Raw genomic sequence first — 71,832 nt, 5'->3', positions numbered from 1 at the left:
TAAGGTGCATTAACTATGCACACACAATGACGCTAAATGTTTGTTGTGAGTGCCAGCACCAAGCTTCAACGTGTCAGCTGTATGGAAGTATTTCGAAGAATCTGAAACGGATAACAAAATTGCTATTTGCAATGCTTGTAAAGCACCAGTGATGCGAGGAGGGGTAAAATATATAGCTAAGTTTCTCACTCTGGGAGGATGCTAGCTGCTAAGCTTTTCTCTGCTTCTTGAGGGGATGTGAAACCATATATATATGGTAACGCGGCTCCGGAAGCAGAGACGGCAATGGGAAATAAAACAAGACAGCCCGCGATCGCCTAGTTCCTGCGTTGGGACTTGAACAGAGGGCGTAATTTCTGTGTTTGTATAATTACACAACGACACTGGACAGGGAATAATGTTTTCTGTACCTTTATTGTGTCTCTGCTCATGGGATGGGAAATAAGACAGCTCGCGATCGCCGAGCTTGTGCTTCAGGACTTGAACGGAGGGCCTAATGGTTTCAACCGACCCCCCTAGCTAGGTTTCTCACCTTGTGAGAATGCTAATTGTGTGCTGCTAAGCTTCTCTCTGCTTCTGGAGAGGAGTGAGACCATTTTTACACACACACACACACACACACACACACACACACACACTATATATCGGTATCGGCATCGGCAGTTGGCCAAAATGAGTTTGAAAATATCGGCATATCAGATATCAGCAAAAATCCAATATCGTGCATCCCTAGTCTTAAACCTTACTTAAGTCCCAGTGCTGTAAGGCTCTAGAACCATGGCATGGCATGTCAAACTCAACCTGTAATTAAACAGAAGAGCATTCCTCTGTTCTTTCACTAAAAGACACGTGGGCGTTTGGCATTTCTGTCTTTTGTGAAAAGGGGGCGGGGGAAAACATTTTTCCACATTCTGTAATCACGTCACTTCAGAGATTGCTCCGCACTATGCAAATTCTCCAGGACCATTGTCTGTGTCATAACCCGAAGCCTTACAAAAAAAGAAAAAATAACACATTGGTTTAATGTCCTCTGTAGAGCATGAGCTGGATTGTCAGGTTGGTGGGCGAATTTTGGGGTTGGGGTGGGTAGAGGCAGAGAGGGATGTAGGGGAAGGGGTAAGGGGGTGGGGAGGGGAATTCCAGACAGCTGTGGGGTTTAGTGCCATGTCTGAGCTGTTGGGTAATGTGCTGGGACTCCTGGAAGGTGGGTGAAGGATGGAAGAAGCAATCTTGCTGCAAGAAAAGCCCTGGATCTCAACAACAGCATCATATCAGTGTTTAACCCCAGCAGAGTGTTGCTTAGGTCAGTGGTTCTCAAAACACTGGTGTGCCATGAGGCAAAGTGAAGTGTGTCATGGAATTTTGAGGAACCCGATGCCTTTTAATATAGGTGTGTGTGTGTGTGCACTTATACTCTGAAAAGACTGATGTTTTATATTGTGCTATTAACCCTTTCCCAAGTAACTTACTTTTATGCTATGTAGCGCGCGTGTTATGTTATATGGTTTGTTATGGTTTCATTAGTGTTATTAAGCTTCTCATAGTTTTCAGTTGGCATTTGCTATTTTTTTAATGTTAAATCGCTGTTTCCTCAAAGCTAAAATTAGCTAGAATTTTCCAATCTAGTGTTCTAATTGCAGTGGTTTTAGCATACACACTAAACGGCAAATCACACCAGTGTGACTGTACGTGCGAAAGGGTTAATGGAGTAATGTTTTGTTTTATTTTATTTATTTTATTTTAGTATGTTGCTGTTCATGATGTCGGACAAGTTTTGCTCCGATGCACTTCAGTGCATTTTTAACAAATTATACGATTGCCTGTCTGATTTAACTATCTCTTTGATAATTATTTGGCAGTCTGCTGTAGTGCAATATGGGTCAAATCTCGCTAATGATATTATAGCCTACCATAATGTGTGTGACATTCTTCATAATCGATAACCAACTTTAAGTTGGTGTGACTTGACTTTCTGGTTTGACCTTTGATGTGCCTTAGCCCCAAAAAGGTTATGGCATAGGTACTGTGCGCTCATGGTTGATACAGGGTGGATTTAAAAAGTCACCCCCCCCCACCCCAGATAGTCCCCCGAAAATGTAACTCTTCATGTGGTAATGCTCAAATACAATCCCCCCTGCTTTCAAAACATTTATATCATATGTTCCAGTTTTGATCCTCGTTTTGGAATGTGTCGCTGTAGTCCTCCCATACACCTTTCCTGCCCTGATCCCATCATCATAATTGACTAAACTCCTGTGCATGACCAAGACCTGATTTTAGAGAAGAATTTAAAGTCAGTTGTTGCTAGATTGAGACTAAGAGACTACAAGGGTAGTTGTTGTTTCTGTAGCTATTGAATCATGTTGTTTTCTGTTTCCTAGTTGCCAGCTTCTTTCACAGGTTGTTCTGAATAGAAATCCAGATGTACATCTGTAACATTGTGCACTTCTACATGAGGTAGGATGTCTCTCGTAAATTGTTCTAACTACTAGAGGACAAACAGATGTCCACTTGAGGTCACAGGCTGGATCCTCCCTTGTGAGTCCTCACCATTAGTGTCTAAGGGCACTCGGCTGGTGACATTGGCACAAATCCGGGCACTGTCACAGAAACCAATCGTCTTGAGGGTCCTGGATCCAGTCTGGTTTTCATTTTGTTTTCTTGTTTTGTTCATAGAATGGTGCGAAGAAGTCGTGGGACTTCATGCGGACCCATGAGAGGTGAGCCAGTCACTGTCCATCCGTCTTCTGTCCACGCAGCAATACAAACCTACAACACTAATTTAATTTGATTCATTTCATTCCAATGACAAAATATTATGTGATCAATGAGAAAATATTATGGTCTTAGCAACGATTAAAAAAAACCTTAACACAAATGTAAAAGGCACAAGTCATTTACCAGACACTCTTATCTGGAGCAACTTCTATGGGTTAGAGTTTTATCCATTTATACAGCTAGATATTTACTGAGGCAATTATGGGTTAAACACCTTGCCCAAGGGTGCAACAATAGTAGGCTGGCAGGGAATCGAACCAGCAACTTCTTGGGTACGAGCTCTGCACCTTGCATCATTACACCAGGTATGTCTGAGAATGTGCCTGGGAAAGCGGGGCTACAAAGTCGGTCCAACATCACACCCTCTGTGCCAAACACTTTGTTAGGAACTTGAAGATCAAAGGAGTGCCCTCATTCTGCCCCCCTAGGCAGCCAAGCAGAGGTCAAAGGTCAGGAATTGCACCATAGAAGGGTCAGAGTGTTAACTTTGTTCTTTTTTTGCATGCTGAATAAACAGCTCCCACAAACAGAATCCATTTTGACAGGAGCCAGGGGTAAGCAGGCAGAGAATCTATTTCTGCTGAATGAAATATGCAAAGTACACCACTGCCTTCTGCAAAAGGTCAATCAGGACTTCCTGTTGTGCTTTCACCCTAAAGCCCAGTGGAGGGGGTGTGGCTCTAGACCAAACTGACCTTCTCATTGTAGACATGCTGTTTGTTAAAGCTGATCCTGAAGGTCCTCTTGTACTAGTATTAGGATCTCCCCAATTCCACTAATCACCATTGCAACTGAGGCAATTCAACTTTGAATAAGGCTTGAAGTAGAATGAAGCTTGGCATGAGCTTCAGGAAGAGGAGAATCAAATTGTTTGGATGCCTCTCCCATCTTCTACAGTTAGTCAAATGCACAGCCTCCTGCTCCCAGTGATTGGACAGTGTAGTTATACAGCATCCATTAGGGGCCTGCAGGACTGGGGTAGTCTCTGAGGGCCTGTGTATCTCCTCATAGTTCCCAGATGTGTAGTCTCTGTGTCCCTGTAACTCCTCTGCTCACAGCTCACCAGGGAACTGATTAATCTGGAACAGATAGGTTACTCTCCTGCTGTACTCTCCATAATCGTATTGGAACCAATAAAGACCTGTGTATGTGTGTGGTTGTGTGTGTGTGTATGTATGCATGTATCTGTAAGTGTGTATGCTTGCATTTTGTGTGTGTGTGTGTGTGTGTGTGTGTGTGTGTGTGTGTGTGTGTTTGTGCGTGTGTGTGTGTGTATTTGAGGGAGTATAGTATATGAGAGTGTGTGAGTGTGTAGGGGGTGTTAACCCCCTCAAGCCTGTGGGGGTTGTCACTGCGGGAATGGTGGGCCTGGCTGAAAGGTAAAGCCATTAGGGCTAGTATCTTATCAGCTCATTAGCATCATCCTGCACGTGATGTAGGGTCTATGATCAATCATGGAGGATGCTCTTATAGCCGGAGAGAAGACAATGGGAGAGAGTGCAGTCAGTTTTTATGATGGGAGCCTGGGGGTGGGATGTAGGTTCGCAGAATGGGGTGTGGTCTAGTGTGGGTGTGGTCAGGCCGGATGGGATTGTGGTCCAATGCAGGCTTGGTCATATGGGGCAGAGGTGTGGTCTGATGTGGGTGTGGCCATGTGGGATGGGGGTGTGGTCCTGTGTGGTGTGGTCAGGTTGTAAACAGCAGGTTGTGACTGGTATGGACCAAGGACAATAGCTCTTGCCTCCTTCAGGCATCTACAGTTTCATCTGCAACCTGCAAGTTCTGTGGAAAGAACTGTGGCTCAACCACCCATCAGACCACCTTGTGTGTTTCCCCAGGTGTGTATTCACCTACGATTTAAATGTTACAAGACTCTGCAAGACAGAGTGGTGATGCGGACTGCAGTGGAGACGTGCAGAGGTGTTCTGGTCCAGACAGATCGGGACCAGCTGACCCGCCCTGGTTCTGTCTGTAGGGGCTGTTTATCAGTACTAAACAGTGTAGGAGTGAACAGCCTGAAATTGACCTCTTGCTGCTGTATGTGCTTTAGTGTGGGTGTGGGGGCCAGAGGCAGCAGAGATCCTTTAGCCCTGATAGAGCTGCATAGCGAGCTGGGCTGCTGTTATCAGGGTGGCCGAGGCTTCTGATAAAGGGCTTCCCTCCCGGATCTTTATAATACAGTGCGTTTTCTTCCTTTGTGTTCCCAAAGTAACCAGTAACGGACACGTTTGTCGTCAAGGCGTGCTCACCACGGGAACCGCAGGGCTGGGGAGTTGGGCAGGGCTTCCTGCATCCCCAGACCCTTCCACTTCCATCACACACACACACACACACACACACACACACACAGCTGCTCCATCTCCATCCTGAAATGCACATACGGAATCTCACTATGCATTTCACACACCTTTCTTAGGTCCTCTTATTCCATCAGCACATTAGTATGACAGATATTCAGCACAAACATTTGTTTCAATATCAGTTGGGTTGTATTATGGGAAAGTTAAACCGAGGGAAAGTGTTTGGTTTGACGTACCAACCGTTTATACAGCATTCTCGTTGGAGTAATTTAGCTGGTGAATGGTGCTCACTGCATCTAGCAAAACGCTTTCCCTGGGGCTTATTTTTAAGGAAGCAATATTTAGCCATACATTGAATTTCAGTATCTAATTAGATTTATATTCAAAATTTGTAATGATCATCCTCAGGGGAACAGTTATTTTAAATAACAGCTCTAGATATTCTTTAAATGCTTATATATGTATATATAAATATGTAACATTGGTTTTATGTTAGAAAATACTTTTAAGAATAATAAAAAACTGAAATATGCTGTTTGCAGAAGTATTCAACCCTTGTGTCCTGGAAGCTCCCAGTTTAGACAGATGAAAAAATTGCAGAGGGCACAAATGCCTTACCATTGTCTTCTACCTGTGAACCATTAAAATAACGGTGACATTTTCTGGATAAAAACCCCACTCTGTTAAAGGATCATTGGTTAGGCTGTGAATCTGAAGGAAACGTGTGAAAATGAAGACTAAATAACATTCTATGGAATTTAGAGTATAAAGTAATACAAATTAGGAAAAGGGTACAAAATAATATCCAGGTGTTTGGACATCCCAGTGAGCACTGTTGGATCCATAAGCTGCATCACACCACTCGGGAAATGCCGTTCCTCAAAACTCCGCATCAGGGTAAGAAGACTTGTGAGAGAAATGGGAGGAGTCACAGAGAAGCCAACAAAAGCTTTGAAGGGGCTACAGAGTTCATTGGCTGAGAAAGTAAAGGTGCACTAGTCAACAGTATCAAGAGGTCTGCATAAAACTCACCTGTATGGGAGGCTGGCAAGAAAGAAGCCATTACTCAAAAAGAACAATGTCGAAGCACATCTGGAGTTGGCTGGAAATTATGACAGTGACCCAGCAAAGATTTGGGAAAATGTTTTGTGATCAGATGGGACCAAGAATTGAGACCAAAATTCAAAGCGCTGTGTATGGCACAAAGTCAATGCTGCTCATGCCTCAGGATGGTGGTGGCAGCATAATGCTGTGGGGTTGCTTTTCATCAGCAGGGACTGGGCATCTTGTTAAAACTGAAGGAAGAATGGATGGAGCAAAATGCAGGGAAATGCTGCAAGAGAACCTGCTTCAGTATACTAGAAAACTGACACGTGGGAGAAAGTTGACCTTTCACCAGGACCGTGATCCCAAGCACAAAGCCAAAGCAACATTGGAGTGGCTCAAGAACAAAAAGCTTAATGTCCTGCAGCGGCCCCAAGTCCTGATCTCAATCCCATTGGGGATCTGTGTCACTGTTTGAAAATTGCGGGCCACAAGTGTCATCCAACCAACCTGAACAGCCTGCAGGAAATCTGCCAAGAAAAATGGGCAAACATCACTCCCAATCAGTGTGCAAAGCTGGTATATACTTTTGCCAAAAATCTTAAAGCTGCAAAAGGTGGTTCTACCAGATATTGATGTGTTGGGGCAAATACCTATTCAAACAGCATTCCAGATTTTTATTTTCTTATAAATATTTTTGAGATAAAACCAATGTCACCTTAAAATAATCTAATTTTGAGTTTCAGAGATTTAGGTAGAATATCACACAGAGCAAAATTTCAATGTATCATCTGTGTGTGGCAGTGAATAGGGAACTTGGGCCATGTTAGTGGAAGTCCCTGCCACATTAAGATAAGGACACCTCTCAACAGGGTGTACCACCCATCATCTAAGCTGTCCTTGGCTTCTTTTCAGAATAAGTAAAAGATCATGATTTGTATTGCTTTGCACCTGAACACGGTAGTTTGTCATCATTGATTTTGGAACTTTTCCCTTGTCTATTCAGGTAGCACAAGTTAACTTGTGGTAGGGCTTGAATAGTGTTATACTCACACCCACTGGTCTGGGAGTGTTGTGAGCCTGGTCTAACACTGCTGCTCATTCAACTTGAATGGATAGACTTCTGTTCTTTTGTGCTGGAAGTCGCTCTGGATAAGTGTGTCTGCTCAATGAATGTAATGTCATGTAATGTAACTTACATCTGTAATTCAGCAAAATGTGAGAATTGGTCAAGGGTCAGAATACTTTTGCAAGGCACTGTATATGTTTATGGGAGACACTCACAGGACATCAAAAAAGCATCTTATCTGTGAGGCAGGCATTTTGTAGGCATAGTAAACACGTCAATGGTTTTAAGCTCCTAAAAAGGTGTTGTTGAGAAGACGAATGCTGTGGGCGGGGGAGTAAACTTGGGGGCGGAGTTAGCCAAAGCCTGCGTTGGGTCACCAGGCCGGTGGACCGTCAGGGGTGTCCCCTTATCCCTTTGAGAAATCTCATTATACAGAGCGTCTTAAGGCCAGGGCTTTTTCTTTTCTCTTTACGGAATTAGCCAGGAGTGCTGAATTAATGTGCAGCCGGGAAACGGAGGGCGAGGCGCTAATCCTGCGCTAATGCGACTGAGCGAGGTCATGGCCAGCAGTCACATCCCAGCCAATGATTTTCAATAGCCCTAAGCCATGCTGTCTTTAAAGAAAAACATCTACCATGAGAGGGAAACTTCAAAAGTCCCTTTAAGAATTACCAAAGGGCACTGTAAAGATGCACTACAAAACAGGCCTGGGTATCAATTACATGATAATCTTTAATAATCTCTGCTGACCTGCTGGCTAATTCTGTCTGTTGTCCTAGGTGGGAGGGGCTGGTGGTTATTTTCATGCTGTTTAAACAATCAAATAGAGTGACCTGAATGGTTGGACCACAGATATTAAGTGTATCTGATGGTCTTCGGCCACATGTGAGTAACATTGAAAATTCCGAGTTCCAGTTTCTGTGTTCTGAATTCAATCCTGAAGAGCAGCACTGGTGGCAGCTAGGTGCTGTCCCAGGGATGAAGCTGTCACACACTGGACGGCACACTCCTGTGGCCCAGTCCCCTGGTCGGGACAAGCTTTTGTTATGAAAGAAGCCATCTTGGTAGAGTTAAATTCTGCTCTTTCTGGTCCATCAATCAGTTTGATGACTAGGATTCCCCACCATCATCAATCTGGCAGTAAAGATGATTAGGTGGTGGACATTGGTGAAGCAGCCTTTCAACTCCATTGTCATGGCGACATCAGTGCTTGACTTCATGAGAACACAAACGTACTACACTCTGCACTGAGGCTGTCGGTGTCCACACACCAGCATGCACCTTCACCCCCTCCTTCCCCATTGTCACCATTGTTGTCACGGTCATCCTAGTAGTCACACTTTCATCTGACCAGATGTGTCATTTGAAAACTCCTCCTTTTCAGAGACAATTGGACAGACACAACAAAGACATTCAAGAACAACAATGCAGTCAAACCCTGACCAAGACAGAACATCAAACAAATGACGACATTAGTGTGTTGAAAAAAGGAAATGTTTTGCATAGTTTGATGCATTTAAATGAGTAATTTTAAAAGAACTGAAGCATGAACTACTACTACAACGCATGTTTACCTACACAGAGGAAGTGATGTCAGCCCTCCTCTTCCTCTTCACTCATTTTGACCTGAGCTGTGGTGGATGGGTGTAGTTACATGACTCACAGAGCCCTTTCTGGGCCTTCACCTGGGCCTGAACATTTCAGCTCAGAGTTTGATGCTTTCCAACCTCCTGTTTTCCTGTAATAGGAGATGCAGAAGTACGTGTGTGCTGACACTGTCCTTTTTCTACTCTCTCCCCATCTCCCTCTCCTTCTCTCTCTCCCTCTCCAGCGTCTCGGTCCTGATCTTCAACACCACCTCACACTGCTTCATCCTGGTCAAGCAGTTCCGCCCAGGTAACTCTCCCTGCCTCCTTCTGGTGCGCGGCTAATCAAAAAATGAACATAGGTTGTAAATGGTTTCCTAAGTAATTCTGTACAGGTGAAAAACTTTGCATGTAAACAGCAAAACACATGAAAAGAACATGCAAGGAACATGTGTGGATTGCGAATCTATTATAAAAGCGGTTGAGGCAGGTCTGGTCTGGTCCCTGATATTTAACTTACATACTGTGCTAAAAGGCACCCTGTTTGGAGCATAGAGGATTGATTGCCAGCAGGAATTGATACGCTCTCAGATGCATCAGCTAGAATCTCCTGCTGCCGCTCCATGATCTGACTTTTGTTGCTGAGAGAATCAAGTGTGACAGACTACCCTCCCCTTTTCTGTCAGTAGTATAAGGCTCCGCCCCCATTCAGAAGCTGACTAGCTCTCACTGCTTAAGGAAGGCAGTCCACAGCACCCACAGGGAACAGCATGTTATGTAGCCTTATTCATGAATAAACATCCGAAGGAACAGACATGAAGACGCGAGAGTAACGTTTAAAAAGCATATTAGAGCCGCATGCCATGAAGACGGGATATCAGCTGTGAACTAAATACAAGGTGTTACCAATTCACTTAAAGGGATACTCCAACATTTTTGGAATTCACTTATTTGCCTTCAACCCCAGAGTCTGATTAGAGGGTATATACCGTTCTCTTCTCTGTGCATCCAATAACCCAGTCTGACGGCGCTACCGCTACCGCTAGCCTGCAATCAGAGAGTTTGAGAGAGTTTGAGAAGTCGGTAAACTATCAGCTGGCTAGCACATAGTTCACAGTCAGATTCTGTGTAGCCTTTCAAACAGAACAAAAACTTAGCGATCATGGGTCGGTGTGTTGTAAAAACTTGTGATAATAGACAGGGGAGGCCAGGGTCTGGTGTAAGTCACACCATGAAAATAGGAACACTTTGGAGTTGTTAGGAAGTTTATTTTGTCACTGAGGCTAAACGTATCAAATGCACTTACAGCGACTATGCTAAGCTAGGCTAGCGGTAGCGCTGTCAGACTGGGTTATTGGATGCACAGAGAAGAGGACGGTATATACCCTCTTATCAGACTCTGGGGTTGAAGACAAATAAGTGAAGTATCCCTTTAAAGGGAGACCTGTATGCTGTGGGAGAGGTTTTTATTCTGCAACATGGTATGTGATTTTGGAGACCGCGGTGTCCCATAACCAACCACATGTCCTTGATATCCACCGCGTTTCTCAGTGTTTTCGCCGGCATTGTCATTTTAATGTGCTGAGTGGATCAAATATTCCTGTGTTGTTCTGTTGCTCCCCCAGCACGTCTCCACTCAGTCATGGTTCCTGTCTGTGTTACCCAGATTCCAGCAATCAGTGTGGAGGGAAGTCCTTGTGATCCAACAAACAACAGAGAAAAGGCAGCTTCTGTGTTAAGGAATGATGTTGAGACACTGCCTCAGGGCCTTGTGAGGCTACATCTGCTCATGTCTACCCCTGTAGAGTACATGCCAGTATATAATTAAAACTCAATGGAAAATGTATGCATTTTAAATATTCAGATATTACGTGTGATATCAATCATGGCGACTTGCAGTTTCATCTTCAGAAGAGTGAGCATCAAAGAGCTTAAGGCAAGTTTGAAGGCTGCAAAATATGAACACACGTTTTATGAATTATACATGTTATCCATGTTTATCAATTTAATGGCTGAATAGAGCATTTAACCTGCTCCAGGGCACAACAGCAGTGCTTCACCTGGGACTCTGGATAAAACCCAGTTACTACTCCACAGTTGACATGTAAATGAATTTGAGGAGGTGGTGCGGTGCGTCTGGGCAGTACTCACAAGCAGTCTCACCCCACAGCTGTGTACGTGTGTGAGTGGGAGAGGAGCAAGCCCGGCCGGGCGGAGCAGAAGGAGGGAGAGGCAGAGCTGGAAGCAGGGCCAGCACCAGAGGAGGGGGAGGAGCAGGGAGAGACGGGAGCCGCCCCGGACCTGCCGCCTGTGTCAGCGGGCGTGACGTACGAGCTGTGCGCAGGCCTGGTGGACAAGCCCGACGTCTCGCTGGAGGAGATTGCCCGGCAAGGGGTCCTGCAGGAGTGTGGCTACGATGTGCCTGTCACCAAACTGCGCAGGATCACCTCCTACAGGTGATCACATGCACACCTGTCTGTGCACACACGCCTGAAATTCACACACCTTTCTGTGCACACACACCTGAGACTCTCACACCTCTCTGTACAAACACACCTGAGATTCATGCACATCTCCATACAAACACACCTAAGATTCACTCCTGCCTAAAGTAATGTGCCTTTAATGTAACGGTGTACTAAATGTGCCTATAAAACGTGTAGAAGGGGAGGAGTCCAACAGGCATGCTGTATCTGAGGTCAGTGGACTTCCTGATGAGGATTCTCCCAGTTTAAGGTGTAGTTAAATGACAAGTCATGCAAGGGACGGTTCTTTGCCCTTTAGACATCACAGGTAGTCTGCAGGATTCATAAAATGTAAGCTATATAAGTTGAACTTGGAACGGGCATCTTCTAAGCCAAAATATTAATACTTGAACAAAAAACATAATACTCTGGAAGGAGCTGTGGCTGCATGTTTGAGCATTCTGCTGTCTGTTTTTTCATTTTTCCCTTGTATTTTGTTGGTGTGAGTGGGTGTCATGGTAACCTCTATGCCCCTATGAGGCTGTGCCTGCACTTAGCATGAAGGGAAAGGAACACTTCCTCTTTAGGCAAGCGCAAGCCTGATCTGCGCGATGGCGTGTTCTTCAGGCCCTGGCCTGGGGCTGCCCTGCTTCATGCCTGTCAACAGATATTGGGTTTCCCTCCATTGAGAGGAATTAGGACCAGAATAGTGCTCACTCAGTTCAGAGAAGTGTGTGTGCATGTGTGCATATGTGGATGTTCATGTGGACATGTGTGTGTATATTCCTTTATGTGTGTGTGTGTGTGTGCGTGTGTGTGTGTGTGTATACACATGCATGTGTGTCTGTGTGTATGTATGTGTGTGTTAGCGTGCGTTCGTGGGTGGATGTTTATGGTAGTGTGTCTCTGGCAGTGGTTGTCTTGTTTGGATTATGTCTGAACACGAAATGGAATGCCATGTGTTTGGATATAGGTGAAAGCAACTCTTATATGCCCCTTGGTTTTAATTCATCTCCTATCATAGGAGGTGACATATGAGCAAATGGAGGAAGAATATGTAATAGGTTTGTTCTGAAATACACTGAATTGAAGCTGTCGAATACATTTGGTAAATCAGAGTTATCAAAGCATTAAAACCATTTTAATTTGGTTACACAACACAAAAAACTGCCTTATAATTTTGACTTGGTAGGAGTCTGGGCTGGTGCCAGAAGTGTAACAGACGTGTAAAAATATGCTTTATGTCTCCTGATTCTACCGAGCATTCCTTGCTCTGGCACTGTTCGTGTTTGGAGGTGCGGTGGATATGGGGGTCAGTGGGGGCTCTTGGCCACTGCATTTATCTGAATTTAAGCTCCAGGACGAATATCTAAAGAAGCTTATGGCAGGGCAAGCTGAAAGATTCTGACTGTGTGGCCAGTCACTGGTTGGGGGTTGAGGGGAGCTATGCCCATATCAACCCCTCAGCCTGAAATGCTCATAAGTTAGGTTGGCTTGCAGCTGTGTCAGGGTAGCCTGCTGAAAGACTTTCTTCTGATTGATTGAGCTGGCTTGCTGTCAGGTAACAGGTCCAGAACTACCCACTGTGCCTCAGGAGAGATGGCATCAGTTTGTGCGTCTCTGCTCCTGGCTTTCAAATGCTCATGTCATTACTTCATCACTTTCATTTGGTGTATGTGTGTGTGTGTGTATTTGTTTGGGTGGTGTCTTTGTTATGCCTGCCTCATGAGCCGTGGCCCAAGTGACCTCTGAACCTTCTGACCCCTCTGGCAGGTCGGGCGTGGGTGTGACGGGTGCCAAGCAGACCCTGTTCTATGCAGAGGTGTCGGAGGAGAACCATGTGGGCCCGGTGGAGGGTGAGCCGCGGGAAGGCGAGGCTGTGGAGGTGGTCAAGGTGCCCCTGCAGGAGGCCATGACGTTTGCCTACGATGAGAGCATCCCCAAAACCATCGGGGTCATCTTCAGCTTCATCTGGTTCCACAGCAACATGTCGCCCAAGTATAAGATCTCCACCAATGTGTAGTGACCACCACTGCCAAGCCCCTGCGACTCATGACACAGCTCTCTCCAATACCAGGTTTATTGCCATGTGTGTTTTTTGTGATCGGCAATCCTCTGCCTTCTTTCATACGCAGAAACCTGCTGTTCTGTTCTATTTTCTGTCTGTCTATTTTTAGTGTAAGTCCTGGGTGCTGTTTCACCAAGGTCAGTATCGGCAGCGACTTAACCTTGTCTGAGTTAGCGTAGGTTGCTAATGAGAACTGTGACCTCGTTAGCTCGAGCTAGGCCCGCTCCGTGCGATTGGTCCACAACAGCAAATGCTCCCGGTTTGTCATGATAAATTTTGTTCCCTCCCTAAGTGACTTAAGAGAACACTTTAACTGCCTGTTCTTACTTTTTAACTCCACATTGTGATTTCAAATGTACTGCAAGTCGCTGGAATAATGAGCGAAATAAGACAATGGTAATAACTGCACTCATTTTTTGTTGTTATTGAGATTCATGTCAAAAAAACTGATGTTACCATTTTTTAAAGAAATTTGCTTAGTTCTATTAGGTGTACTGTGAATCAATGAAACAACATTTTTCTAGGAAAAAAACTTGAATTTTCTTTCAAATTAAGGAATTGTTTCAGATCTCAGTTCCGGAAAGTTCCGTGTACTGTAACATTGTGAGGCACTCCAATACAACTGACACACTTAACCGTGATGCGATTTCCGTACATATACCTTAATGACCGCAAACGGCGAGTATTCTTCGATATCTGAAAGTCCCTCCGAAGCAGTTCTTTGTATCGCGCTTTGTAGAGTATGAAATGAAGTGCCGGTCAGCCATATCTTCTTCCCCGGCGGTAATAATATGAAATGCATAATTAAATGATTTTCAAAACACTGAATTCATATATTTCAAAAGAAATTCTCAATGGCCTCTTCCATTTTGCATAGCATGAATATATAGCAGAATATTTTGTAAGAAAACAATAAATAAATAAATAATATATATTACAATATAAAATTTTCAAAACATTGATAAAATTTCGTATGCTTATATAAAAGTAGCAGTAATTAAGATCTTTGTAATACGTTTTCTATGTTTGGATGTGCAATAAATAAATCCTTGAATTCTGTATTTCAGATTTTACCATAGATTGGCTTGTAGGTACTACTTCTTAACTCGGGCTGTTCGATATGACGATATATATCGTGTGAGGATAGAAAACGGCTATCGTTTCATATTATGCTCTATTACTACCGTTTATTTCGTTGTGTCGCAAATCACACACTTTACGGCAATATTTTTCGTCATTTGGACGACGCTTTGCGTTCTTCCACACGCACAGATGCAGGCAGGAAATTTGCATGAAGGCAACACAAACATGGAGGAGAGTAAACGTGACAGAACTATAGTTCAATTCAATTCAATTCATTTTTATTTGTATAGCGCTTTTTACAACACAAGTTGTCGCAAAGCAGCTTTACATTGTTCCCAGGCCTGAGACCCCCTGAGAGCAAGCCAACAAGGCAACAGTGGCAAGGAAAAACTCCCTATCAGGAAGAAACCTTGAGCAGAACCGGGCTCATGGGGGGGCCCATCTGCTTCTGGCCGGCACTGGGCAGATAGAGTTAGACACAAAATTATGCAATGTACATTTGTTATTGACAAACAATAGCAGTTAACAGTAGAGTGATTATAAGAATGTCTCCTAGGATGTCCGGGTCTTGGAATGCAGTTGGCTTTGATGGGCAGGGCAGCGAGGTAGCAGGACTGGAAAACGAGATGAGACGCTTGGGCTACAGCTCCGGACAGGAGCCCGGAGCAGGGAATAGTTGAAAAGTGTTTTATATTTTGTTACTTGCTTAGCCCTTTCGCACGTAACTTATTTTTATGCTATGTAGTGCGCGTGTTACATTACATGGTTCGTTATGTTTTCATTAGCGTTATTAAGCTTCTCCTAGTTTTCAGTTAGCATTTGCTATATTTTTAACGTTAAATCGCTGTTTCCTCAAAGCTAAAATTAGCTAGAATTTTTTCCAATCTCGTGTTTTAATCGCACCGGCAAATCACACCGGTGTGACCGTACGCACGAAAGGGTTACGCCTCATTTCCACAGTTTTGTTTGGTGTCCGTAATTCAGTATAATATAGGCAATATTCCCTCTAGTGTTCAACGCAAGGAAAAGGAGATGGATCAAAACGTAACTCTCACTCGTGTCGGTGTCATCATGGAACGAATGCAACGGTGAAACAACACCTGTATGTCAAATGAGCGGCAATATAATGGAGGGAAATCACAGCGGTAGAATGGGAGAGAGGTAGCGTTTTCATATCAATGTGATAAAGATGATCTGTATTTCTTAAGATTACTGGTTAAAGCACAGTGTTTATGTCGATGCAAAAGGTTGCCTGACAACGCAGATTCTTTCTTCAAAATATGTTTAATGAATCCTCACTTTTATTTAACTTCGATCACTAGTCAAGCAACTGAATTGAAGGAAATAGGCCGTCTAATTTGTTTTTCCAATGCCATTAACTTCCTGGCACACAATGCATACGGTATCTCCGAAATCCGCCGCAAAAGTTCAGTTTTTTCAACGCACTCGAAGGCAAATTCTGGACCTAAAAAACGGAAGGAGGAGTTTCGCAAACACATCGGAGATCACTTAGGTTCCCATGGGAATGAATGGACTTCCGGTTGATTCGCATACGTACACAGAGCTATATGGAAACGAGGCGTAAATTGAAAATGTGCACAAAGGTTCTAAATAAAAGGAGAAAAATAATCAAATATAAGTAAGTACCTATTATTTGTTGAGAATATAATTCAAAATATAATCAGAAATAGCCCTTCCCATGTGGCCATTTTATATAAACTATTTATTCATTGAATTTACAGAAAATGTACTAAATCGTGATATGTATCGTTATTGGGATATGAAATGACCTATATCGGGATATGAGATTTTGGTCATGTCACACAGCCCTATTCTTAACTATTGAACTGCTAACTTGAATTCTGTCCAAATGAGATAGGATACTGTTATTGAAAGACTCTGTTATAGTGTTTAACATAACGCTGGAAAATCATGTTAAGAAGAATACCGCTGTTTGTGGGAGGGGACATTTGCAATTTAGACTTAGGCTGCAGCTGGGATCAGGAGTTATTCCTGTGAGGGGAGGGGAGAAACGATACGTACCCGTGTTTTGTACATGTTGTCAAAAATGAAAAACGGGAGACGACACCTGGCTTAAATGCGGCTCGTAAATAACAAGAGGTACCACAGGGAAAAAAAACCCTTTTGATCGCAGATTGAAGTATTTTCAGTTGTATTTTACGTGTCCCGACCTCACACAGCATTTTGGAGCTTTCAAAAACCAAGAATGCTAATAAATTATTTCGCCTCCAAGTCAAAAGGATGCTCTACTGAATCAGTGATTCTGAGTATAAATCATTTCAAAGTAGTACTGCCCCAAAGTGTGCGGGCAGCTATCTGGTTTCAGTTTCAGACTTCAAAACGGAACGCGGGATTTGGGAGCTCGGAAACAATCAAGCACTTGTAACCCTAATTCTTGGGAATATTGTGGGCTTTTACTATGCTTGACCCTTGGGAGGACGGGGGTACAAACAAGGCGGTTACAAGAGGAAGTAAAGTTCCCTCTGTGATCTTTATTTCTCCACAGCACGGCAGGGACAGCGTATATTCCCTCACAATCTCCCTCTAATCAGGCTCTAAAAAAAAAAAAAACAACATTGCTAGTCCTCTAAATAACTAGGTCTGTCCCCTATAAGGGTCCATAAGGAAATGAGTCTTAATTGTTAATTAATTAATACATACAAAATAATGACATTAATAACAACACAAGGCACTGTAAAATAGTAAATTATATAAATTTATGGCTACACACTAAAAAAGCAATCGCTGACATTTCAGGTCATGAAGCTTTGACGGAGGCAGGGGACATTCAGGGATTGCGTGTATCAGTGGCATACGCACACCGTTTTTGTATTCACACAATACGGAGCTGCTGCAAGACTTGAATCGGGTTCGACTGATGTGTGGTGAGCACTCTGGTGCAGAACAGCTTAATCATCAATGGTAGCTGAGGTGTGTAACCCCTGCTTCACTTTAAAGCACTTTCATATCCTTGAAAGATGCTGTATAAACGCAATCCTCAATTCCTCCATCTGTCATCCAGTTTTTTCCCCCTTTGGTCCAGCAGTACTGTACAATAATTAATCAGATGAGTTAATCCGTTTGAATAGCGGCTAAGGTTAAGGTTAAGACGTTGTTGCCAAAACTGTAGATTAACTCTTTACATCCTGGCAAGTCCTGTGTTTTAACAGAATAGTGAGACAGTACATAAGCGCACACTCTATGAAAAAGGCTATGCGTAAAAGAATTGGCACCTGACAAGTTCACTTTGCTTCTCATTGTCCTCCTCTCATTTTTCTTACGCTTTCTTATCATGACACTTCATGCAAAGACAGGGGAATTACCACCATCCTGAATCATGCTGGAGTACTTTGCAGGTGTCAGTCTAGAAGTGAAAGTATGGGGTGTGTCTGTTGCTTCTGGGGAAGGAATGGCTTCTCTCTTACAGAGCCAGATATCTCAGAACTGAAGGTCACATGGGCCTGATCAAGTTCCTAAAAGCTTAAAAAAATACATGTGAAAATATAACAATCCAAAATATAAGGGATTCATATGTCCACACATACTGTGCATATTTAAAAATATATGTTATTGCTGTCTTTCATGTATGCATTTTTGTACATTATATACAGCTCTGTAAAATAAAATATTGTGGAAATTGATTCTGCAATATGTACATATATATTGCATGAATGAAAATTGCAATCATTTCTATATTTTTAAATGTATGCTGTACACATCAACATATAAATTGGTTGCATTGTTATGTCCCTTATATTTTCGATAGCATATTTGACTGTATATGATTGAAAAGAAGAAGGTCCAGTGGCTCTAGCCTGCTTTTTTCAGAAACACTGCTCGCCTTTGTACACACCTGTATGACAGTCAAACACAGAGTAGAGGCCCAAGAGACGAATGACACCCAAATCCATCATTTTTTTATCTTCAATCAAACGTGTATGAATTTTTCTCACAGTTGTGAATCCCTCTTCTCATTTAGTGTTCTCAGCATTGTTTTTGGTTGTCACCTCACCAGGAACTGTCCCTCCCATAGTTTGAGAGAGCACGGCTTGGTGCGGTCGTTCTCATGGTGGCTTTGAAACCTCAAATAACCACATAATGGCACAGCATGATTAAACCTAATTTCAGATTCAGGCTTTCCCCACTTCATAAATATCTTGTTAAATAGAGTCTTTAAAACCTCATGTTTTGGCCTATAATTATTCAACCTTTCTCCACACCACTTGCCTGGAGCTGGTGGGACTGCACTTTGATCATATTGATTTATAATTGATGTGTCCATTATGTTGAAATTAATTTTGTCTGTCTGTCTTTTTAATTGTATGAATAGCTACCATGTTTGTTTTCCTCACTGGTCATATGAGCATTTTCAGTGTTTACCTGTAAATGCACATTAACTAATTGTAAGCACACAGGAAAGATGGAAAGTCTTACCACAATTTGAAAGGTGTTTGGAAACGATAAAGCCATTAGAGATAGTTGGCTAGCATCCAGCTGAAAAGGAGGACCAAGGCACAGAGGAATGGACACCGAGACACACCGTCGCTAATGTTCCAAACCACGTCAATGTCTTATTGCGGATCTTTTATTTAAAGGTTGTTTTTATGTAGCTTGCACTGATTTTTTAAAATTTATTTAATCAGGTTCATGAGAAACAGTGTTGAAATGAGCTTCTCATTCAAGTTTATGTGATATGCCAGTGTTTTTTGAGTATCTTGAGATCTGTGTATGCTTGATTCAAAGTGAATTTGTAAGTGATAATTATGTAATACTTCTGTTTGTGTTGCCTTGATTTTGTATGTTTAATCTGTTATGGATGTTTTTTCTAACATATCACATTTTTTCATCTTAAGATACTTTGCATTGTAAAAGAGGTATTGCATGTGCTCTGTACTGTTTGGTTGAGTTGCAATTACGTTGAATTGTAAATAAAAGGGTCCGGCTCTCTTGCTGTGCGAGTTTACAGACCGCCTGATTCTCATCTTACCTTTATGTAGAACAGTCTTTCAAACCAGGTCCAGGGAACTTGGGTGTTTTAACCTGAAATGCTGTGTAAATATTTAGTGTATTAAATGTGAGTTGAAATGTACTTAGATTGAGAATCTCTTAAACTGTCCGAAGACACATAAAGTATCTTTGTTACTCATTCGTAATCATTGTTTGTGCCAGCCTATTTGAATTTTTTTTTTTTTTTTTCCCATTAAGACGAGGAGGTTGAAATGACTGCCAACTATGTGCTGAGCCTCTATTTGACTGGAGCCAGGTGTGCGAGTTGCAAAACTGAAAACGATGGTAAAATTTTCCATACTGTGCCCATCTATGGTTATACAATACTCTGGGCTGGAGTCACTGTTATGTTGTAGCCTTTCTCTTAAACGGTGCAGTGCGATTCTCTGTGCCTGTGTGTGGTGGTTAGCAGGAATAAAATGGACGGGAAAGTTAAAATATAAACAGACATTTGGACAATGCTAGTGCCGTTGGTACAAGTTATCGCGTTACAGCGTAAATGGGTTTCTGTTCAAAGGAACCCCTGTTTTTGGACTTGCGATCCCCTTTGTCTTTGTACCCTTATTGTGAGTCTCCAGAATTGCTGCCGTTGTCATCATCACCTGTGTGATGTAGTGTCTTTGTGAAGCTATGAGGGAATGAGGGCAGGTTATGATTGCTGAGGTAGGGTTTCCTGCACGTGTCAGGCTTCTGTCACTTGACACCACCTTTGTGGTTTTCGACATAAAAGAAGGCAAGACAGTGCCCTCTCCCATAAGTCTTATGTGGGTCTGTCAACAGTCTGTAAGACCCCCACCTACAACAAGGAACACTGGGTGAAATCTTTCAGGTGGACTGATATTACTTAACAGTGAAGGGTGAGATTCGGTCACCCCCTTCAGTATTCATTCATTCACTCATTCATTGCAAGTACCAGATCCGTCTGTCAATACAAGAGATAATGTGTTTTATGTCATCCTCCAATGTCTGAAAGTGGATACATAAGTTGGCAGTGATCAATGTATTTTTTATTGACCTGTCAATACCCACCCCCTCTATGGGGGACAACTTCATTGTTACACAACACAGAAATTAATTTACAGAGGTGAAGGTACATCTGTGTCCCCTGATGCCCGTGATACTCACCCTCATCCTATCACCCACTAACTTCTGGCACAGACACAAGAGAGACCCAAGGGGAACGTGCATTTAGGCAATCACATGCGGTGACTACCAGACATGGACATAAACACATGAAGATACTGTATACCGGCACTCAGAAGACATGTTGTATTTTCTGTCATAAGGGTTGATATTGCATTGTCTACCAATGCCCCCCCCCATGTTGTAATGATACATGGTTAAAGGAAGAAATATGTTGAGTCAGTTTATGTAATAACTCAGCCCCCCAGGGCACAAATTTTATTTTGCTTCGGCTCTGCAAGGACAGGTGTGACAGGATGGGTGAGTGTGGATCCTTCGTCATTATCCGCCTGTCAAAACCGTAAATGTTTTTCCCGTGACTCCTGAAAAGTACAGTGTTGTCATTACCCGCTCATCCCAGCCAAATCTGTAAACTCTTTTCCTGTGAGCTGTGAAAATAACAGCTCCTGGCGAGACGCTGGCTGAAATCCTTCGCGTGAGCCAGGATGTGAGTGGCATCTCGTCTGTTCCGGCCAAACAGGATGCCGCCGACACCAGCCTTTGAACTCGCACTGCTTCCCGCTAATTGTATGGTACGTGTGTGCACACAATCCTTTGCCCGTCTGTAGGTAGGATACCCTCAGAAGTCACTGGCAGCTTCGTAATATGAGTACAGCTATGAGTTCTGCTCCCAAAGAGGATGAATAATGTGCTCTTCCTCTTCAGTTTCCTCTTCTCCTCTTCAACTTCCGTTAGGCCTACAGGATTCCAAAGTTTCATTAGTGAATTACAGGCAAAAATACGACAACACACCACACTACATCCACACTGTGATGTTGCACACAAAAAAATTCATTAGTTTGAAACACCCCTAGTTTTGGAGCTTGAAATCAATCGAAATTAGGTGGAATCGTAATGCCGTTGGGAGGCAGGGGCGGCTGAGCATGACTCGGGAAAGACTCAGCCAGACATTTCTCCGTTCTCGGCTGAAATGGACAGCGCTGCAACACGTGTCTTTCGGTTTAATTAAAGGCATTAATTTTAAGGATTCTGTTATTCAACAGTATTGTTGTTTGTATTGTTATTTGTTAATACAAAACATTTTCCAATAGGTTTGGTGTGTTTTATGCATGTTTGTAATCCCGAGGGGTTTGGTTGAACAAGGTCCTATCTGCATTTTTTGTGACATAACAGCTTGTGACAATTTTTCTTATCATGGATAAATTATAGACCTACATAAATGCTCATAATAATATGCTCCGAATCTGACAAAGCGCTGTGAACAGCATACTAGCTCCAACAAATTTGAGATCTATATTTATAAGATTTACATTTATTTATAATTTCTTTATTGTTGTTTCTCAGTACTCGCATACATTTGAACAAAATTTGTCCTCTGCATTTAACCCATCCTATACACTCATCGCCGTCACTGCTTACGGAGCCCCGGTATTTAAAAATGGTCTCACGCCCCACTGGAAGCAGAGAGAAGCATGGCATCGCTGTGGCTAGCATCCTTACAGGGTGACAAATTTGGCTAGGAGTCGGTCAAAACAATTAGACCCTCCATTTGAGTCCCAAAGCACAAGCTCAGCGATCGCTGGCTACTTTTTATTTCCCATCACCGTGATGTTCACTGCTGTGAATGAGAGGGATGTCAGACACCCAAGCTGGTATATATTTCCACATTTTAACAGTGCAATTAAAAAGTATAAATATAGTACAAGAATGTGCTGACAAAATGTATTTTGCAGTTTGCCTTTATTGATAGCCTATATTTAGCTATTAAAAAAACAAATATCAGAATTCCAAAATTTAAAACCAAATACCTACCCAATGAATGAATATCTGAATAGCTGAATATTAAGGTCCAGCTCTATGAATTATATTCAAATAATTTTCAATTACCATTTCACTGATTCTTCAGCTGCTTCTCCTGTAGAATTTAATCTAGATTTAAGCATTTCTAATATTAATACAAGAAGCCCTCCACACTAAATGCTCTCATCAGTACACTTCTAGTTTTAACATAATCTCATATAATGAATACATTTTTCAGTCAGTTTGAATTTATTTCAAGGAGAGTTTTTTTTTATTACATTTGGAGAGACACTTCAGTGCAACTGAATTCTATTTGTGCATGCAATATCTGAGCATGTGTAATTTGTGTGAGATGTGTTGTTAGTGTGAGATGGCTGCGTTGTTTGTTGCTTGATAAGAGCATCTGTTATGCGAATGTCATATCATGTAATGTGTGTACCATTGAATGTCACCTGTCAATCACTCAAGTATCTGAACTCATTCACCAATCATGATGGGCGGGTGGGCCCAACAGCAGAAAGCTCATCCTTGTCACAGTGTGTCAGGTGACCTGTTAGGCACTGGAGCTGCCACAGGTGTCATACTACGTGGGTGGCAGATGGCAAAATTGGTGTTTGCTGGCGATGAGATTGCACTCCTGAAAATGTCACTGCATGCTATGGTTCACCACCCAGACACAGGAGAGAGTGAGATAGAGTGAGAGAGAGTGTAGAAATGCTTTCATATGTAATTTAACACACCAGGTTCATAATGGCTCCCATTGTGGGTGCGAGAGGGGACATCTGTGCTGGCTGTTGTGGGTGTCACCTGTCTGTAATGCCACTCCCCTCTGCCTTTCCCAGCTGTGACGGGCCCTTCCAGCATGGCCATATCGTACCCACATCTAACAATGCGAGAAGATATCTAATACGCGTTCACCACACGCCATCCAGCTGTATGCAAATGGGGTGTGAAAAGAAACATAACAGAATATCTTACTATGATCCTGTCATTTTAGGAAGATGGGTGGGGGCTCCCAGAGCATTCCTATAATTCCCCAGTCATATAACCCACAGCCTCTTCACAAGGGCAGGTAGGTGCTCACATGGTCTGTCTTTCTCCTGGCCTGTGCAGCTCTGTGAGACACTATTTATAGGATTTTGCAGTCTGTCTGCACAGACCAGAGTCTATGACATTTTGCAGTCTGTGCAGACATGAGAGGGCAAAGCTTTGCAGTCTGTCTGCGCAGATCTGAGAAGGTGAAGCTTTGCAGTCTGTCTGCGCAGATCTGAGAAGGTGAAGCTTTGCAGTCTGTCTACACAGATATGAGAAGAAAAAGCTTCACAATCTGTCTGCGCAGTTACAAATGCTGGATTCACAGAGAAAAGCAGTAGATTCATCATATCACAGCTGACAATTCATCTTCTTTTTTCTTTTTTTTAGTGGAAGAGTCCCTTGTGCTTATTTGTTTTTCTTTCTGTCCTGGCAGCTGACAGAAACAGCTGATCCTCCAACGCATCACTGAGGTGGGGATGGGGGTCGGGGAGGGGTCTACCCGACTACAGTTTAGAGGCAGGGGAGGGGGTGGTCCATGTAACTCTGTTTCCTTGCCTTTTGTATTTGTGAGGTGTTGCATCCAACAAGGCCATTACTCACATTCTCCTAGGATGAACTAACCCATCAAGGCCAAGTGTGCCAGTGGGGCCTAGTGGTGATGGAAGATGAGCCCATGACCCTAAGGGTTTCAGGATCAAGTACTGGAAGGGTACCTTTTTACGGTACCTGCTTACCCCAAATTGCCCAAGTATCCAGTCTTTTACATGTAAAATGTAAACTATATGAGAATGAAAGCTATGCATGTTACCCTGGATAAAGCTCCCTTCGTCTGGAAGTTGCTCTGGGGAAGAGTGTGTGTGCGCCAAATGTAAGTGGATAGGTGGAGTGCCTGGGACTGTGCAGGACATCCAAGATCTTGGGGATTGGAAGTTGGGGTGGATGTGGGTAGGGAGTGATGCAGTCCATCAGCATCCACAGTTGTGGGCACCGTGGGGGCGGGGTTCAGGCTTTGAAGATTTTGGTCAAACACACACAGAGGACAGGCCAGAAGGAAATGGGGCTTCCTGTTTCTTCCTGGCAGAGAGGAGGTGTGTGGGTGTATTGTGCGTGTCTGTGTTGCTGCTGTTTGCTGTGTTATAGCAATGTCTGTTCATTTGCTTCATCAAGCCAAAAAAACTCCCCGGCCAGCAGAAAGACTGCTGGAGGGGTAGGATCACTTGCATTATCTTTGGGGTCGGTCGTAGGATTTACTGGATGAGCTAATCCCCCTTCTGTTTTTAGACCAAAAAGCTTCTTGTGGTCTCTGCCCTAAATACACCATTGGAATTTTGACCCAAGTCATTGGGTTTCAGTCTTGGATTTTGCCACATTATCACGTTATTCAATTGCTCAGCAGAAGCCTTCATCAAAGGTGACTACATTTTAGATGATAACCATGCGCAGAACTGAGTCTGCACTTACACAGTTAAAGTGTCTACTGGAGCACAAATTGACCAGTGGGAACAATGGCTCAGTGCTAACTAGTTTTTGATTGATACATACAAACACATATTGCCCTGTGAAAATGCAGTAAGTATAAAGGGTCCTCAGCTGGCAGAGGGTGCTGCCATGGCTGTGTATGCAACGGTGTTTGCATACAAATTTGAAACATAAACCAGCCTTCACTGTCCTAGAGAACACTCTGCAATATCAGTGTTCCACTGCAGTCTCGGTGTCCTGGAGAACAGTGTGCAGTATCAGTGTTCCACTGCAGTCTCGGTGTCCTGGAGAACAGTGTGCAGTATCACTGTTCCACTGCAGTCTCGGTGTCCTGGAGAACAGTGTGCAGTATCACTGGAACTACTTAAGCCAGGACAGGAAGGAAAGCAGAGGGTGGTATCGTGCTCAGTCATAAACAATATTCCAAGGTATTTCTTTCTTCAATTATTGTATGCAGAGAGGCTGCACTTTACATGTGGAGGTGATCACTATCACTGGAACAACTCAGGGAGTAATAATAATTACCTACTTATAAATGTGTATCCTGGGCTGTAAGCACCTGCCTTTTGTGTGTTGTCCTGAGCGACTGTGGCATGCATATGCTCTCCCAGCATGTGTGATTTCAGATCCCTCGGGGCGGGGATGGGGAATTCCAGCATCTGAAAGTATGGGAAGCAATCCGTTGCTGAAACACGACCATGACCATGAGGGAGTGCGGAATGCGACCAGCTCAAGGATTGGAACTGGCTTGTTGTTGTGTGCTGTGTCCTGATTATCAATACATGGTGGCACCCGTATTGGTCAATTGCCGCAGCCATGTCGCTGGTATTACGCAAATGTACTCTAGAGGGCGCTGATGGCCAGGGTCATTTCTAAGCAGAGAGAGGCGGGAGAGTAACTAAGCGACTGCGGTTATGTTTACCTCCTGCTTGCTCTGTTTATAGTACTGTCGTACAGTTCTTCAGATATTGCGAGGTGTCTTACTATCATGATTTTAGTCTTGAAAGATTTATGTTTACGTAGGCTATCTGTCACGGCTGGTGATACAAGAAGACGTCATCGTTATAAGGAATGCACACAGGAAATTGTATGCGGTCTACCGTTTTCCTTTTGAAAAGCCATACAGGCTAAGACACTCTTGGCACCGTGGAACTTTAACCTAAAACACATAGTATAATAACGACAAATTAGCAGTGCATTTAGTGTATAAAAACGAAAACAACTTCCCTGCATGATACCATTTGATTTTGGTAAGATTTGATTAAAAACGAATTCCTTGCAGTGAAATATGTGGAGATTGATATGCAGGTGAGCGCGCGGACCGACAATTGTAATTAGCTGGAAACTTCACATGCGTATTGGGCTTCAGCGAGGGTCTGCTATAGATTCATAGCGCGAACGAACGCTTCTCTGCCCCGTGTTAGCGTAATAATGTAGTTTTTAAACATGCGCGTTGAAAAGCAAACGCGAACTCACGTCTTCTCTCCTAATCAACACACGCAAAACAAGTTTCTGGTATTATCCCGCCTCTCTTCTGTTGGTTGTCTTATAGCAGCCCTTCGCTAAGTGCCAGGACCCGGTTTCGTGAGTGGCCACTTTTGCTGTCAATCACGAGAACATCTTCATGCTTGGTTTTAGCTGTGAAACATATCAGTTGCTGTAGAGTGATTTGACAGAGGGAGAGACTCGAGGTTGGACCATCGGTGTGCGGCGTCGGCTGTTTCCCCAACACGCATCTAATGCAATCTTTCATTTGGAAAAACTGTTGGAATAAAGAACGCTGCTGAATTTTGCATGCCAGGAAAAGAGGATCCCGTCGCCGGTCAACGGCTGTTTTTCATTTTTTTCTCCTTATTTTTCACTCATGATAACACTAATTGATAGGAGGCATGTGGAACAGTAATAGGATTACCAATTGCTTTTCAATAGTGTGTCTGCTGTTGACGTCATGGACAAAGGTAAAAGGACAGCTGTTTTCAAATATTATTCAAAATCGGTTAAATTAGTGCCCAGGTAATCGAGTCAAAAGTTTGAAGGTGTACACTGAATGACTAGATCATTAATTCAGGAATACGGCATTTTGGTCGGATATCCAATTGAGTTACGCAGCCGTATTGCATTTAAAACATGTGATCTCGCATTTCCGTCTGTCAACATGAAAGATAACTTTAAACTGAATTTATAGTTCGCTGTCACGCACATCTCAATTCATGTGTTGTTGCTTTAGTAATTCTATTTTAAGCTAATACTTTGTCGTGTAATTATGAGCAGCCGTTGGCTAATTTTCTCGGAGTTTTTAGCTCTACAGTGTCCAACTGATTCACTGCAAGAACTATCTAAATGTTATCAATGTGAAACCCAGTAACACACGATATGCGATGCAATAAACGCACGTTGTGGAGAACGCCCCAATGCTACATCAGTTTGAAATAACCAAGCAGATGTTTGACTTTGATATTCAATGTGCTCTGCTGCTGTTTACATGTTCTGCTCTTGGAAGCACGCTATTTAGTTTCAATAATTTCCCGTTTTAATGTTATTTTTAGGTGTCCCGGTCCTCCGGCTATTTTGAGCTGCAGCTGATTACTGTACTGAATGTAAACGGCGAGTTGTCGGACGGGGAGTGCTGCGATGGCAGCAGAAACGCACTGGATCTCCGCTGTACCCGGGACGAGTGCGACACTTACTTTAAAGCCTGTTTGAAGGAGTACCAAACCGAGGTCACGACCACGGGCGCGTGCACCTACGGATCTGGATCTACTGACGTCCTTGGTGGAAATACTTTTTCTTTAAAGAATACCAAAGACCAATCCAATAAAATCAGCGATGCTGGCAAGATTGTGATTCCTTTCCAGTTCGCTTGGCCGGTAAGTGAATTTTTAATCAGTTATTTTGGTTCCCATTGATGCTATATGCTGTGACAGGTTTCCTGGAAGTGTGGCAAACGAGAATTGTGGCTGCTGGTTCGCTGTCACGACGTTGATAGGTGTAATAGTTTCGCTAGCTGGGCCGTCGATACCATTCTTTGGGGCAGACAGTGGTCCGGTTTGAGCGTCATGGCTCCATCATATTAGGAGGTGAGGCATTGATCTCTGATACTGAGGGCTTATGGCTCGTATAATGAGGTATAAAATGTTATAAAAATGCTACGGCAAATTGAAGCAATAGTCAGCATACTGTGCCGGTGGAGGATATAAAGACCAGTGATTTATCCATTTAGAGTCTAGCGATCGTTGGCTTCACGCGTGAAATTACCCTCAACCTGCGTGGAAAAAAAAACCCATTACCCTCCTGTTACCACGCACTGCTTTAATCTTTATTCTACATTTTGTTTTAAGTACTGCTACTCATATTAGGTATTTTTGTTTTTGTAGCTATGTCTGTGATGGAAAAGTCGAGCTTTTCGTTATACAAAACAACTACCGCCTTGCCCGCATCAAGTAGGGCGGTGCAAAGGAGGTGACCACCGTCCAGCAGGAGAATTCGTCGGTTTTGCTGCCAGTGCCAGGCAGCCCGGCGGGCATGATGGCGCGTGAAGTGCGCGCGACTGACCCTGCGGATGGGGTGTGTGCTCGGCCATGCCCAAATTACTGAGGAGCATTACTTATACCTGGAAAACAAAGCAAACTTAGATTGCCTTTAAAATGTAATTCATTACAAATCATTATGAATATTAAGGTGTTGTATTTTGGATTTGAATGTACGTTTGTATTTGTGCTGTCCATTTCTCATAATAAATGACTAACGTCGGTATAAGTTTATACTATTTGTCGAATGATTGGACGCTGTTTCAAGGCATACCTTAAAGCTGATGGAAAATACTATCTGGTGGCAAAGAAAACTGAAACTGACGATGATTTACTTCAGGCAGCATTTAACTAGATGAGACTTGCTCGCGGGGATAAATAAAAAAAAACGCAATCCAATACTAAAATCTACAAGAGCAATTCCGAAGGTTAATGCTCTTGTAACTGACATTGCTGGCAGAAGCCCGTGTCAGGTAAGAGATAAGCTGCAGGTCTTTGTTCAGGGAGCAGGCAAAGACGAAGGTGCTGCAGAAGAAGCGCCACAAAAGATAGCGGGTATTCGCTTTCAGCCTTGGACGCGTGCCCAGCAAAGCGTTGAACACTTGCATGGAGCCTGTCATCCGAGCGTCTGTCGACAGTGAGTGGAACTACTCTGTTATTGGTAACCGAATCCCTGTCGGGTTTCTGGGTTTTTGCCATTGCTCAGCACTCGACTCATATACAACCGACGAACTCTCATCCTTGGGTTTGCTAAAACTTGATGTGTAACACAGTAGTCTGTTTTTACCCCACCACAAAGACGGGGGATTTCTGTGCATCAGAGGCACATCATCTGTATTATAGAAGTGGGGACACTGCAGTTCTAACCTTTGCGTAAACATGTGTGGTTTATGTGACGAGGGTCGCTTGATCTAGTTTCTCCAAGTTGCTGTGCTGTTTTCACGGCTCGAACTGTTCCCTGGAAGCTAATGAAATTGCTGGTGGAATGTTTCCCCGCTGCAACGACATCCGTTAGATACGTGCTCACTGTAACTCCATCTTCACTGTATTGTAAAGAGATATCTAGCACCTCTTACAGACCGGGTGGCCGCCACCTGTCGGGCAAGCTTAATTTATGTTCTGTTTTTGCATGTGAGGTGTATTCCCCAAGTCGTCTGATACCCCACCGTGAATGCTAGTTTTGGCATACCGGACAGTGGAGACCTGGCGTATGAGACTCAATTCCTCTGTGCGTATGCGTGTAATGTATATTAATGCCTCATATTGATTCGCTCCAGAGTCATATAAGACTGGTTAGCCATGGGTAGCCAGCAAATATTAGCTAGATGTATAAGTCTGGGAAAGACCAGAAATCACAAACCACAGCAAAGCTCAATTAGAGACCCTTCTTTTGAGGGCCGGTCCAAGCCTTTATGGGGCCCTAAGCAGAATTTGATTTGGGGCCCCCCACTGCCTCAGCGCCGCCAATACTATTGGCTATTGTTAACATCTGTTGTTTTTGTATGATTACCATTGACATAATATAATTATGGCTGTCAAGCGATTAAAAAAATCTAATTAATTACATGCTTTGTGATTAATTAATCTAAATTAATCGCATATATCAATATTTGCCGTGAGAAGCATTTAAAAATATTTAAATTCAAATGGATTTGGTAGATGACTGTTCCAATGATAATAGACATTATAAACTTTAAAGGTCAACATCTCTTTTATTTCCCATACATTCAGAACATTTTTTCACTGTTCATATGCAATAATAGCCATAACAATCAAAATTATGACGTAATGAATTGAGGAAATAAAAAATCTGAAATGTCTCAGCAAGAACAATGATGGAAATAAGTCCATAAGATTCTCATTTTATCCTTGACAATGATTGTCAATGTGTCACGTTTTAGATGCCAAAAAAACTAAACTAAAATTAGTTAGGCAACATAGACCAACAGTGATATATGGTGGATATATATAGTATATGATGTGGATATGTTTCCATGTATGATATAAAAGAACCTACCTAGCCTGCAGTTGGGTATGATAAACAATAGCTAGCTAGCAAGCCTACCGTATATCTAGCCCGTCCATGTATGCTAAAAAATAGCTCACTAGCCTGTAGTGGGCTATGATTAAAAGTGGCTTGCTTGCCTACCGTATAGCTAGCCTTTATGTGTATGATAAAAACCAGCTGGCGAGCCTGCTGTCAGGTTTGACAGAAAGTAGCTAGCTAGCCATTTCGTGTATGATAAAAAGCAGGAAGCTAGTTAGCTAGCTAACTAACCTGCAGTCAAGAAACTGTTTATGTTGCTTGACAAATGTTATCCTGAAGGAACTATTAATCAGTCGTAGGTATGAGGCTGCAAGCTGAGTGCCAAAGGTAATTACAGCCGTGCTGATATTCAGTATAACAGCACTCCCTCTTGTGTGAATTTGCTCAAATGCACAGTTAATTTATGCGTTAATTTTTTTTGACGTGTTATTTTTTCTATAATTAATTCATCAAAATTAACACATTATTTTGACAACTCTAAATATATTATATCACAAAAAAACACATTTCAAGTGCTCTTGGGGGCCCCCTGGTGGACACAGGGGCCCTAAGCAGCCACTTAGTTTTTTCTGGAGGACACCAGAAGGGACCTGCTTTCTCTGGAGCTGTACCCACTGATCAAGCTCCTTTTTGCTCGATTTAACACAACCCTCCCCTCTTCAGATCCGGCTGAGAGATTGCTCTCATTTGGAGGAATAATACTCCATCCACACAGGAGGTGATTAACACCAGAAATATTTGAAAAGTTAGTTGTTCTTAAAGGCAACTAAACAGGCTACTAATTGAAGTGGTTGGGTCTCAACTGCTATGTCTTAAAATTGGACAGAGAGCAAGTTTCTACATACTGTACAAGACATTCAGTATTTTTCTCCTCAGTTTTGCTTAGATACAGTAGCAATCTACTTCCTGTTCCTCATCCAGCAGGGTTCAAACTCTCACTAGAGCCTAATGTACATTATAAAAATCTGAATGTTCTGCCATTTTGTACAAATTCAGAATGCCCAATGTTACAAATGTATTTTCCTGTATTTTGAAAATCCAAAATACATGTATTTTATCTTGATACATTTTCTGGCACCAGTATTTTGTATTTTATTTTGATACATTTATTTGAGGGGCATTTTGTATTTTGTAACAAGATACATTTTAATGTATCTTTTCCCATCTCTGTTTGTTATATATTTTGTGCTATGCTTATTGCTGTAATAGATATAGCTGGCTGAACTCTTAAAATCCCACCTCTTGTGGTAATGCTTCTAGACATCTAATGCGTATATTTCAATGTTAATGGGTACTTTTTAGCTTGGTTTTCTAGCTCACTTGCAAGGATTTATGTTGTTGTTGTAGGTTGGTGCAGTTACTATCCTGTGTTGTGGTTAGTCCTTTACGAGGGTCACAGTTCATGCTGCCATCTCCTGGCTCTGTGAGGCAAGGTTTGGAATCAGTGGATTCTGTGACATTTCTAAATGTCCATTTATCAGTTTTCTGATATCTTAAAAATGGGCCATTCCAGCTGTTTCTCTAAAAATATTTTGTGCACCGTTTGGTCCGAGACAGTTGGTTGTTGCTCCTAACTAAAACACTGAGAAGGGTGGTAGTGTAGCACAGTGGTAACTGAAAGGTTGCTGGTTTGATTCCCTGCTGGGGCACTGTTTCTGTACCTGTGGACAAGCTACTTAACCCAGAATTGCCTCAGTAAATGTCCAGCTGTGTAAATGGATTACATGTAAAAATTGTAACCTATGTAAGTTGCTCTGGAGAAGAGAGTCTGCTAAATGACAAAAATGTAATGCAGTACTGCTGCCCTGCCACTGCTGCTGTGATATCTTGCTGATGATGGATGCCACTTGGAAGCATCACCAGGAAGTGACCAAATGTGGCTATTGGATGTACCCTCCAAAAGAAGGGGGTTGTGCCCATTAACTTCCACTCTGAACAGTGTAGTGAGCTTGGTTTGTCCGGCTTGACAGTCAGGTGTCAGCTGAAAATGGTGCTGTAACTGGACCCGCCGAGCGGACAGGTTACTGCCAGGCTGTGTTGGACATAGAAAGACCTATCTGTGTTGGGGCTACTCAAAACAAGCTGAGGGGTGGGGGGATGTTTTCAGACTGGAATGTCATCAGGCTTATTGGGCATCAGTGCTTGTGTTGTAGTTGTTGTCGTCTTTGTTGTTGGTGGTGATACTTGTGGTGTTGGTGTTGTTGTTGCTACTGATGTTGGTGGTGATGTTGATGTTTGTTTTGGTGTTGTTACTGTTGGTGAACGTCACATTGTGGAGGGATGTATTGGTCTTGTCATTGCTGTTGGTAGTTGGTAATGGTGGTATTGTTGATGTTGATGTTGTGTTGGTGTTGTCATTGTTGTTGTTGGTGGTGCTGTCATTGGTATTGTTGTTCTTGAAACCTGAGTATAAATGGATCATTTGGCTTTCTATTACAGCAAGACACATCCGCATGCAGGGGTAACTATCTGCAAAATATCAAATTGGAATGAGTTTTCTGTTGACACGCAAATAGTCAAAGACAGTGGGTAGGTTGCTACTGCTTGCAACAAAATTCATTGGGTTTTGTCATACTAGTCCTTACTTTAACTGTTTCATAATTCAAAGTTCTTCTTCGTGGGAGAGAGATGGTGTGAATTTGCACCCTGCACATTTCCCCCATTTTAGTAGAGGATGTTGAAACAATGGAAGTATCTCAACGGACTGCATTGCAAGTGATGTTGAAGATCAGAGAGGATGTTACTCCCTCTTCCTATTTGTCATTAAAACAGAGGGGTAGCAATCCCACATGAATGGTCTACAACTCCTTGAAGAAAGGGACCATCTGTTGATGGCAGAACTGGCGGCTGGAAAATCCAATTTGAAGGGAAGGGGTGCCACATTCTACATTCCAAGGCTGAGTGACATCCTTGGTCAAACTTGATTGGAGGCTTGCTAGGCATTGCTAGGAGTCTGTTTAGTAGTCTGTCGGTACCCAATTACCATGCATCCTTCAGCCACCCCCTGTCCTTGGCCCCAGCAGCCCTGTCTGTTCATCTCACCTGGGAGGGGGGCGTGATCCTCAGGGAGTCCTAAACAGATCCTGCCCAATTACATCACTGCTGTTGTAATTAGTCTTTAACAGTAGGTGGCACACAGTGTGAGGCCACTGGCATCCGCTTTAGAGCTCAAGTGACCACTCAGCACCACCTCAACTCTGGTGTAATGAAGGATCCTTCTCTGGAAAGTTCTATCCAGCCAGATAAATGTTTTCAACATTTACCCCCTGCTGTTTGGATTTTCACAAACATGTTGGTGCTGTAAAGTGACTGTTGGAAATAAAAAGTATCTCTGATTCATTCTCTGGTCATGCCCTTATTGACAGGAAGTATGAGGCCAGGAGGGAATTTCTGTCGCTCATGCTTCGGTCAGGAACAAAAACGGCTTTTGTGTCCAAGCTCAGTAAACATTTTCTTTTTCTCTATCTGGGGCAAGGAACAGGCAGGAAGATGCTCAGAGGTCCTTACTGAGAATGCACCAATCACTGGGGGATATTTTTAGGCTCAAGCTCTTATCCAACCAATTAGGAAATGACATTCAAAAGGATGAGTCCATAAAACGGATGTTCAGGATAGCCCTCGTTCTTTCCCCCCAGAATATATATTTTAGGACCTTCCCCTTGGCGCTGGAAGTCCGTGAGATGGTTTCAGATTCTATTACCCACCTGATGCCCTCCTGGATTTGGCGAGCTGTGAGCTCTTCAGCGGAGTTGTTGTAAAAACATTTTGGCCACAGCACCCTACTTAAAGCTGGCATACATAGTTCTACCCCAGAGCTGAACAGTGGGCTGCTCTGTGAGTGGGTGTGGTCAGAATCTCCTGACCCTGCATTGCTGAGAGTGACACACAGAAAACTCCCATCCTCCCTTATGAATGAGAACATTGTGATGTAATAATGGATGCTCATTCAGATGCGCCCAGAATGAAAGGGAAAAAAAAGAAAAAAAGGTTTTTTTGGCCCTGATTCTTTCAAAGTGCTCTTCTCCCTTGAATTCAGAGGCCAATCCTCCATTTGTTTTATGGCAAGAATTTACAAAAACATCTACTAAAGAAGGGATTAATGGATATTAGTGGTTTCAGTCAAGTACGGTAGTCATGTTCGTTACTACTTCTCCTTGAGAATCTTCCTTTGCATGGCATTTCTACCACAGTTGTTAACAGTGTGGTATGTGATCCCTCTCCGTCTGTGCTGGGGGGGGCGGACAACCATCAACGTCTCAACCATCAACGTCTGAGAGTGCACTGATGTGCTCGGTCCATGGAGGTAAAGCTGATGAACAGGCACTGTGTGCACTTACTGCAGATCTGGATCCATTAGGTTAAATGCACTGGGCCTGGGCCAGGAGATGTGATGGACTGAGCCTAATAGTATTGGATGACTACCATTTGCCCTCACTCTCATCATATGACTTAGTCGGCCGTCACAGAAAGGGACCGGCTGGTAGTGGGGGGGCTCAGGTGCGCCCCGCTGGGCTACTCTAATAAGACTAAAAGCAACACTTGTTGCAGGAGCAGCGGTGGGGGGGGGTTGTGTGGTTGTGTTGTGTGAGGCCTCGTGTTCTGGTGTAGGTTGCCAGAATGCCACCTGGGGGTTTTCATTTGCCTCTCCAGGAGGCTCAAGTGTCTTATTTCAGTTCCGCCGAGCCTCATGCTCTGCGTTTAAGGATGTCCGCATGTACTCCTGACACTGTCGCATATCACCTTAGATGCAGAACAGCACTGTAAAAGCAACAAGAAAGCAGGAGAAAGAGAAGCTATGTGTGAGCAGGTTGGGCACATGTCACATGCTCTGCATTTGTGTATGGGTGTGTGTCTCATGTCTCTGTGGATGTTTTACCTTCTTGTTGTGGGTGCTGTAGTGGTTCCTCAAAAATGTGTGTGTGTATGTGTGTGTGTGTGTACACGTGCATGCTAGGTGTGTGTCTGTGCACATGCTTGTGTGTACAGATGGCAAAGCCAGTGTGGTGAAAGCGTTTGGTGTTTATTTGCACACAGGCTGCTTGCTGCGTTTACAGTAGCCCTGCAGGAAGTTGTGTCACCCACATACACTCTTACTGTGCTGGCCCGATTTTCCTGTTAACATCTAGTCTGGGTATTAATAGTGCCTCATATAATATTATTGGGCTCTGTCTGTCTAGATGGTGGCTTTATGTACTGTAGTTCATGGATGTTGCTCTAAAGGAGAACTGTGAGGAACTGACTGTATGTGCTGAAGCTATTACTGTTGTAGGCCCTGTAATTCATCTTGAGGTCCTACACAAACAAAAGGCCTCTGTTAATGTGTTCTGTTGTCTTATTAAAGGCTTTTATAACAGGCCTGCAGTGTTCTTTAACCCTTTCGTATGTGACTTATTTTATGCTATGTAGCTCGTTTCGTTACATGGTTTGTTATGTTTTCACTTAGCGTTATTAGGCCTCTCATAGTTTTCACTACCGCATTTGCTATACTTTGTAATGTTAAATTGCTGTTTCCTCAAATTTTTCCAATCTCGTGTTCTAATCACACCAGTTTGACCGCATGTGCGAAAGGGTTAAAAAGCTATTGTCTGCTTCATTGGGGGGGAGGGTATTGCTTTAGTCAAGATGTGGGTAATATTGAGGATCATGTGGGAACTGGTTAATGTGACAGGGCTGCTGTGGCAATGGACAAGTTTGGTCAGAATACTATTTGCCAGGCATGGTTGCATGTCTATTACATGCTTGTTGATTAGTCTGTATGTCTGCATCTTCATGCAACCAATGGGCTTGCCCTGGAATGGCTTTCCTTCCCCAGTTCCGATATGGTCATACCAGTCTCTGTTGGAAGTTGACTGTTGCCAGCTGGCTTTGACTTGAGAGTGGTAAAGGTACTAATCATGATCAACCCGTCTGAATGGACTCCAGGCAGCAATTGAAGTGCTGAAGTGCTGATTTAAGGGTAAACCAGTGTTTCCCATTTATCTTATAATTTCCAAGGCGAGTATAGTGGTTTAGACATCTGATTCCAGGTCAGGGCTTAGGGGGAACATGTGCTTGGAGCTTAACCTGCAGGATGTTCCTGTACATTGAGTTCTGTGCTGAATATCTGATAGTGAATAACGTGCTGCTGTTGACCTCCATGGCAACATCCTACAGAGGGCTGAGTAGAGCTGACCTGGGGGGGGCATGTCTGTTTTGTTGTGGCTCTGGAGGGGGTAGATATGTGGGTAGAGGAGGAGCTAGGTGAGGGAAAGCAATTGGCTGGGCTGTTTAGAGAGGGAGTTCACACACTCCTGCACCCCTACGCTAACCGAATCTGGGGGGAATGCACCACACTCACTCAAAGCAGATTGCTGGCTTTGCTGAAAAAACAGGCCTGCTAAAGACCTATAAACAGAGGATTCACAACCAAAGTAGCTATGCCCTCCTCTGCAAAGGATTTAGCAGAGGATAACAGAAGTATCTCACCAGTGACAGTGCAGCAGGCAGCTCAGACTTCCTGCTCAAAGAGCCTTTGCTACGGTGTTCGCTCACTAAATCCACTTCTGGGGGCGACAGTGGCTCAGGAGGTAGAGCAGTTGACTGGGGATTGGAAGGTCCCTGGTTCGAATCTGGCTCATCCTGGCAGAGTGTCGAAGTGTCCTTAAGCAAGACACTGAACCCCCAACAGCTCCCAGTGGCCAGTTGGTAAGCCTGTATAGCAGCCTCTGCCACTGGTAGGTAGATGTGAGGCATATAACTGTAAAAGTGCTTTGAGTACTCAAATGAGTAGAAAAGCGCTATATAAATGCAGTCCATTTACCATTTACCATTTACTTCTCCCTGAGGACACCAGAATTCAGATGGCTTGTGTATACCTGGCTTTCCCATTGGCCATGGGGAAGCTTCTGGTTTAGCAGTCCTTGTAAACCCAAAAAAGAAAGCCTGTTTAACTCACAGGTGGGCCACTGCTGTTGTACCCTTGGGTGAGGCACTTAACCCAAATTGATTCAGTAACTATCCAGCTGTATAAATGGATAACACATACAAAAATTGTAAGCTGTGTAAGTCGCTCTGGATAAGAGCATCTGCTAAGCAACTGTAATCTAATCTAATCTACTCTATCAGCATTCTGAGAGTGTCAGTGAGTGTCCTAAGGGCATAGACAGAGAGAGAGTGTCCTTAGGACAGAGAGAAAGGGAATGAGAGGGAGACAGAGAGAGAATAGGAGGGGTATCGCGTGAGAGGGAGAGAGAGAGAGTGTGCTTGATCCAAGAACATAAAGGGAGAGAGAGAGTGTGTTGTAATAGTGTAGTGAGAGAGAATGTGAATTTTCAGGGTATAGAGAGCACGAGTGAATGTGTCCTTAGTGTGCAGAGGAAGAGTGTGCATGGGGGCCACTGTGGAAAAGATGGATATGGGAAGACCCTGTGACACCATAGTGAGGACCTTCATGACCCACTGGCACAGTTTGAGGAAAAGTTCCCTCACGGGTCGATGATTGATTGCAGGGTGAAGGGGGCATTTTGGGGCTTACAGGAGCAACCCCCAATTTGTGCTAGGTGATCCGACTCTAAGTCTAGACTGCGGTCTGTCTGGCTCGAACAAGAGTACAGTTGATGGTGGGGTACTGGTTTTGGGTACTATTCCTCATGTCTGGAAAACCACTGTGGACAAAACAGATGTACACACGTATACACACTCACTCATGCACACACAGATACACTCACGCACATGAATACAGGCGAACATGCACCCATGCACACACACACACATGCACTCACACATGCGCATACATGTTCATGCATGCAGAAACACACCCAACATACAGGGGCATGTGCACACTCACAAACATGTGCGTATACACACACACACACACACACATACACACAGACAGATGATTATTTTCCCTTGTGAAAGCCAAGTAGCCGAGCCCTTTTCTCTAAAACCACCCATCCCCTACCCAAGACAGGTTAATTGATAAACTTTTGTGTTAAAGTGCATAAATCTTGACCAATGGCATTCATAATGCCCCTGGAAAGAGATGATCGTTCTGCTGACGGTGTTAACCAACTGCACTCTGACCCAAGTGAGCAGGCACTTGGGTTTGTATTAATTTGTTTAAGTCTGACTGAAGGTGACAACCTGCTGTGTTTTGACACATAAAGGCAGGAAATCAATCATTTAAGTTTATTATATTAAAAAAGATTTGGTCCCTACATGTGATTTGGAACAGACTCAACTTAAATTTTAAGCTACTCTCACCCACTTCAGAATAATAAAATACCTTGATTGAAATAACACTGGCAATAGAGAAATCCTCTTCATTTGGTGAGTATTTTTGCTGTTCTACTTTTTTGAACAAGGTTGTAATTGCTTGTGTGTGTGTGTATTTTAGGGGATGGGAGATTTATTAAGTAAAAGAAAAACTAGACAGGGCTTTGTGTCTTGAAATGGCTCATCTGCTGTAATTGGCCGGATTGTGTCCAGTGTTTGGGCTTAATTAAATGTTGCTGTCTGCGCTGGGGTTTTGCCGGGAAGGCCTCGTTCACTAGCTTGGTCATGTAACTGTCCTCTGAGGACGTTCTGACACCCCTCCCCTGTGAATGCAGTGATCGCGTTTAAGTCTGATAGCTGGGATTGATGTGACATTTAGCAATAATGAAGATACAGTGATTACTCCCCACATGATGAATGGGAACCCTCATGTCCATCAGAGGCAATAAATCACTGTCTGCCACTTGAGAGTACGGGGGGCTCTGCCTAGGGAGATCCAGAAGACCTGTAGCCAGACTGAGTCTTTAGACGTTTTCTCTTCTGTCTGATGCATCCAGAAGGGATGATCAGACCCTGGGTTGTGTGTTCAGGCTTTGGGGAAGAAGGGGTTCTCAGGGGTCTTCATGTTGTAGGAGGATGTCTAAAGAGGGAGCAGGAATCTGTCCCTTTGACAGCGCTGTTCTGGAGCAACCGGGGCTGGCTGTGGTGGTGTTGACTGTGTCCCCTTCCTCTCTCTCTGTCTGTCTTGTTCTTCCTCTGTCTTCCTGGCCCAAATGGCTCTCTTTTAGAGATTGTGATGACAGGGGGCACAGACAAGACACCGGTCGTCAACAGGGGTGGGGGGGTCATGGCTGTCGGCTCCAAGGCCTCGGGGCACTTTGCTCCGATTGCATCGAGGCACAGGTCTTTTGCTGAATGTGGCAATGAGAAGTTCTCTGACAGGGTCGCAACCCCAGCCCCCTCAGCCCCTCTTTGTGCAGGGGCGGAGTTGAAGGTGAAGGAGCAACAGCCACATTAATAGCATCCACTTCCCGTCTGCGGCTCTGCCAGGAAGGAGGTGAGCCATTCGATACTGCTGGGATCACAGGGTCACACTAGAGATTGAGTCTTGAGGAAGAAAGATGAGGAGAGAGAGAGAGACAGACATCTTGGATGAGGAGCAGATTTTTCCTCACAATCATCAGATTTACCCTAAAGAGGGAATTGGTTTCCCCACTTCCTGTTTACAATCACAAATGCCCAAAAGAAACTGATTTGCAATGTATGATGCAATCTGTAATGATGTATCTGTAATTCTCTCCCTTCAAAACCGTCTAAGAGCTTGGTAAACCCAACTGGAAAGAGATATGGTAGATGTAAGGGCCATCTCCTGTGAGTCTCTGAGTTTCCGGCACAATACAGTCATAGACACAAAGGGTGTTGCCGAGTATTGGGCCGATTAGAGGTCTCTGGGGGCAATTAGTGACCGCAGTTGCCGCAATCCCTTTCATCTAAACAAAACTCTGCAATCCCTCTCCCACGCCCATACCCACATCCATCCCAGCCTCCCCCTGACTTGCCGCCGTGGGACCCGGACCTTCGTCTGCCTCCCTGAGGCACTCTGAATTCTGATCGCCTCCCCCGCTCCTCCGTGGAAGCTGTTTGGTCAGGTGGTCATAACTTGCCCTCAATGTTTCCTCTAGACTCATCGACAGACAGGAAATGACATCGCCGAAGCTAGACAGAGCCATCCACTGTCGCCAAACCCTGGCCCTGGTTACTGGGGATGCAGGTCCTACCTCAGACTCCCCTTCCCCATTCCCGTGTACCCCCCATGCTGTAGTGACATGTTCTGAGGCTGGGTGGTGCGGCCATGGTGGTATGGGTTTTTTTGGGGGGGGGGGGGGGGCATGCAAGGTCATGATGGGAACTCTGGCAGCATGGATGCATCTCCCCTGACACACACACACACACACACACACACACACACACACACACCTCCTGAAGAGCTGTCTGCCATGATTTTCCCAGCCTGCTGTTTATAAATAAATGTCGTTATCAGCCCCTCTGCCTGAAGCGTGATAAAGCGGGCCAGACATGCAAAAGTAACGCCTGTGAAAATGACCAGTCCTGCCAGCATTCATTTCACACGGGGGGGAGTGGGGGACGGTGGGTGTTGCAGGGAATTGAATTCGGGTGGAGTGGAGGAGGTCAGTGAGTGAGACATTGTGCTGACACTCTCAGGGGGGCAGGTGTTGCGCCCTATGCATTGCCCTCCCTGTTCCCAGTCCCTCTCGTCCCCTGCCATTTTGGCAGCTGTCACTTAATCCCGCTAATCGGCACGAGAGCGTAAGGTCAGTATGTCACGGGATGAGCCAGGTCTGCATCCAGTAATCCACCTTTTTAAGTCGCGTCTGCTGCCTCCTCAGCAGCCCAGACCCCGAGCCCCCCCAGTCAGACTGTCCCCGGGAGACAGACCCAACATTACCTAATCCCCAGAGGGTTGATACACAATGCCTTCCTACAAATCCAATTGGCTTCAAAATCAAAATAAAATTCTGATTTGCTTCCCCACCCTTAAGGCCCACCCCCCACCCACACCGCTCCTACCCTTCACTCAAGACTGGTCAGCAGCTGTCACGGGTTTTATGAAGCGGTCACGTTGGTCTGGACTTACTTTCGGTAATGTATGGCTGACTCCAGAACAGCAGTCGAGATGGTTGACTTTGGTCCTTTGACCACGTAAGGATTTTAGCGGGCGAAGGAGAAGCACCTTCCTCTTTCCAGGCCCTGTAGGTCAGTGGTTCAAAGGGGTCGTCTTACAAAAAGGCCTCATTAAAATCTCAGTCCCGTTAGCTGAGCTGCGCTCAGGCGGATTGCAGTTGTATCAGGTGACCAGGCAGTCAGAGTTTACTGCTGAGCAAATGTTTTGCTGCATTTTCACACTTACACTGATGCACTCAGCCCCTGTAAAAACCCAAGGATTCAATGATCGGGATAGGCTCTGTAATCTAAGATTGCTGCAACATTGGGAAAACATTACTTGTGATTTGGATTCCTGTAGCTGTGGGTGCATACATGAGAGGAGATGAAGAAGCTTTATGAATTCAACATTTTCTGTTTCACATAGCATGGTGTAGAGGCTACAACTTGGTGCTCTGGACCCTGAGGGTCACGGGTTCAAATCTTAGGTCAGGCGCTGCTGTTGCACCCTTGAACAAGGTGATTCGTCTGAAAATCTGCAGTGAATTGCCAGCTGGATCAGTTGGTCATTGAATATGCAGCCCAGCAAATGCAGAAAGCTGCCACAGATGGGAAGTATACTCTCACAGTATGCACTAGCCACTATGAGAAATTGAAGAAGAATATCATGAGGGTCTTTATATGGCAAATGGAGCTCCCTGATTTGCTGTTGCATTTATGGCTCTGCATTATGGGGGTGGGTCTGAGATACCCCTGCTCCTTCCTCAACCACTTCCATCTCACATAGCTCTTGTATGTAGTTGCTCTTATAAGCCAAATGCTCATATAAATAATATGTTAGAAATGTATGCCTGATATTTTGTGTCAAAGTGTAGCTGCATTTTAAAACGTGACCAGTTAACAGAATTACAGCTTTACTACACTACACTTTTTTACAATGTAAAATACCACATATTTTAAAATGTATTTGATAATATGCCAGCATTCAGAAAATTGTGAATATGATGGTGACAAGAATTAATATTTTTGCCTTTTAGAAAACTACTTATTAGATGATGTTGCATATATTTGTTTATTTTGTCAAATCCTGCATAATAAATTTAGATATCAGAGGGGGAGAAATATTAATATTTAATGTATAGGCATTTTTAGGGAGTGCTAATCTCTTATTCTCCTTCCTCAGACAGTTCTGACAGACATTGGTTCTATATTGTAAAGGGCAGTGCAATTGACCCCTGACCCCTCCCCCTGACTCCCTGTCGTCCTCTTCCCTGGCAGCGGATGTACACCCTCCTGCTGGAGGCCTGGGACTGGGACAACCACACACGCAGAGGTAAGTACGCCCTTGGTGGGCAAGGTAAGGAGCAGCGGGGAGGGGATTGGGTGTTTGAGGCGAGAGGGCATACCTCTGGCTGTGCTCTCCTGCGATTCTGCACCTTTGATGGTTCACGCAGAAGCACAGTGACTGCTGGAAGTGTGCTGACATTTATGGCAAAGGGCCATAAATCCTCCTTAGGTGATCATTAAGTGGAGAGAGTTGGGGCAGTAATAAGGGGCTGTTTTCGCTGAGTGGGACAGGCTCATCACTCCCCCTGCATCCATGGCTCCACGCTGCATAGTTTTGTGAAGGGGTGTGTGCCACAGGTTAAAGATTCAGCACACATATCATCAATCATATTGCTCCCTGGTCCTGATGCTTCCTGGCTCTTAGGGTGCCAAAAATGTTGACAGTTTTCACCTTGAGGTAGCAGCCAGGTGGGGGCAAGCACGAGTGGTCACCGAGCACAACACACGGGGGGTGGCCCCAGGGCGCTGGCAGAGTGTCCCTCAGAAACGGTCATCACAGCAACCAAGCAAGGTCCAACCCGACCAATCTTGGAATGCTCCAATGGGCCCGACTCACTGAGTGCGTGGCATGGAGGGGCCATGTCACTTCACCTCCAATAGCTGGTTGCCGTGGAACAAAACCTGCCTGTTGGTGGGCGTGTGCGGGTGCAGCCATCTTCTGCAGTGATCCAAACTTAAATCACCCCCGCCATGAATTCTTGGCGTGTGGTGTGCGAGGGGGCTGCTTCAGGCAACGGCCGGGGGGACACAAGGGGGAGATGGTTTAGGGGGTTGGGGGGGGGCACTCTTTCCCGAGCCTCAAAGACAAACACATTTCAAAGCTGTGAGGTCACGGCGTCCTGTTTTCCCCATCCTCGCCTTCAGCCCAAGACAAAGGACCTTTTGATTTTTTTCTAGGGCGAGGTGCACTGCTGAGTTTCCTGCAGGTCTAACTGACGTGCAAACAATCCCCCCCTCCCAGCCCAAAAGCCGCCAGCCTCCTGTGGGTCAGGCTGTCAGAGTAAACGGCGGAAGATGTTTCTTTAGCATACGGCTAGAAGTAGAGAATGTGCACTTAAAATAGCTGGGAAGCAGGTGCCCTACGGAGAGGCTCGGGGTGCTGTGGGCCTGCAGTGAACATGGGGCGCGTCTCTCAACGTTAGAGAGCACCACGGTCAGTCACCGCTATGATTTAAAGCTGCACAATGTCCCCGCTCAGTCCCTCCACTTCCGGTTTTCACCAGCACTCCCGTAAGGAGGACACACACACTCCCATCCATTGACCCCTGGGGCACAGGAAGACATGAATTGCATGAAAAACGGCTGGCAGTGAAGACGGACAGTGACAGGTTATTGCTACAGAGTTTTCTGTAATGAAATTCAGGGTGTCGTTTCAGCTGTAAGACAAAGAACTTTGACAACAAATAGGGTCAAAATCTCATGGAAACACTTCCCAGGACTATCCATTTTTTTGGGTGTCAGGGGTGGGCCAGAGAGGGGGGGTATCTGTTATGCCCTCTCTCTTCCTGAAGGTACTTTCACCTGCTTTCATTTGGGGGGGGCTCTCACCTACCACACCTGGTGTCCTGCCACCAAACAGTGCTGGGATACGACGCCAAGCTGATGTGTCACACAGATAGATTAACAGTCCTCTCCCTTCTCTTGTTTTGATTTTCCTACATTTTTCTCTTTCATCGATGTGGACTGTGAGTGTTGATCTGAGACAACCTTATATTGTACGCTGGAATATGAAACAAGCTTCAACACTTGCCGTAGCAAGCCAAGCTGATGCAGTGAAAATGCATGCCAATCTAAATCGCCTCTGCACTTAAACCAGGTGTGAAATTCACCTTTCTCTGGGTATCATACATACCATGGATTAAAGACCAAGTATGTACACGTCAGTCAACCAGTATGAACCTCCAGACTGTTAAAAGGCTCTTTGATGAACTACTTTTACACCTGCAGGCCTGTAACATTAAAGTACTACTCCCAAATAATAACTTTGGAACTGTTAGATGTGGCAGCCTCTTTGCAGCTGGCTACTGGGATTTGTTGAGGAGGAAAATTGTTTTGCCCTTTTGTCCTGATTGGTCGTCCTTTGAGACCAGGCACGAGAGATTTTCTGGTCAGGGTATTTTGGTCAGTGTTGCAGGTTGATCTGGGGAAAGCACCTGATTGGTTGATTCTGCATACACTCCACCGCTGTTACCTCTCCCAGCAAATGAGAAAGTAGGATTGAGAGAGACCACTGCAAAACTGCTCTGGGGTGTTGATTTGCATTTGCGTCCAGCGGCAAACCGCCAAGGTTAAAAAAAAATTGTATGAAAAAATGTAGTATGAGACTGGGACAAAAGTCATGAGTTTGTGCATATCACCAGCTCTGGATTTCTGGGGGAGGGGCTTTCTCCTCTGCAACCCGGCCATTTGCAGTCTGGCTGCTCCTCAGCAGTGCGGTGGGCACCTCCCTGGCTTGGAAGGGGTTAAGCTCCTCTTGGCCTTGTTAAATGCAGTTGCTGTGGGGTGTGAGCCCCCCTCCCACATCCCCTCATGACTGTGGTGCTTGTCGGGGGGTTTGGGAGGCGGGTGATTCCTCAAACTGCACCAGGGCAGGTTTCCACGGTGCCAGCGAGATAATGGGAGCCAGCCTGCCCGCTCCACCAGCCACTGGGATCAGCAGAGGGGTTAGCCCCTACAACCTCGGGCCAGCCGAAAAAGCGATCTCTCCACCACTGCTGGCATCTGGCTGTCCAAGCAACCATCTGTGGGTCCTCTCGGCATAGTGATTGCATTTCGGTCGTCATTCCTTACTGTGCTCTGCTGGCCTCTGGGCAGTGCTGTATTGTGCACCTCCCCATCTATAAAAAGCCGGCAACTGTCTCAGCTTGTTAAGCCATTAACTACTGACCCTCTTACTCGTCTGTCCATCCATCCGCTGCTCCAGACAGCTGTCGGCCTGCTGTGCGGTACTGTTACCCACACGCTGACCTGGCGCCCGTTTGGGAGGAACTCCAATCCTGGGATTTGCCTCCTGTGGCCCAGCTGGAATGTGGGCGCGGGATCGAGGGGGTACAGAGGTTGGGGGGGTCACTCAGGAACGGGGCTGCTGCTTTCTGCTCGTGGGGCAGGAAGCCCGCCGGCCAGCTTTGTGTTTGGACACCAAACAGACTGGCGACGCAAGCGGAGCCCAAAGGCATTGTTCTTTATCGGGAAGCACCAGGGCTATTTCTGTTATTGTTTCAGAATTCCTCCCACATCACTGGAGAGTGGGACGAGGAATGCATGGTGTGTGTGCGTGCGCGCGTGTGTGTGTGCAGGTGTGTATGTGTCTCTGTGCCTCTTTTTGTGTGTCCATGTGTGTATCTGCATATGTATCATGAGCATCTGTGTGTGCATTTGTGTTTGTCCACATGTTTGTGCAGGGTAGGGGAAGTCACTGGCCCCCAGGACTGCAGAGATTGCTGTTTGTCTCGTCTCACTGTGATACAAAATTGCCTGCACTGTGTGTATGGTGGGTGGAGTTTGTTGCAAGAGTATGAAGTTGGATCTTAAATTCCTATGGTTTTCCAGGTCTTGACTTTAACTCCAAGACCTTTGGCCCTGTGCTTGGCTGACTCTAGAAAATTGCACTCTCAAAGCACCAGGGCTGTTTCTATTGACTATGACTCCTTTGCTGGCCTTTGTGCATTCTGGCACCTCTACTGGTAAAGCATAGTTACTGTGGTAGCTGTCTTATGGGTCAGTCAGTGAGTGAATATGACTTCTTCTAGACATAGGTTAGGCAGGGCAGGGACTGCTGAAGCAGAGTTTAAGTCCCTGCTCTTCCAGGAGTTGACCTTGAATTCTGGACAGTTTTCCACAGTACTGTAGCAATAGTGTGTCTAGTGCTGTGCTTATAAGCAGGTTGCAGGCTCGATTCATGGGTGAGTGTGTGAGCATGTTTGATGAATGTGCTTAGAATATAGGTGCGTATTTGGTGACCACTTTTAGCATGTAGGCAAGTCAGTGAGTGTGGTTGATATGTGGGAGTGTCATTGGGGTGAGATTATTTAGCATGTAGCTGCGTGTTTGGTGAATGTGTTTAATGTGTGGGTGCATATTTGATGAGTGTTTTTGGCATGTGGGTGCATGTTTGGTGTATATGTTTTGCATGTGGGTTTGTGTTTGGTGAGCATTTCTAGCATGTGAGTGCTTGTTTGAGTGTGTGTTTGATGTGTTTGGTTTGTGAGTATGTGTTTGGTGAGTATGTTTTGCATGTGGGTGTGTGTTTGGTGAGGTGTGAGTGTGTGTTTGAGTTGTGTTTGTGAGTGGTTTTAACGTGCGTGAGATAGATGGGCAGTCGGGAGAGGGGGGCATTGTGCGTGTGGTGTCTGTGGTGGCATGTGGACTCCTTTCTTGTTTTCGCCCTTGAGAAGGTCTCCCTCGCCTGCCCCACTTTCGAGTGTTTTCCTCCCTGGCTCCGTGGTGTACCTTGCTGGACTTCCTGAGAGGGAAGAAGGAGAGAAACCCATTTCAGTAAACACAGCATGGTTATCAGCCTCCTGCAGCTCCCCGCTCCCTGCATTTGTGTTTGTGTGTGTGTGTGTATGCATGTGTGTATATATATGCATGTTTGTTTGCGTGCACACGTTGGTGCAGGCATGTTTGTTTCTGTGATCGTGTGTGTGTGTGTGTGTATGTGTGTGGGTGTGCGCGTGCGTGCATGTGTCCATTCTTATGTACCTGTAAGCTGGAAACAGGCCTGCATTTGGCCCCTCTAGACTGGTCTTGGCCTGACGCGCTGTCCCCCATCTCTCCAGGCGAGGATCTGCTAATTGATAGGAGCATCCACACGGGGATGATCAACCCAGGGGACCACTGGCAGTCCATCCAGCACAACGGCCCCACTGCCAGCTTCCACTACAGGATCCGTGTCACTTGCGATGAGAATTACTATGGCAACAAGTGCAACAAGCAGTGCCGCCCGCGTGATGACTACTTCGGCCACTATGTGTGCGACCAGCTCGGGAACAGGGGCTGCATGGAGGGCTGGATGGGTCCAGACTGCAAGACAGGTGAGTCGGGGGCGTGGCCTGACAAACCCTCGCGCCATGCGCACAATGTATGGCCCTGCCCAGATACTACAGTCCTATCTGCTGGTTCCACTCTATTGGCAGGAGTTCTTTAGTGTCTACTTTTCTCTGGGCACTGCAAAAACAGTTTGACATATCCCATGGTCCTTTGGGTAGGTCACTTCTGGGGTGGATGTTTTCACTGGTCTGAAAAGGTCATCTGTCCACCAGTTACCAGTCACAGACCTGTCACTAATGCCTGGAGCCTGGCTGGGCATGGGTGACGAGGGCTACTTTGCCTTTACAGTGCCAGGGCCCCAACACAGGACATCAGTGTGAACAGATGCAGAGATATACTCCAGTGTGTATCATGGGCTGCCCCTGTTTGGATGAGGGTGTGAAGTGTCATGAAGAGGAGTGGGTGGGGCCTACTGTGCCCCTTGTCACCTCCAGTTAGTGTTGCAGTTTAGCTTATAATGGTAATAATTGTGGCCCTAGATCAGAACTTACAGTCAACTTCCTTCCCCAGCTAATCCTCACATCTTTCTGCATATAAGGAGACAAGCTGAATATAAACTACGCTCTCCCCCCACCCCTATTTTCTGTCATTGTAGCAATCTGCAGGCAAGGCTGCAACCCACTGCATGGACGCTGTGATGTACCAGGGGAATGCAGGTAAGGCCTCCTCATTCCACATACCCCATGCCTTGGAGACACCCCATTTGAGTGACCCAGACCTCCAATGTAATTAAGCTCCTCTGAACCACAGTGCCACAGTGAGTGAATGAGGTGGAATTAAGCAATTTAAAATGTGTGTGTGTGTGTGTGTGTGTGTCTGTGTGTGTGTGTGTGTGTGTGTGTGTGTATATATATATACACTACCGGTCAAAAGTTTTAGAACACCCCCAATTTCTGTAAAGGAAAGACCTACACTTTTAAGGGTTGTAATGTTGTCTGTCTTCCTTTGTTAATTGCCTTTTCCTAACCATTGTGCTAGCAATATGCTACTTCCTGCAGTGCAATATTATCCAAATAATGCTTCAGAGGGTGTAGTAACACAGTCTGTTCTGACACTGCTTTTAGGGTTTGTAAGTAATCAACAAAAGTCAGGACACTTGTAGGAATTGTTTGCATCAACTTTCAAGGCTTAATTTACTTCCATTGCTGCAGAAAAGCTGTAAGTTGTTAACCCATTACTTGTTCCCTGAAAAAGGCCTTTTTATAACTGAAATTTACATTATTTTTCAGTTTTTGGTAACCTAAACTTTTTTTAACCTCTGGCAGTTTACTGCTTCTGTTGAGTGTGGTCCTGATTTTGAGCATTCCCCAGGTGTTTTTCTTGCCAATGCTTCCGAAAGCACTTTTAAGCACAGTTATTTATGATAATGGTGATGATTTAGTTAAATAGAACTGAACTGCATTATTATTGATTACTGTTACAATTGTTACTGTTGTAGATTGGTTTTGTTCAACTGTCTCAGAAGACAGATCAAATTATAAAAGATGCAAAACCATTACTAAAGATCAGGATAGCAATAATTTTAGAAATGTCTGTTCTTGAATATATTCTTAAATAACTGATGTGCAAATTTTATCATTTCAATATGATATCATTTAAAAATGTAATGAGAATCAGAAAGGACTATGGTTGGCACTTTTAATCAATGAGCACTTATGCTATTTTGTGATTGATTGGACTTGTGTCAGTATGTGTGTGTATGTGTATGTGTATGTTTGTGTGTGACATTATTGGCATCTTTCATCACAGCTAACACTCAAGTCAATCTTTGGTGCTTCTCATTTTGTTCTCACGCCATTATACAGTTTGAGGTTATTTCTCAGCTTTCTCTCGTGCATAATTCCTGAAAATGCAGTGACCACATGAGAGTGGGGAGCAGGCAGGGGCATGTTAGATTTCCATGCCCCCCCTCCTTTCCCCCATCCCAGCAGCCATTGTTCCCCTTCCTGCCCCCAGTCTCGCCAGGCTGTTGTTTGCGCGACACTTCCTGTCTGTAAGTAAGGCTCAGAGCCTCCCTGCCCACTCTGGTCTCCTCCTACGCCATCCTGTCCTGGGCCCACTTCGGTGGCTGTGTCCTTCTGTGGGCATTCCTTGCAGGTCCCCTCCTCTTACCTGCAAAGGCAGCCAATGGCAGTCTGTCCATCCCACAGTCAGACCCCTCTCTTTTGCACAAACAGAATCGAAGGAGTTGGGAATAAGGAGCCCAATCTCTTTGCTTGAAGCAGACCTTAATTTAACAGGAAAACAGACAGGACTGTACACTTAGTGATGTGGCTGCCTCTCTCTGTGGTGTAGACACTGGTATGCATGCTAACCCAGAATCCCTCTGGCCCTTTGGAGTGTATATGCTGAGGGTAAACTGAGGAACGCAACGCAGTGGCTACGCAGCAAGTGTGAATCCTTGCCGCCACTCAGCCTAAAACCATATCCAGGTCTCAGATTTGGAGCCCACTCTCTCCCCCATGACCCCAGTAAGGTCGTATCCAAGCGGCTAGGGGCCAGTGGGGTATTTTTGTGTGGATGCACTACATGCATGCTGAATGCTGGACTGCTCCATTGAGGCAAAAGGAGCTCGGAAGAAGATCCGCGCTTAGTTTTCAACGTGGGCTATTTTTGCAGTGTTGGGTGTGTGTGTGGGGGTATTTTAAGAGAGATCAGTTGAAAGACAGACAGAGGGTCTGACAGAATGCAATAAAAGAGGGAAAGAGAAGAAAGATGGAGGATGGCGGAGACCTGGTTCATTGGAAACAGCGATACGTGTGATACAGCACCACCCAGTTTGACCAGGCCCCTCCCTCCCTCTGTGCTGTCAGCTCCTATTGGCTGCTGAGAGCTCCCTGTGTGATGTCACATGTCCCATTTTGCTGAGGAGTAATTCACAGCTTAATGCATGATATCTGGCATATATGAACCCAAAAAGCATGACCGCTCCATCAAGGCGTTCAAGAAGGCGGGCCGGGCTGATTAGACATGAGACACAAATAAGACATGAGAGCAGGACCTGCAAAGGACCATGGGTCCCTTGCCGTGAGCAACATCTGATATGTCCCTTTGCAGGGGAAAGGGGAAGAGTTGCTTATTTTTGTGAATGGGTGGAGGGAACCGGCCTTAAGAGTGGGAAACTGAATGCGTCTTAGCTGTTTGGGGACCTGACTGGACGGACATGCTCAGCAATGATGAAATTTTTGGGAGGGCCAGGTGAGTGGTTTTAAAAGCACCCCACTATTTGCTGAATTACAGGAATCAAAGGAAGTCATGTCCCCATCTCACAGCCTGTGCCTACATTCTGGCACCTGCCGTTGGATTTGAGAGTGTGTGGCCTCTGGAATCGATCGAGCATGCCGCACCAGTGAAATGACTGTAATGTGACAGCATTGCGTGATCTCCCCAGGCCAAACGCGTTGGAGGGGGGTTAGCGTTCAGCCCTTGATCTCCGTTTACCGCGTCTCCCCGGCTCTGCCGCGGCTCAGCTTGAGAGGCTGCCTGAGTGCGGAGGGCATGTGTCCAAAGCGCTCCCGCCAAACGTGGAGCGACAAAGCCTGCACCTTTCTGAGCGGCTGCCAGAGCTTAGGTCAGGCGTGTCCTGTTGAAAGGGAGCTTAAAATAGTGCGATGAGAACCGACGGGGCAACTGGGGGGGTGTGGCCGGGGGCAGGGTATTGCTGGCCTTTGAATAGCAGAGGGCTGCACTAAACCAACTGAGCTGACCTCTTACCATCTAACACTGTGTAACTGTGCTCCTAGCCCCGCCCCCACCCCTTCAACGAGGATACACAGAAATATGCTCAGCTAACACACGCACGCACACATGTGCACGCACACACCCACCCTACGTACACCGCCCCCCACCCCCCCACCCCCCAGGGGTGATTGCACTGATTGCCGCCCTTGTCTCATCCAGGTGCAGCTACGGCTGGCAGGGCCAGTTCTGTGACGAGTGCCTCCCCCACCCGGGCTGTGTTCACGGGACCTGTGTCAAGCCCTGGCAGTGCAACTGTGAGAAGAACTGGGGCGGCCTGCTGTGCGACAAAGGTGAAGCGCACCTGGTCCCCCCAGCCCCTGGGACGAGAACCCCCACCCAAAAAAAGCCCTTCTTGCAATCAAATTTTGTTTTCATGAAACCTCCGCTGTAGGGTTCAGCAACCTACTGTGCTTTCTGTGAAGGGTGCTACTGAAAAAGGGGTTTGGCAAGCACCACGGCATCCTGGGAGGGGGGTTGGAGTTTGGCTTCTCCTAACCTGTCTATTTGTGTGCCTATTTGTGTGTAGATCTGAACTACTGCGGGACGCACCGTCCCTGTGTCAATGGAGGGACCTGCATGAACACGGAGCCGGATGAGTACCGCTGTGCCTGCCCCGAGGGGTATGCGGGAATGAACTGTGAGATTGGTGAGCAGTCCTTCCTCCCCCCCAGCTCCTCCGGCATCTTGGCCGAGTGATCATGGTGAGGCATCCCATCCTGAACTGGTGTCTTGTTTTTCTGTGGTGTCTCCACTGCAGCCGAGCATGCCTGTGTGTCCCAGCCTTGTGCCAATGGGGGCACCTGCCACGAAGTGCTGTCCGGGTTCGATTGCCACTGCCCTGCAGGGTGGGGCGGGCCCACATGTGCTGAGGGTGAGCCCCCCCCCCCCCCCCCCCCCATACATTCACATAAACACATACATATACAGAAACTCACACACACACACACAGTGCGTGTCGCCATGAGCGTTCCACTAGAGTCACGGTATCGGACACACCTCTCAAGTGCTGGCAGGGCTTCCACGCAACTGGGTGCCTCTCCAGAATTCCGTCCTGGGGTGGGATAAAAGAGGGGGAAGGGGGATTTGGGTAATCTCAGCACTGGCTGTGACTGAGACCTGGATTGGGTCTGGCCTTTTACACTGGGACCACTGTGTCACCTGAGATGACCTGCTGTCTGCTTTATTTAAAACCTCTATGTCCACCTTAATCTGCAAGGGTGAAGTTTTTGGTCATTCTGGACCCCTCCCATGCAGGTACACACACACACACACACACACACACACACACAGTGCTGGGCCCCAACATCCCTATGGCACGTGAGTGTCTGAAACCACATCATCACGGCAAAGAGGGTCCTCCTATCACAATTGCCCCTTCAGCAATGGAGTCATGAAGATTGTACTTCATCCTTTTCCCTCAGTCTCTCCAGAGTAGATAATCTTTGTGCTTGTTTGGATCTTTATCAGAGGTACAGGATCACCCTGAACAGAGGTGATCTGCCAGCCCTGGATTATGCGAACTCCAGTCATGTTAGAGCATGAAGGCAGAATGATGTTTTTACTCAAGAGTAAGGCAGACTTAAGTGCAGCTCTTCCACTGGGTCAGTATAACAGCCCAGAGATGAGTTCTCTTGCTCTCCAAACAGGCTTAAGGGTTGATTTAAATGTATTAAACCAGCACCTTGCCTGCCTCTGTGTGCTACCACAAGCAGTATGTACCTCAGTGAGCCAGCTAGCCCTGAGTAGGTTGCTAATCAGCCTCTGTGCTTTGAAAACTCAGCCAATTTCTAGGATATAATTTAGTATCTATAGAGTTTACAGATCTGGGATCAGCCCTACTGCTGTCCATGTCGAGGGCTGTGCTTGAAACAGACTGCAAAATGTCTAATGGAAACCCCTATACAGACTGGCATTTGGTTTGGAGGAGTGGTGTACAGTGTTTTAGTGTCGTTTGGGGTGTGTGTGTGTGTGTGTGTGTTTGTTGCAATCTCCTGTTTCTCCTATTTCAGACTTGGATGACTGTGCCTCCAGTCCTTGCGCCCAGGGCGGGATCTGCATCGACAGAGAGAACGGCTTTGAGTGCCTTTGCCCCCCACAGTGGGCGGGGAAGACCTGCCAATTAGGTGAGGGTGGGGTGCAGGGGTGGGCTCAGGATGTGGGGGGCAGGGTCGTCGGATGTGAGCGCTGATCTTCTTTGAATTGCATGCCTGTGTGTGTGTGTGTCTGTGTGTGTAGTAAGCCCTTACTATCTCTAATCTGATTGGGCTGCATGGGTAAAGCTGGATTTTGTTGGTAACACAATCCAGGTGACTGGAGTAAAGCTATTAATAATACATGTCCCAGCAACTGCTAGCTGTGGGAGTAAATTTAACCCAACAGGGGGTTATCTTTGGGTGCAGACATGGTTACGACAGGCACTTGGTGGAGGTTCTTTCTTTTTATTGCTATCGCTGTAACCATGGTATGATTCGTTCGGGAGGCAGCGCCAGAGAGGAAGAGGTTTGCAACCTGTAAACAAGCCTGATTTCAGGGCCTGAGCCTAAACTGACCCTATCATTGGGCAGTGCACTAGGCCTTTCAGATGGTACCTGGACACAGGTGCTCTTGGGTGTACTTATAGAACAGGTGTGCATCAGAATGATACACACATTGATCAGGCCTCCCCGAATATTTAACCCCCCACAGTGAAGCTTGTGGACTTCCCTGCAGTTGGGGAAGGGCTAAAGGCCCACCCACAGTGTCTCCTTATGTCTGTCATTGTGCTCATACACCAGCTGGTGAGCTTTCAGAGGAAACAGCTATGCCTTGCAGGGAGTGAAACTTGTGGGGCCATACCTGAGGCAGCAATAAATACATTCATTCCAATTTGCTGATGTCTTGGGTTAGCCTCCTGTGCATTGGGTGCTAATGGAACCAGGGGTGTGGCTTCCTGGGCAAGCTTTGTGGGGAGTGCCCTTCCTCGTGCTGGGCTCGGAGGCTTGTTTTCAGGTCTCTCTTTCTTTGTTGTTCTGTCTCTCTTTCTTTCTCTCCTTCTCTCCTGTTCTCTCTCTCTCTCTTTCTTTCTACTGCTGCCTCTCCCCCTTCGGTGTCCTCTATTTTTCACAGATGCTAATGAGTGCGTGGGGAAGCCCTGCCTAAATGCTTACTCTTGCAAAAACCTGATTGGTGGATATCACTGTGACTGCTTTCATGGATGGGCGGGACAGAACTGTGACATCAGTCAGTATCGGCCGTTGCCATGGCGCTCTTCCTTTCTCATGGAAACATCTGAGACCTGTCGCCACACCTGTGCACCTGTGCTCTCAAATCACTGCAATCACTGTGATCGTTCAAATCACTGTTTAACACTCTCTGCACTCATTTCAGGATGTTAGGTTCCTGTATGTAGTATAAGCCAAATAAATCAATAATAGTTCCAAAGTTGGAAGCGTGCACACGCATGGTTTAGGCACTAAACATGAAGGCTCCTTGTGCATGTGGTTAACAGAACCATGCTTTGTGTTGAAGGCTGGACTCACATTCCTCTTTCCAAACTAACCCACCGCTCTGTGGCGTCTGTCCGACTGGCACCTCTGGAATGTGCGCACGTGCATGTTCCTCTATGATTCTCCTTGATGCGGTCCTGTCTTAAAATCCTTCCTCCCTCTCACAAATGCAGATGTGAACAGCTGCCGCGGACAGTGCCGGAATGGGGCCACATGTAAGGTAAGCCCCCCCACCTCATCTGGTCTGTGGAGGAGGTCCCTTTCAGTTTGGGCAAGTGTATCCTTTGATGAGTGGCCATTTAACTAATTTAACCAGATTTTTGTGATGTAGCTTAGCATGTGGGGTAGCGGTTAAGGAGGCAGTTAGATACCTCCGTGGAGCATTGCTGATATACCCTTGGTACTTAACCCAAATTGCTTCAGTAAGTATCCAGCTGTAATAATGGATAAACGTAAATATTATGAGCTATGGAAGTCACTGGAAAAGAGCAGCACAGTAGCATTACAAGCAAAATGTAACACAATGTAATGTAGTGTCGTGGGGTATGGTCTGTGCCCATGGGGTCCTCAGTGGTTTCCTGTCTTCACAGGAGGGACCCAGAGGGTACCGCTGCCTGTGCCCGCCGGGGATTGTGGGTAAACACTGCGAGATCCAGCGAAACAAGTGCACCAGCTCCCCCTGCTGGAACGGCGGCCGGTGCCACGAGGTGCTGGACGGCTTTGTGTGCGAGTGCCAGCCAGGGTTCTCTGGTCCCACCTGCCAGGTGAGGGGGAGGGAGCACTGTGCTTTTTCACAGAAGGGGGGTGGGGACGTCCAAACCGAACCGAATCATCCCCACCTGTCAGAGTGGATGTACCGTAACGATGGGCAGAAATCCTGACATTATTTGCGACAGGTGATTACACTGTCGCCTGCTCATCGCCAGGCAGTGGGCAGGCATGCGCACTATAAAAAGGAGCTGTGGGCTCTGTTGGGGATCCAGGCGCATGTTGGCTCACAGCCTCTACTAAAAATAAGAGCAGCCGTGAATGAAGTGCCTCTTAATCGTGCCGCGCTGGCCTGGTGCCCTCTCCTCGCCCGGAAAGTGACACCCCACTCCAGGGCTCTGGCTGAAAAAAGGCAAACCTTCACTGCCACCCCTTCACTAAAATAAGTGTACTAAAGGAAGTCCAGACAAACAGTCCAGCCGATTGCACCAGAGTTGTTACATCTCCTTCTTGAGCTGATAACGTCTGCTAACTCTTTTAGCAGCTCTGCTCTCACTACTAGTTTCAGCGTGACTGGTATCTTGCTCTGTTTTCTCTATGATGAGCCACATGCTGTGGGGGAAAGGCAGGTAACTGCAGGTTGCTGTTGGAATGTTCCCACCTTTTTAGTACATTGGCTTATAAGGTAGCATATAATGACTTATCTCCTTCTATCTGGAGTTGTAAATTAAACTCAGCCAATAAAAGGACACTCACTGGGATGGTAGCCTAATGTGCATTTCTTGCACAAGCGATCACTCTGCAAAGACCAGCTAAGAGGTCAGGAAGCCAGAGCTCACAATGCTATGTCAAAAGACGGCTGAAAAAGGCAAGTTTCCTCCACTGATGTAATACAGTCACATTGTCTCATTCTTGTTGAGGCTCCAACAGCAGTTTCAAACACGAAAGACAGAATGTGACATAATGAGTGTCATAAGTGTCATAATGAAGGAACGATGTGGGAGGTTTGGGGTGTTTTTCCAGCATCTTGCTAAGCAAAGTTTTTTGTTGTGCTTTCAGTGCTGGTTGTAAGTCTGAGGAAGGGAGGTTCATCTCGCGGAGAACGTCTCGTTACCACAGCACAGCCATCGTCAGCTTTGATGTCTGTTGTTTTCCTAGGCAGTGTTAGAACCAGGTCCAGATTCTTATTTAGGCTAAATCCTTGTCCTGCCTTAGCCAAATCCAGCACATTAGAATGTGTGAAGAGCACACCTGATCCTGTTGGCTGCTCCAGATTGGTTAATTTTGAACTGAGTAGGGCTGCCTTAGACGGCTATACCTGTACCAATGGTTTTTACTTCATTGGGGTTTCCTGTTTTAGTTGAGAATTTGTCCTTCTTTGATGATGTCAGACTGCAGAAATGGGTAATATGGAGACGCAGTCACTGCATGGTGCTGAGAATATTGGTTTTGCTTAACACTGACTCTTGAATGCCTGAAGGAAGCGTAGGAGTTTTGGTGTGAAGATATTCAGCACATATAGTTTTCCTTAATTGCATTTTGTAAGGCTGTCATAGCCACCTGTTCATCATTGCATTCACCAGGGTGTAGAGGAAAGCCTTGGCCTTTTCGTGTACTTCTCTTTCTTTCTCTGTCCCTCTCTTTCATTTTTTTTCTTTCTCTCTCTCTGAAGGTGAGGAGACGCCCGAACCCCTGCGACCCCAGCCCTTGCCAGAACGGGGCGTCCTGCCACAGCCTGACCGGGGACTACTACTGCGCGTGTCCAGAGGGCTATGAGGGCAAGAACTGCTCTGAGCTGAAGGACCACTGCAAGACCACCCCGTGCGAAGGTAAGGGGCAGAATGTCCTCCTATTGGCTGAGATAGGCGGGTCACTGTCACCATGAGACCAGTGGAATCAGTGCTCACGTTTATACATATAAAAGTCATCAGTATGGCATTACAGGTAAGGAGCTGGGCTTGCAATCTGAGTGTTTCAGGTTTGATTTCTAGATGGGGCACTGCTGTTGTGCTGTACTTTTGTGCAAGGTACTTAACCCGAATTGCTGCAGTAGATATCCATGCTGGATGAATACAGATAGAATGTTTTTCAACATTGTTTTTTGTGTGTTTCCTTCAGTGATTGACAGCTGCACAATCGCCATGGCAGCCAACATGTCCGGTGAGGCTGTCCGGTACGTGTCGTCCATCGTGTGCGGCCCCCACGGGCACTGCGTCAGCCAGCCTTCTGGCAACTTCACATGTGTCTGTGAGCCGGGCTTCACCGGGGCCTTCTGCCACGAGAGTACGTCCCTCGCCAGAATTTAGTGTACAACATAAAACAAAAAACAAATGCTTGTGTTTCACAAAGTTACAAAGCATACTATGGTTTGGTTGGCTTTGAATATGAAACTCCTACTAGAAACAAAAGTATATTCCATCCTCTCCCCTCTCTCTATCCTCCCCCCTTCAGACATTAATGACTGTGTGGCTCACCCCTGCCGAAACGGGGGCACCTGCATCGACGGAGTCAACTCCTTCCAGTGCTTTTGCCCTGATGGCTGGGAGGGCCACCTCTGTGAGCTTGGTGAGTGGGTGGTCTGACTCCGTCCCTCTGCCCCCACCCCTGTCCTGCCCGACTCCGCCCGCCCTGACAGCCTCTCTCTCCTCCCTGTCAGAGGTGAACGAGTGCAGCCGAGACACCTGCAAGAACGGCGGCCACTGCGTGGACCTGGTCAACGACTTCTACTGCGAGTGTGCCGATGGCTGGAAGGGGAAAACCTGCCATTCGCGTGAGTGACCGCCTCGTGTTCCCCTAGTGTCCCCCACTGCCCCGCCCTGCTTTTCCCACTGCCCTGCCCTGCTCTCTCGCCCCCTCTCTCCCCTTGGTGTCCCCTGTTTTTCCACAGATGCAAATGAGTGCATGAGGAAGCCCTGCCTACACCCTTTGTCTTGACCTTCCAATCTGTGCATGTGCATGTGCGTGTGCATGTGTGTGCCCTCATGTGTGCGTATTGGAGAGTGTGAGTTTGGGTGTGCATGCACATGTTCTCATGTGTGAGCCTGACACACGTGTGTGTGCACCGGGCAGGGGAATACCAGTGCGATGCCAGCTCTTGCCGAAATGGGGGGACCTGCTATGACCATGGTGATGCCTTCCACTGCGCCTGTCCACCAGGGTGGGGGGGCAGCACCTGCAGCACAGGTGAGTCTCTCAAACGTGAAGGGGAGTAGCTAAGAACATGGAAGGATATTGTAGGCTTGTTGTGCCTCTGGAACAAATCGTGACTCTCTTGGGCACCTTTGGGAATATTGGATCAAGGTGATGTGCCTGTCCTTGTGCACTGTGGGACTAAATGCTCTCACTTGAGTGCACAGGCTGTTGCGAGCTTAGCGCTCAGTTGTTCATGAATAGTTCTGTGTGAAAATGTCAAAGAGCAAACCACAAAGCCGGAGGAGGGAATAAACTGAGTCAACCCGTAGGATCCTCCTTTTAATCATCTCTTAGGAGCTGATGAGAAATGTATGATCTGGCTGCATGTGAACACATGTAACACTCACACCCTTTCTGTCCCCCCTGAATTTCAGCCAAGAACAGCACATGTGCGTCGAGCCCCTGCGAGAATGGGGGCACATGCGTGGGTGGGGGTGATGCCTTCACCTGCATCTGCAAGGATGGCTGGGAGGGGCCCACCTGCGGGCAGAGTAAGACCACGCCCATGTGAGAATGTGCCAGCTCAGCCAGCTTAGCTCACAGGCACATTCTCTTTGCTTTCCTGTAGCATTCTCTCTCACTCTCTTTCTCTCTCTCTCTCTCTCTTTTTCCATCTCTCATTGTCTCTATCCCCCTCTGTCTCTCTCTCCCTCTCACTCTCTCTCTCTGTCTCTCCTGTTATCTATGAAACATTAAATATAGGTGGTTCCCCTTCCTTTCTTTTTTGGGGAGGAGGGTATATGTGACACATCTTGGTTGTGTTTCAATATGAGCTGCAGTGGGGCAGAGCATTTCTGCTCCTGCCCAGACTCACAGGAGACCCAGAGCTCTGCTCAGTCTTCTTCTCTTCCCCTCTGGACTGTGCACTGCAGCCGGAGAGCAGATAATGCTCTGCTGAGTAACCATAAATGCATGTAATGCTAGATTCTCAACATATATATATATATCTGGACATATTACTGGAAAAACAGCCGTAAGTAGCAATGCAACACAAGAATAAAATAACTCATAACTTTAGCTCTTTTCCTCAGTTCCATCCATCCATTTAGCCGCAAAAACAGGCAATAAGCACAAGGTTATCAGTGTAAGCTGGATAAAATATGGACAGGTGCCAAACAAATGAAGTTACGAGCAGTTCAGATGCAGTGCGTTAGTGATGATTGCAAATACCACGCCCCACTCAGTCCTCTACTCCTCACTCATGCCCAGCTCCTTAACTGCAACGCCACACCTCCATGGCCAGGGGAATGCTAGTCTTATTCACGGGGTTGGGGGGGGGGGGGGGGGGGTAAATGGAATACATTGTAATTGTAATTGGTAAATACACCTTTCTTTCCTCCACAGACACCAATGACTGCAGCCCTCACCCCTGGTAAGCGAGAGAGAGTTTTAAGTGGTCGTTTGAGTTTAGAGGGCTTGGTGTAGCGCTTTGTCTTGAGCAGGCTTGCATGTTTCCTCTTCCAGTTACAACGGCGGGGTGTGCGTGGATGGGGTTAACTGGTTCCGCTGCGAGTGTGCCCCCGGCTTCGCCGGCCCCGACTGCCGCATCAGTGAGTATCTGAGAGCAGGGCAGGGGCGGGGCAGGGGCAGAGGTGTACAGGGTGGGGCCGAGTGTTGTGTGGGCAGGGAATGGGGGCTATATGGGAGGAGGCAAGAGGTGGGGGCATGTTGGGTATATGTGTGCAGGGTGTGTATGGGGTGGGACAGGAGCAGGGATCATAAGTAGTTGGTGGGAAGGGTGTACAGGTGGGCGGAGAGAATGGGCAGGGGATGGGGATGTGTGTGTGAGCTGTGGACCAGTGAAACTACTTAGTGCTCATAACCTGGGGAGGCAACACCCAACCTCTGATGCCTGACCTCTAAAATGGGGGGAGGTCAGCCATATGATTATCCCTGATTATCAGTTATGCAAGAGATAGTAGCTGCGCAACTCGCCAATGATGGTGGCACCGTGACCATGTTGCACACATGTAGCGATGCCTTCCTCTCTCCTCCAATCAGACATCGATGAGTGCCAGTCCTCCCCGTGCGCGTACGGCGCCACCTGCATGGACCAGATCAACGGCTTCCACTGCATCTGCCCGCTGGGCCTGACCGGGCCTCGTTGCCAGGAGTGTGAGTATGTGGGTGGGGAAAGCCAGAGCCCCGCATCCTGCCACCATGTTGCTGCCCATTGGCTCTTCAGGTTTTCACATCACTGGACAATTGCATCACATCAGACACAGATGGGACTGACATCAATAGGTTATTATGAGATTATTTGTCATGGATTATACAAGAAATATGACCTATACATAGTAAAACAGTCAAATAAGGTCTGCACACAGTAAAATAAGGCCTACAGGTGATTGAGTGTGTAGGACAGACATACAGACAATACAGACTTTGACTGGTTGAGTGTGTAACACTCCTGGCTGTCGTCCTCTGCTGTGCCGTGCAGTCATAGGCATTGGGAAGGCGTGTCGCTACGCTGGGCTGCAGTTTCCACATGGCACACGGTGGGAGGAGGACTGCAATGCCTGTCAGTGTATCAACGGCAAAGTGGGCTGTACCAAGGTAACTCCACCCTGTCAAACCACACCGCCACACCATCCCCAGCCCCATCCCCTCTAAGCTGCACAACAACCCCAACCAAACCCCCAACCTCACACCAACATCGTCAGCCCAGTCCCCAACAGCATTAGCACTTTGTGTGGTCTGGACCCGTCTGGGTCAGAATGGGGCCGTTTACACAAACAGTTTCAACACAGCTCTCCCACAGGTGATATTCCCCAAATTAGAAGACTTGGAATCTTTGGGGGGGGTATCAGATACTGTGCATGCACACACACACACACATACACACACACACACACAGACCCTTGTTTACAATGTTATTATATTTAAATATGATTCCTCCCTGCATGTGTAAATATATTTTGTTGTAATGGTTTATTAGGACTGGTTACCCAGGGAGACTTGCAACCATTACATTTTTCCATGTTATCTATTATACAGAATATACTTATCTCCATCAAATTATGTTAAGTACATTTCTCAGGGGCACATTGGCGGGTGTGGATGCTATTGAACTTGTGGTAACAAGCCCTGTTCATGAACCACATTCTTAAAAAATCTGCGCTCAGCAGAATTTCATAAAGATGAGGATTTAGAACATTAAAAGATTCTAACATTTTGGCTGACTACTCTCATCAGTGCAGTGGTGCTACCCTGTTGGAAACCTTTTCATACCCTAACAGACAGATCATTCAGATCCTCGTTCATTTTGATCCCTTTAGGTCCCTGTAGATCCCTATAGATCCCTTCATTTTATCTGGATTTCGACATGACAACCTTCTTCATGTCCACACACAGGTGTTGTGCGGGCGTCGACCATGTCTCCTGCAGGGGGTGCCGGGCGGTGAGCTCCACTCCTGCCCAGTGGGGCGGGAGTGCCTTGAGCACCCCTTCCTGACCTGTTTCTCGACCCCCTGTCACCGGTGGGGGGTCTGCTCCTCGCCTGAGCCTGTGGTCCCCGTTAACACCAGGTGTGAGCCCAACACGGGCTACCTGGATGGCCACTGCGCTCGGATCACGCTCATCTTCAGTAGGGACAAAGTGCCACCGGTGAGCACTGCCCTGGCACCTGCACCTGTGCTGAGCTGGGTCCATCCAAGAGGAGGGCCTGTACCAGACACACAACCATGGTTACCACATTTTTATGGAAATATGCTTAATTGCACTTTTCCTTCACTGGTTAGCTTTTCTGGGGCCAAAGCCAAACTCTAGAATAAGAGTAAATTCAGATGTCCTTGACAGGCAATCAGTGTGGGTGTTAAATCTAGCCTTCCTCAATGTGTGAGCCCTTGGGCCATGGGAGCACAGTCTGGTCTCTGGGCTGTAGCAGCTCAGTCTTCTCTCTGGGCTGTGGTGTTTTAGTCTGGTCTCTGGGCTATAGTGGATTAGTCCAGTCTCTGGGCTGTATTGGTTCAGTCCAGTCTCTGGATTGTAGTAGTTAAGTTCCTTCTCTGGGCTGTAGCAGCTCAGTCTGGTCTCTCTGTGGATTGATTGCAGGGCACCATGGTGGAGAATATCTGCATGGAGCTACGTTACCTGCCTGCCACTCGAACCCTGGCCCAAGACCGCACCCTGCTCCTGCTGTGTGACCTCTCCTACTCCCACCCCGATGCCGTAGAGGTGGCCATTGTAAGTCCCCTCGTGCACACATGCTCTCGCACACACGCATGCACACTCACCACTCTTATCCCATCTTTTATGCTTATTTTTGCTGGATACTGTGTTTTGCAGCCCATTGCTAACTGGTAATCTGTTGGATATAACCCTTGATTTATGGCATGACCCTATGATCAAAAGGCACCAGAGCTGAAGACTTTGAAGTGAGGCCTCTCTTTACCACGCATAGAATGCATATGTTTTCAGTGGTCGGAAAGATGCATACACTGCGATGGCACATTTCAGAAATGGTATTTTGTGTTGAACCTCTTCTCCAGTTTCTCAGGTCTTTAGATAAATGCTTGATATGCTAGATAAAGCCTTCCATCTGTTTGACGTTTGGCTCTGAGAAACGGAGTGCACCACATTAGTATGTGAGCCGGGGCGAGTAAAAATCTTCTCCCAGACGAGACTGGCTTGGCCACCCACGCTCTGGGCTGCAGTGGATAAATCCCTTAATGGATAGAAATTTGATTTCCTCCAAACATTTTTTTCTATACAGGATGCTTGAGAGGAGCATTACCACTCACACCACACACACATACACACACACACACATGTTGCCATGTGACATTTTCCCTCCAGCTGTGGATTTTAATGTTGGCTCACCTTCAGAGCGATTGCCAAGGGCTATAAACCAATCAGGGAGGGTGCAGTGGGAGGGCACTGGACATGGCCTCACTTCCTTTAAACGTGGATGTCATGCAGTGGTGGAGGTATTTCTACAAAGGAGGGGGCATTTTAGTTTGGGGAAATGAAGGAAAGGGGAAAGAGGTCAGGACAGAACCAGAAAGAAGAACTTGAGAGCGGATCTCTTGCTCTGTTTCAAAGGTTTGGTGTAATAACACACCCTGCCTCCTCTCACCCCCCCCCCCCCCAAAATCCTAGTCCTTCCCGCAGGATGAGGTGGACCCTGGCCGGATCCAGGAGGCAGCGGGTGCCATTGTCAGTGCGCTGTCCCAGCGGCGCAACAGTACCATCATGATGGCTGTCATTGAGGTCAAGGTGGAGACGCACGCTGTGCCCCCATCACTGGGTGAGTGGCAGCCTGGTGAGCTGGCTCTGGCCATGGGGAGGGGACTCTCCCTGTAATGCAATGGCTTTTCACAACAAAAAACCCCTCTTGGCAGAGGTATTGTAAGAGCTCTTCTCCCACACCCCCAAACCACCAACTCATTTTGGGTAACAAAACTTTTCAATTATGTAGCAAAAAAAACTTTCCTTTCCTTTTAGTGTGTACTACAACTTATATCAGCTTTTACTAAATTTGTGGTGGAGGTCATGAAGTGGTTTGCAGGAGTGTCAGTAGCCAAACTGTATGATGCTGTGTAGGATTCTTTCTAACTAGACCCATCATTGGTAGGAATTCAGTCCAGTTGCTGTCACACTCCACAGCCGGCATTAATAATGAAATAATGGGGTGCTTGCATTAAGCATTAGCATGAAATACATTGTGTAATTATTTCCAAAGCACATTATATAATACATGAATAGAGAAAATGAACAAATAACAAATATAATGACTGCAAATTTTAAACTGAAGAACATACATAAATGTAAAATATTTAAGTCATAAACTGAAGTCACTGGAACAGTAATTGGTGGTTACTCACTGTTCCTCAGGCTAGGGCTGGCTGAAATGTACTGCACTGCAGTTTGGGCTTTTGGTCCTTACCCTAGCAAGATTTGCAGCTTTTCATTGTTTTGCATAAGGGGGAAATTTTTGAGAATTTGTGAGGATTTTTTTTAAATATGAGCACATACACTATCTCTCCTTCTCTCTCTCTCTCTTTCTCTCTCTCTCCCTCTCTCCTCCCTTCCCCCACTCCCTCTCTCTCTCTCAATTCAGTTCAGTTCAGTGTGATTTACTGGCATGACAAATGTGCACATTCATATTGTCAAAGCAGTATGCAAAGAAAAAACACATTTTTAACTAGTAACAGTAATTCAGTAATGAACAATAATGAATAATAGGAAGTATAATGTATAATGAACGTATAATGAAAGTACACAAATGAACATTTCTAGTAATAATACTAATAAAAGTGAAATATAACTATGTGCAAGGAGGAGAAATATCTTACATTTAAGGATTAAGTATTAAGTATCTCTCTCCCATCCCTCCCTCCCCCTGGCTCCAGACCCCCTGGTTCCAGTCCTTTGCGCAGTGTTCAGCACACTGTGGATCCTCTGCCTCGCTGTCTGCCTCTGGTGGACACGCAAGAGACGGAAGGCTCGCGAGCGGGGCCACACCCCAGCCGAGGAGAGTGTCAACAACCAGTGGGAGGCACTGCGGCCCGCAGGCCAGCAGCACAAGGACAACCGGGACATTCAGTATGAATGCAGGAAGCTCATGCCCTCCCCTGACAGGACTCACGATGGGGGGGAGGACGAGGAGGAGGAGGAAGAGGAGGAGGAGGAGCCAGTGGGAATCCGGATGGAGGTGGCCAAGTGCCCTTCCCGCAAGTGCCTCCCCAACACAGTGATGCCGGCGAAGGCAGCGGCCATCGGCAAACTGCCCCACCGGACACCCCACAGCCCAAAGGACAACCGCTGCAAAAACGTCAATGTGGCCAGTGCCTGTGAAGGTGTCAAAGAGCTCTGCGTGTGAGCAAAAGGACAACCACAAAATCCCCAAATGATTAACTTTTCTCTTGCGCTATTTCCAAAAGAAAAAACGAAACTTTTGTTCATAAAAGCAGCCTCATTACTTGGGCACTCTGTGTCGACACATGGGAGGAGGTTTTTTGTTTTCATATAATTCATATAATTTTTTTATGCGCCGGCTAAAAGGAGCTGCTTTTTTTGCCAGAGGTGATGAGAGGCCTAAAATTTGCAGCATGGTGTTGGGGAAAAAAAGAACAAAAACAGAGGCAAAAAAAGAGGGGACATTTTTGTTTACAGGTGATGATTGTTTTTTGTTTTTTAAGGGGGCCTCCTACCCTCCAGCCTGGGTGGGAGGTGGCAGTGGGGGCAGTGTCGGGGGGGGCGGGTTTCCGACCACCGGCCTTCAAGGACGCATTGACAAAAGCTGTTCCCCCTTGCCGAATGCGCCATGCCACTGCCTGTCTCGTGCCCACCTGTACTCAGCAGGACCCCTGCCTCCAAAGTGGCCTTTTGACATTGAGTTGCTGGATGTTCACGAGGACTGCAGTATTTATGTTGGTTGCAAGTGCCTTCAGACCTGTTTTCCTATAACGAGCACTCACACAAAGGGAAAAGCATCTCTCTTACGTATCTTCATGTTGCTGTAAAGGTATTTGATCAAAAAGAAAAGCAAACAAAAAACTAAATTTTTGTGTATATGTATATAAGAAAGGAGTCGCTGTGTATATTTGAATTTAGTAACTTAAGACAAGTCACACCTTTTTTATTATTATTATTTTTATTTTATTATTATTATTATTATTGTTATTATTAATTACTCATGTTTATTATTTCATTGTTTTTTTACAATCCCATTCCTTTTATTTATGCCAGTTGACAAAGGCATGTTTTATAAGAGCTGAGAGAGAACATACAGCGTTCCCCTTCCTCAGAGTGTGAATATAATCGATGAGTATTTCATTTTTTTTTTTTTTTTGAAGAAAAGTCATGCTTAAGGTGTATCCTGACATTACTGAGTTTTCTCCACCATCTTTTGTTGTTCAGGATTTTTTGAGAGATCCGCGGGGAGGGGGATTCTCGTGGGGAAGGGTGAAGTGCGCCTCTCTGTGCTGTTTAAACTGTTGCATGACAGGGGACGTTCCGTCACGTGTATGCAGTGCCCGCCTTTCTGATTTCAACCTCGTGAACGGAGCGGTATTTGCCACGGAGTGTTTCTGTTTGTGCCGTTCCAGTACCGGTTTTGACTGGGGGTGCTGTCTGCCACCGAAACGAACACGGGCTACCTCAGAGGTATTGCTGGTGAATATGATTTTCTTTGCATCTTTGAATATTTTTTTCTTTTACATATTGAATATTGCTTCTTTTGGACAGCATATTGTTTCAGTATTTGGGACAACACAAAATAAAGGAATTAAACAAAAATATGGCAGTAAAGAGCTGGTAAACTGACTGGACATTTTTGGGAGATGGTCAGTGCTGAGACTGTATGCAAAAAAAAAAAGATGAGGGGAGTGGCCATACACTGTCTTTCGGTTGGAGTAGTGGAATTTTTGTTTGTTCTTAAAAATACATCAGTCTATTAAAGCGTTTTATAATGGTGTGTTTCAGAAACCCACTGTGTGCTGGTGTTGAATATAACAAGTTAAAAAAAACTAGACAGGGGGACTACACAGTGATTTACAATAACCTTGGACCAGCATACCCATGTTAGTATTCACTTAAAGCAGTGTTTCTCAGTCCTACTCCTGGAGCCCCCTTGTCTTGCATATCTTCTATCTATCCTTGCTCCAAACACACCTGATTGAAATTAGACATGCTCTTGATGAAATCAGGTGTGCTCAGCTAATTAAAAGTACCACTGATGAGTTCAGTCAGGTAGGTAGAGCAGGGAAAGATGGAAAATGTGCCCCAGGAGCCCCAGGAGCATTGAGAATCAGTGACTTAAAGGAAATATTCCAAAACTACACTTTTCTTCAGGGGAAAAGTGAGTATTTATTTCCAGAAAGGTCGAAAGAAATCTTTTTTCTGTGGCAGTCAGGGGAATAAGTAAAGTTAGGAGTGTGATAGATAATGATGTGGTAGTCTGGATATGCACCCATTCCTGCCCTTGCAGTAAAAGAAAAAACAACAAAAAACCTTCAGCCAGAGGTAAGGACGACACCAGATCAATACTGGAACTTCAGTCTGATTCAGCTCAGCCAATGGGAGCCCTGCCCCAATCTCCTGCTGTGGGCTGACTCGACACCGGCCAATAGCAGCCTCCGGGCTCTCGTGGCTTGATCCACTCTGAATATTTCATGTGGATTTTATGACCCGTTAGCAGCAGGCAGCACCTCGCTCCCCTGGGTGCTCTGGCGCTAATGTGTCAGGCCGGCAGAACACCACGGGGTTGGCTTTCACATCCCAAGGCTGCGGTCAAAGCGGGTCGGAGCCAGGGCTTGAGCCAGGGGCACAGAGGTCTTGACGGGTCATGCTTGCAGGGTGTGATCGCCATGGTGCCAAACTTCGCTGGGCCAAACTGGGTGAGGTAATCCTGCTGAGGGAGAAGGGCAGACTTTCTAAATGAACTCAACCAGTACAAGAAACTTTAATGAGGGCTTGCTGTTTTTCTCTTCCCAAACAGCAGTCACATCTTAGTGATTGGTCCAAACATGTCAAATGGTCAAGTTTTGACTATATTTTCTAACATTTAATGGATTGTAAATATGCACACATACAGTGGGCTCAATATTTATTCATACCACGTAGTAACATCAGATAAAAGAAAGGCTATAAAAGAAAACAAATATACATGTTGGAACTTTCATTTTTCTTAGAAATAATGTTATGCTTTAATCTTAACAGCATTGTGCATAGCAAATTCAGATTGTTCCCAAACAATTAATTTTAATCCAGACAACACAAGGGTCACATATATTCACATCCTTGTAATTAGTATTTGTAGATCCTCTGATTGCATGTATCACGCTGATAACGTGCTTCCTGTAGTGCTTATGAGCTTCTCAGTGGGCATTTTCACCAGCCCCCTGACAGAACCATTCTAGGTCCTTCAGATCTTTTGTGTTTATTTTGTGAACTGCTTTCTTGAGCTTGAACTGCAAATGTTCTTTTTGAAGGACGTCTGGAGTTTGAAATGATGTTTTATTTTGTGCTCATCTAACAACTTCCTCATTGGAAAAACATTATATTACCTTATTGTCATTTAACAGGTGCTCTTATCCGGAACGACTTACATATGTTACAATTTTTACATGTTATCCATTTATACAGCTGGATATTTAGTAAGGCAATTCTGGGTTAAGTACCTTGCCCAAAGGTACAGCAGTGCCCCAGCAGGAAACTGAACCAGCAACCTTTCATGTTACACCCCTGCTACCTTTCGGTTATCAGCCCTGCTCCTAATGAGTCCTTTGTACCTCTATGCTACACTGTTGCCCCAAATGTGTCTTCATCAGCGCTCACTCATAAACTGTGGCTCTGTTGGATTTCATGCTGCAGACAGCATACTCAAGTTGTTTTGTTGCACAAATTTTCGCAAATCTGAAAAAATATTGAAAATATTGACTTGTCTCAGAGGGAGTACCTCTGTGCCCCACAGATACAGCGCCAAAGCAGTTCTGCCATGTAGAGGTGGGCCCCAGTGTTCCCCGCCCCCTCACCGCCTCTGACTGGTCACAACTCGGAGCCCCCAGTTCAACATCACCTCTGACAGATCACAGCTCAGAGTTGGCATTCCAACACTCCCAATAACCTCTATGGTCCCTGTGGGTCACAGTATAGAGTCAACAGCCCAACAATATCCTTGAAGATATAGATGAATAATTTGGATTACTAATCCTGGAATGCCAATTTTCAGACAGGTTTGAGCTTTTTCATGGAGGGAATCAGGTTTTTGGGCCAAAATGTCCTAGTACATGTTGGAGTTCATATCTCTCTTGTCTTAACAAGGGCTCCAGGACCCATAGATGCAAAACAACTCCAAAATGTATTTTTACATTAGAACAGTTTCTTTCTCAACATAAACTGCATGTTTTCATGGCAAACATATAGCTAATAAGGATGTCTACAAAACTCAATTTTCACCACTTGTCCACTGAACCCATGGTGGCAAGACAGACGTGCATTAAATGTCTTGCTACAAGTGGTAGATTCAGCTTTTTGTGAATTCCTTGATGGCCACCTTCCAATTCATTGAGGTCAGTGACCATTTAATTGCAGACCATTTACTAACCATGCATGCTACTGTTGAATCTCTTCTGTGTGTAACTGCATTTTAGACCTCAGGAAAAAGGAACCATTTGGATGTCTCTACATACTACCAGAAACTTCTATTAAATGTCCAATAAACAGAATGTTGGTGTGGAATCTGTTCTGTCAAATTTTGTTGTAAATATTACTGAAAGGTGTGAATAAGTAGCCTATAGCCCTTGTGTGTTCTGGATTAAAATTATTTGTGAACAGAATTTGCTATGTGCAATACTGGTTAACAAAACATTCTTAATTTTATTTTAAACACAAAATCGTCCAATATGTACCATATGAAAATATACCAGTTTTTGTTCATATTGTTTGTTAGTCGGGGTATGAATGAAAGTATGACTGAAGGACACTGTACTCAAATATGGTTCTTAGGTTATCTGATCAATTCATTCAATAGTCACAGGCATTAAATTTTGTAATATTACCAAACGTATGATACCAAACTTCCAAGCCCATGTGATGGAGAGGCCTGTAGTCATTCCTTTGTTCATACATCCATGCTTTAATATACAAACACGGTCGTATGCTTTTGATGGAGTTTACTCCAGGTGAGATGATTCTGCCTCTGAATTCTCCATTTTTGTGTATTGAGAGGTAAGGTAAGACAGGCGACTTCAAAATCACGCGGGCAATGCATTCTATCCCGTTTGAATATATCACAGGAACTACACGAGGAGGCAGAATAGCCCGTTAACGTGAGGCCATTTTTCGTCACATCATGTCGTTGTCGTCTTCCAGAGACTGTTTAACAGAAAGAGCGGGTGCACAGAATCCAAAGGACGGAGGCAAAGGACGTGGTATTCCTAGCGTCCAGCCCCGGGGTGTCTCTGCTTGCGTTTCCGGGACGCGCCTGAAAGCCAACACCGAATTCCTTGAGTAGCTCGCCGCGGTCAAGCGTATCTGGCGAACACGGTGTTGCACACGGAGTTAGTCCCGTCTCGGCAGGGACGGTTGGAGCCTTTACTTTAGAGTCTCGCCGCAGCAATTGTCGAGATGCCAAAAGCGATGGTTCCCTTCCTCCGCTCATGGATCATATTATATGAGAAAATAAATTTCATTTGAATACGAAGGTAGGACATATAATTGGTGCACATGTGGAAGACCACATCCGGCCAATCACTTTCTCGTTTAAATACTCGTACTTATACGGACCTATACGTTGTTTTCATTACTAGAAAGATATATAGCTCGCACAATGTATCAAACGCGGAACAATGAATAGTAATTTTAAAATTTCAATTTGTCATTAAACCATTATAATAAAAAAGTAACAAAAATAAAATGTGTATGTTGGCTCATAGACATCTCCGTTTGAAAAGACGCATAGGAGCGAACCGCCATGCCCGCAATTCAATGGTGGAATGTAATTCCTCAGATCCATGAGTTGCATTTGCATCGACAATTGACTAGAACTGGAAATCACCTTAAATGAAATGTAAACTTCATACAAAACGTCGCAGTGATAAAAATGAATATAAATAAAGCATTTCCAAAATTCAACATAAAAATACACGTGTGAATGCTTTTCAACATCGAGGCGAGTGAGTCTTCAAATTTTCCGTATCAGATACCGCTACTCTGATACAGGTGTTGCCAAGCCATAACTTTGCGGCCTCGAGGGGAGACGACCCACTGCCAGATTAGCGACCCGCAGAGCCGCCAAAACATGAAATGTTACACATACAGTTAGAATGTACAGTTTACAGTATTTTAGTCTGTTATAACGGATTATACCACACTAATTGCATATCTACAGTTCTCATGTAACCCGTTCAACAGATAAAAGCCAACACTTCTAACTTTCATTGAGATGTGTTAAGGATTTGCATAGTAACATTCATGTC

The 71,832-nt window shown here is 45.6% G+C and overlaps 2 protein-coding genes across 3 annotated transcripts in view; both read left to right on the top strand.

Annotated features, from left to right (window-relative positions):
• The window catches only part of LOC118791778 (uridine diphosphate glucose pyrophosphatase NUDT14-like), a 24,428-nt gene extending 10,717 nt beyond the window's left edge, over positions 1–13,711 (top strand). For both annotated transcript variants that reach the window (XM_036549204.1, XM_036549205.1), the window contains exons 3-6: positions 2,677–2,720; positions 9,023–9,087; positions 10,948–11,233; positions 13,016–13,711. In XM_036549204.1, coding sequence (XP_036405097.1) covers positions 2,677–2,720; positions 9,023–9,087; positions 10,948–11,233; positions 13,016–13,265 — 645 coding nt within the window. In that variant the 3' untranslated portion in view covers positions 13,266–13,711. The remainder of the gene's footprint in view (positions 1–2,676; positions 2,721–9,022; positions 9,088–10,947; positions 11,234–13,015) is intronic.
• Positions 13,712–26,554: 12,843 nt separating this feature from the next.
• LOC118791962 (protein jagged-2-like) lies at positions 26,555–66,440 on the top strand. Its single transcript, XM_036549559.1, has 26 exons — positions 26,555–26,836; positions 27,425–27,745; positions 42,666–42,720; positions 47,513–47,767; positions 48,379–48,439; positions 51,684–51,814; positions 52,051–52,170; positions 52,282–52,395; positions 53,534–53,647; positions 54,630–54,743; positions 55,183–55,229; positions 55,600–55,773; positions 57,390–57,546; positions 57,836–58,000; positions 58,169–58,282; positions 58,374–58,487; positions 58,787–58,900; positions 59,284–59,400; positions 60,254–60,281; positions 60,374–60,459; positions 60,911–61,024; positions 61,350–61,465; positions 62,264–62,515; positions 62,963–63,094; positions 64,010–64,157; positions 65,263–66,440. Exons 1-26 carry the CDS (start codon positions 26,768–26,770, stop codon positions 65,730–65,732), a joined length of 3,702 nt encoding a protein of 1,233 aa, XP_036405452.1. The 5' UTR covers positions 26,555–26,767; the 3' UTR covers positions 65,733–66,440.
• The last annotated feature ends 5,392 nt before the right edge of the window (positions 66,441–71,832 follow it).

This window comes from Megalops cyprinoides, chromosome 17 (assembly GCF_013368585.1).
Source record: "Megalops cyprinoides isolate fMegCyp1 chromosome 17, fMegCyp1.pri, whole genome shotgun sequence".
NCBI lineage: Eukaryota > Metazoa > Chordata > Actinopteri > Elopiformes > Megalopidae > Megalops > Megalops cyprinoides.
Note: the sequence above shows the minus strand (reverse complement) of the source record. Positions and strands in the feature narration are given on the sequence as shown.

Coding starts and splice junctions, on each gene's coding strand:
- LOC118791962 (XM_036549559.1), top strand. CDS start 26,768: ATGTGGAACAGTAATAGGATTACCAATTGCTTTTCAATAGTGTGTCTG. Junction 52,396..53,533: donor CGGGCCCACATGTGCTGAGG/GTGAGCCCCCCC, acceptor CTCCTATTTCAG/ACTTGGATGACTGTGCCTCC. Junction 54,744..55,182: donor GGGACAGAACTGTGACATCA/GTCAGTATCGGC, acceptor TCACAAATGCAG/ATGTGAACAGCTGCCGCGGA.